The sequence below is a fragment of the Triticum aestivum genome, chromosome 2D (genome assembly GCF_018294505.1).
Source record: "Triticum aestivum cultivar Chinese Spring chromosome 2D, IWGSC CS RefSeq v2.1, whole genome shotgun sequence".
Taxonomy (NCBI): Eukaryota; Viridiplantae; Streptophyta; class Magnoliopsida; order Poales; family Poaceae; genus Triticum; species Triticum aestivum.
In genome coordinates this window covers 220124641-220196729 of record NC_057799.1, presented here as the reverse complement: position 1 = coordinate 220196729, position 72089 = coordinate 220124641, and the positions used below count along the sequence as shown (strand labels likewise).

The 72089-nt window shown below is 47.6% G+C and overlaps 1 protein-coding gene across 2 annotated transcripts; it reads right to left on the bottom strand.

The window, feature by feature from the left end:
* Window positions 1–34785: 34785 nt before the first annotated feature.
* On the bottom strand, window positions 34786–64535 carry LOC123052617 (mediator of RNA polymerase II transcription subunit 14). Of its 2 annotated transcripts, XM_044475867.1 has the most exons (9): window positions 63869–64535; window positions 50829–51908; window positions 50450–50547; window positions 48485–48659; window positions 40986–41634; window positions 39795–40738; window positions 38291–38845; window positions 37875–38215; window positions 34786–36587 (listed from the first exon to the last, which is right to left on the bottom strand). In XM_044475867.1, the coding sequence occupies exons 1-9, from the start codon at window positions 64100–64102 to the stop codon at window positions 35786–35788; spliced, it is 4878 nt and encodes a 1625-aa protein (XP_044331802.1). In that variant the 5' UTR covers window positions 64103–64535; the 3' UTR covers window positions 34786–35785. The 2 variants fall into 2 exon arrangements, with proteins under 2 accessions (XP_044331802.1, XP_044331801.1); XM_044475866.1 differs by having other exon boundaries at window positions 37875–38845.
* Between the last annotated feature and the right edge of the window lie 7554 nt (window positions 64536–72089).

Genomic DNA, 72089 nt, shown 5'->3' with positions numbered 1-72089 from the left:
GGCGAATAAACCTTACATGCATCAGATTTACATGCTACAACATGTTTAAATAAGAAAACATGCAATAAGTCATTTGACACAGGATGATCACCAAGATTAGAGGTCGTTTCAAAATGATTAAACATTGGCACAATTATTTTAAAATGTATTTGATCCAAATCTGATTTGTTTCCTGATTCACATGGTTCTTTGACATCAACAGCTAATTCAATGGGCGCACTCAAAATTGTTGGTATTTCATTTGTTTGATTACATGATGCATTCATGACAGTAACATGATTCTCTAAAATAGGTGGCGTGCTCAAATCAATAGGTAACTCAACACATGATGTATTTAAGTTAATTAGGGATGCATCATTCTCATGTGAAGTTATATCATCCATACCTTTACTGTTACCTTGTCGCAAAGATGTAGCTGATGTAGGTATGAACAATGACAATGTACCATACACTTGAGATGATGTCGCACTCACAATCTGAGGTGTGGCTGCTCTAGTAGGTGCAACGGTGGAGGAATCAACCGATGGCAGTGAGCATGAATTGGAATAGTAGTTGTTGTAGTCACCCAATGCATCCTCATATAACTATCTCTCAATGGTACAAGCACGAACATACATACCAGTAATGCAACGAGGAATATATCGAAATCTTGCCTGAATATCATGGTTCAAACCACCGAAAAACTATTCATTGTATTATCCTCAGATTCTTCTATGTCACAATGATGCATATTGTTGGAAATATGCCCTAGAGGCAATAATAAATAGGTTATTATTATATGTAATCCATTTTTATTTTTCCCCCCACAAGAGGCCCAGGGCGCAGGAAAGGGGGGAAGGGGGAAACCCTAGGCACAGATGGGCCTAAGGCCCATCTAGTGGGGCGCCCCCTCTCTCCCCCCTTTGGCCGCCCCCCCCCCCCCCCCCCCCCCCAAGCCCCATCTAGGGCTGGCCGCACCCCTTGAGGGGGGAAACCCTAGATGGGGGCGCAGCCCTCCCCCTCCCCTATATATATTGGGGTTTTGGGGCTGCCCAAGACACGAGAACGTCTCTCTTTCCGCAGCCCTACCCCTCGCCCTCCTCCTCCTCTCCCGCGGTGCTTGGCGAAGCCCTGCGGGATTGCCACGCTCCTCCATCACCACCACGCCGTCGTGCTGCTGCTGGACGGAGTCTTCCCCAACCTCTCCCTCTCTCCTTGCTGGATCAAGGCGTGGGAGACGTCACCGGGCTGCACGTGTGTTGAACGCGGAGGCACCGTTCTTCGGTGCTTAGATCGGAATCAACCGCGATCTGAATCGCTACGAGTACGACTCCTTCATCCGCGTTCTTGCAACGCTTCCGCATCGCGATCTACAAGGGTATGTAGATGCACTCCCCTTCCCCTCGTTGCTAGAGTACTCCATAGATTGATCTTGGTGATGCGTAGAAAATTTTGAATTTCTGCTACGTTCCCCAACACATATAAGATTTGAATTCTTGGTAGTAAGCATGGACAGTGTTGTTGCCTTGTTTAAATTGTTCAAATTTGCGAAGCAATTCACGACGATAGTAAGGAGGGAAAAATTGTTGTCTCATTACATGTTTCAAATCTTTCCAAGTTGTGGGTTGGTTATCAATGGTTTTCTTACAATGCACACTCCACCAAACAGAAGCAAAACCATTAAATGCTCTAGTGGCAGCTCGTACTCGCTCAAGTTCAGAAAAGTCATGGTGACTAAAAACTTGTTCTACTTCAAGCTCCCAAGCTAGATAAATAGCAGGATTAAATCTACCCTCAAACGACGGTAAAGAGATAACCTGACCATGTGCTTGTGTGTGTTGTCCCAACTCTCGTGATGGTGAAGATGTGTCCGTCGTCCAAAAACTTCTATCTCCGGAACCTGTCATGATTAGTCGAAACAAGAAACAAAATTCGAGAATAATGTTCCTATGAACTACTAGGATGTGGTTGTAAAGTGCTCACAGTAAAGCAAATATCAATATCTTACAAGTTCTTACCATGCGGCAGGTGGTGGCAGGCAACCAACGGTTTCAAATAACTCCGAAGATTGTGTAAAGCGATTGCTAGGGGAACGTACATATACACGGTGTAGAAATATGTGGAGCTGGGTTGGCTATATATGGTAGCAAAAGATTAGCAATAATCAATTCAAAGATGCAATGTTGAATAAATGCTCAACGACGGTACTGTGCTGGTCCTAGGCTAGACCGGACTAGAGATGCAAGCCTAGAACACTAATGAGGTCACGATGTAGCACAACTAGCATTAATGAAGGATACTAAGTAGCTCTGGAAAACAAAATATAGGTGAAGATCGGAACGGCAGTAAAGATAATGATGAAAAACAACCGCCAAGCAGGATATACAACAACTCTCTCTCCAACTTTCCTATTGAAAAGTTTGAGCCAATTTTTTGATAACTCTTTTCAAAGAATGCTACTAACTCAAGCTTTCCAATGCAAAAAGAATCACTCAATTCTGAATTGATATGAGGAGTCAAAGAATTCTAAAACTGGTCTGAAAAACGGGAACAAAGAGTGTTCGCGGACTTCGTAAGGCAGAAAGACCTATTTAGACACCAATTTTGAGGTGCCAAATATTGAACTACTTTCTGCAACTATTTAGATGCGGCTCGCCGCTAGCTTTCATTTGAGTACCCGCGGATCCAAAACGGACTTCGTATGAGGAAGTTATGCCTGTTTTACTGAACAGTGCACAAAACAGATTCCAATCCGAATTCAACTACGAGATTGAGTCTAGATAGATCCGAATTTTGTTTTTTTTTCTTCTCTCTTTTTTCCTCACACTTTTTTTTTCTTTCTCTCCTTTTTTCCTCTGACTTTTTTTAACTTTTTTTCTCTTTCTTTTTTTCTCTCCCTCTTTCCAAAACAAACTAGATAAGATGCAGATTGGATCAAGCGAAGATGTGAATGATCTCAACTATGATTATGACAATGAAGGGTGGGTAGCACGCGTAGGAAATTGATGGATGGGTGGTGGACAGCGGAAGGGATAACGATGCAGCGGCGGTGTGACTAATGTGAACAGAACTCGAAACTCTAAACGAACTAGACTCTAAGACCAGCAACTCGACACGACGATGCAACCAATAATTCAACTATGCAAGCAATGTAAGGAAAATTGCAAAGGCTCAGACTGTCTTGGACAAAGGATGAATAGATCTAACTTTTTTGTGTGGCTTTTTCTTGGACAATAGGTCAGAAAATAAATCTAATCTAGTAAAAACTGAAAATTCTCACCGAGCAGCATGAAAACTGATACCACTTGATAGCGGCAAAGGTGTCCCGTCTTTCGATTAGATGGTGGCTATCGTTTTGGAGGAAGTCGACTTTGACGATCCGACTACGAACGTGCGAGGATGTCGCGCCTTAGCAATCGCTAAACCAACTCCGAGAGGTTATTGACCATGCCGGAGCACGATCAACCTGACCACGAAGGTCTGTTTCCTGCAGGCAAACGAAGAACAAGCAAGAAACTAAGATTGCAATCTGGATATTGAGAATATAAGAGGAAAGCTATATTGATCAAGGTCGGGTTCTGTGACGCCTTCGTCTGGTCGTTGAACACAAACGAAGTACGCGAAGTTGCAGCTTTGGCGAACTTTAATCTAAACAAAACCCAAGCAAAAAGCTACTAGAAGGATCTACTTATATAGGAGCAAGGGGTGGTGGCCAAGGAGGTGGGGGGACGTCCCAAGGAAGCCTAAAACTAACCCTAGGTCGTACAAGGCTCATGGTCCCAAGTTGACGTGATGCAACACCTTTGGACTTGTTGTTTGACTCGGATTCTGCCGCAGTGTCAGATTGTCTCGTCGATATCTCAACGCTCCGGACGAATTTGAAGGTGATTCCAATTGGGTTGGAGAGAGCACGAAATCTACTTTCCAACAAAAAACCAATCACCCAATTCGGAGTCCGTATGAAAAAGTTGTTGGCGTTTTGAGTCAGGTATGTCTGTGCAGTCCGAATCTGAATCCAGAACATGAGAGACTTGGACTCTATCTTCTCTTGGCCCAAAAGTGACGTGAGAGGACTTTTTGAACAGAACCTAAACTTCTAATTTTCTCTTATCTTCATATGTGGATTGTACAAATGTCCCATACACCTGCAATTAGACAAAACACAAAAGTGTCTGAAGTATTTTTGTTCTGGATAACATAAATAGATTATTTAATAGTTTGCACTAGAAATCACCTGACAAATATGCATGTATGCAATATTTTTGGTCGTATCCAAGGTAGTCATGTCCTGATCATCCTCCCTTCTTGAAAACAAAGCCATCCTCGGCGTTGCTTAATCTGAAATGTGGCTAACAAAAGAGACAAGGTGTACATGTTGTATATGTATATGTCATCCATTTTTACTTCCCTTGATTTTTGCACATATGACACATGTATACATGAGTAACTTTCGTAGATCATAATATATAAAGCCAAAATATTATCATAAGTAGAAGGCATGAAAATATTGCAAGTCAGTTTGCACATATAAGTGAAGCTCTTATTAATATCAAAAGATTGACAATATTCATCGTTAAACCATCCCAGCATTGGGGAATAAACCTTACGTGCATCAAATTTACATGCTACAACATGCTTAAATAAGAAAACATGCAATAAGTCATTTGTCACAGAATGATCACCAAGATTAGAGGTCATATCAAAATGATTAAACATTGGCACAATTATTTTGAAATGTATTTGATCCAAATCTGATTTATTTCCTGATTCACATGGTTCTTTGACATCAACAGTTAATTCAATGGGCGCACTCAAAATTGTTGGTATTTCAGTTGTTTGATCACATGATGCATTCATGACAGTAACATGATTCTCTAAAATAGGTGGCGTGCTCAAATCAATAGGTAACTCAACACATGATGTATTTAAGTTAATTAGGCATGCATCATTCTCATGTGAAGTTATATCATCAATACCTTTACTGTTACCTTGTCGCAAAGACGTAGCTGATGTAGGTATGGACAATGACAATGTACCATACACTTGAGATGATGTCGCACTCACAATCTGAGGTGTGGCTGCTCTAGTAGGTGCAACGGTGGAGGAATCAACCGATGGTAGTGAGCATGAATTGGAATAGTAGTTGTTGTAGTCACCCAATGCATCCTCCTGTAACTGTCTCTCAAAGGTACAAGCACGAACATACATACCAGTAATGCAACGAGGAATATACTGAAATCTTGCCTGAATATCATGGTTCAAACCACCAAAAAAACTATTCATTGTATCATCCTCAGATTCTTCTATGTCACAATGATGCATATAAGATTTGAACTCTTGGTAGTAAGCATGAACAGTGTTGTTGCCTTGTTTAAATTGTTCAAATTTGCGAAGCAATTCACGACGATAGTAAGGAGGGAAAAATTGTTGTCTCATTACATGTTTCAAACCTTTCCAAGTTGTGGGTTGGTTATCAATGGTTTTCTTACAATGCACACTCCACCAAATAGAAGCAAAGCCATTAAATGCTCTAGTGGCAGCTCGTACTCGCTCAAGTTCAGAAAAGTCATGGTGACTAAAAACTTGTTCTACTTCAAGCTCCCAAGCTAGATAAATAGCAGGATTAAATCTACCCTCAAATGACGGTAAAGAGATAACCTGACCATGTGCTTGTGTGTGTTGTCCCAACTCTCGTGATGGTGAAGATGTGTCCGTCGTCCAAGAACTTCTATCTCCGGAACCTGTCATGATTAGTAGAAACAAGAAACAAATTCAAGAATAATGTTCCTATGAACTACTAGGATGTGGTTGTAAAGTGCTCACAGTAAAGCAAATATCAATATCTTATAAGTTCTTACCATGCGGCAGGTGGTGGAAGGCAACCAGCGGTGTTAAATAACTCCGAAGATTGTGTAAAGTGATTGCCAGGGGAACGTACATATACACGGTGTAGAAATATGTGGAGCTGGGTTGGCTATATATGGTAGCAAAAGATTAGCAATAATCAATTCAAAGATGCAATGTTGAATAAACGCTCAACGACGATACTGTGCTGGTCCAAGGCTAGACCGGACTAGAGATGCGAGCCTAGAACACTAATGAGGTCACGACGTAGCACAACTAGCATCAATGAAGGATACTAAGTAGCTCTGGACAGCAAAATATAGGTGAAGATCACAAAGGCAGTAAAGATAATGATGAAAAACAACTGCCAAGCAGGATATACAACAACTCTCTCTCCAACTTTCCTCTTGAAAAGTTTGAGTCAATTTTCTATTAAATTTTTTCAAAGAATGCTACTAACTCAAGCTTTCCAATGCAAAAAGAATCACTCAATTCTGAATTGATATGAGGAGTCAAAGGATTCTAAAACTGGTCTGAAAAACTGGAACAAACAGTGTCTGCGGACTTCGGAGGGCAGAAAGACCTATTTAGACGCCGGTTTTGAGGTTCCAAATATTGAACTAGTTTCTACAACTATTTAGATGCGGCTCGTCGCTAGCTTTCATTTGAGTACCCGCGGAGCCAAAACGGACTTCGTATAAGGAAGTTATGCCTGTTTTACTGAACGGTGCACAAAACAGATTCCAATCCGAATTCAACAACGAGATTGAGTCTAGATAGATCCGAATTTTTTTCTTCTCTCTTTTTTTCCTCACACTTTTTTTTCTTTCTCTCCTTTTGTTTCTCTGACTTTTTTTAACTTTTTTCTCTCTTTTTTTTCTCTGTCTTTTTTTTCTCTCTCCCTCTTTCCAAAACAAACTAGATAAGATGTAGATTGGATCAAGCGAAGATGTGAATGATCTCAACTATGATTATGACAATGAACGGTGAGTAGCACGCGCAGGAAATTGATGGATGGGTGGTGGACAGCGGAAGGGATAACGATGCAGCGGCGCTGTGACTAATGTGAACAGAACTCGAAACTCTAAACGAACTAGACACTAAGACCAGCAACTCGACACGATGATGCAACCGACAATTCAACTATGCAAGCAATGAAAAGAAAATTGCAAAGGCTCAGACTGGCTTGGACAAAGGATGAATAGATCTAACTTTTTTTGTGGCTTTTTCTTGGACAATAGGTAAGAAAATAAATCTAATCTAGTAAAAACTGAAAATTCTCACCGAGCAACCTGAAACCTGATACCACTTGATAGTGGCAAAGGTGTCCCATCTTTCGATGAGATGGTGACTATCGTTTTGGAGGAAGTCGACTTTGAGGATCCGACTACGAACGTGCGAGGACGTCGCGCCTTAGCAATCGTTAAACCAACGCCGAGAGGTTATTGACCATGCCGGAGCACAATCAACCTGACCATGAAGGTCTGTTTCCTGCAGGAAAACGAAGAACAAGCAAGAAACTAAGATTGTAATCTGGATATTGCGAATATAAGAGGAAAGCTTTATTGATCAAGGTGGGGTTCTGTGACGCCTTTGTCTGGTCATTGAACACAAACGATGTACGCGAAGTTGCAGCGATGGCAAACTTTAATCTAAACAAAACTCAAGCAAAAAGCTACTAGATGGATCTACTTATATAGGACCAAGGGGTGGCGGCCAAGGAGGTGGAGGACGTCCCAAGGAAGCCTAAAACTAACCCTAGGTCGTACAAGGCTTATGGGCCCAAGTGGAGTTGATGCAACACCTTTGGACTTGTTGTTTGACTCGGATTCTGCTGCAGCATCAGATTGTTTCGTCGATATCTCAATGCTCCGGACGAATTTGAAGGTGAATCCAATTGGGTTGGAAAGAGCACGAAATCTACTTTCCAACAAAAAAAGAATCACCCAATTCGGAGTCCGTATGAAAAAGTTGTTGGCGTTTTGAGTCAGGTATGTCTGTGCAGTCCGAATCTGAATCCAGAACGTGAGAGACTTGGACTCTATCTTCTCTTGGCCCAAAAGTGACGTGAGAGGACTTTTTGAACAGAACCTAAACTTCTCCTTTTCCCTTATCTTCATATGTGGATTGTACAAATGTCCCATACACCTGCAATTAGACAAAACACAAAAGTGTGTGAAGTATTTTTGTTCTGGATAACATAAATAGATTATTGAATAGTTTGCACTAGAAATCACCTGACAAATATGCATGTATGCAATATTTTTGGTCGTATCCAAGGTAGTCATGTCCTCATCATCCTCCCCTTCTTGAAAACAAAGCCGTCCTCGGCGTTGCTTAATCTGAAATGTGGCTAACAAAAGAGACAAGGTGTACATGTTGTATATGTATATGTCATCCATTTTTACTTCCCTTGATTTTTGCACATATGACACATGTATACATGAGTAACTTTCATAGATCATAAAATATAAAGCCAAAATATTATCATAAGTAGAAGGCATGAAAATATTGCAACTCAGTTTGCACATATAAGTGAAGCTCTTATTCATATCAAAAGATTGACAATATTCATCATTAAACCATCCCAACATTGGTGAATAAACCTTACGTGCATCAAATTTACATGCTACAACATGCTTAAATAAAAAACATGCAATTAGTCATTTGACACAGAATGATCACCAAGATTAGAGGTCATATCAAAATGATTAAACATTGGCACAATTATTTTAAAATATATTTGATCCAAATCTGATTTATTTCCTGATTCACATGGTTCTTTGACATCAACAGCTAATTAAATGGGTGCACTCAAAATTGTTGGTATTTCAGTTGTTTGATTACATGATGCATTCATGACAGTAACATGATTCTCTAAAATAGGTGGCGTGCTCAAATCAACAGGTAACTTAACACATGATGTATTTAAGTTAATTAGGGATGCATCATTCTCATGTGAAGTTATATCATCAATACCTTTACTGTTACCTTGTCGCAAAGACGTAGCTGATGTAGGTATGGACAATGACAATGTACCATACACTTGAGATGATGTCGCACTCACAATCTGAGGTGTGGCTGCTCTAGTAGGTGCAACGGTGGAGGAATCAACCGATGGTAGTGAGCATGAATTGGAATAGTAGTTGTTGTAGTCACCCAATGCATCCTCCTGTAACTGTCTCTCAAAGGTACAAGCACGAACATACATACCAGTAATGCAACGAGGAATATACTGAAATCTTGCCTGAATATCATGGTTCAAACCACCAAAAAATCTATTCATTGTATCATCCTCAGATTCTTCTATGTCACAATGATGCATATAAGATTTGAACTCTTGGTAGTAAGCATGAACAGTGTTGTTGCCTTGTTTAAATTGTTCAAATTTGCGAAGCAATTCACGACGATAGTAAGGAGGGAAAAATTGTTGTCTCATTACATCTTTCAAATCTTTCCAAGTTGTGGGTTGGTTATCAATGTTTTTCTTACAATGCACACTCCACCAAACAGAAGCAAAACCAGTAAATGCTCTAGTGGCAGCTCGTACTCGCTCAAGTTCAGAAAAGTCATGGTGACTAAAAACTTGTTCTACTTCAAGCTCCCAAGCTAGATAAATAGCAGGATTAAATCTACCCTCAAATGACGGTAAAGAGATAACCTGACCATGTGCTTGTGTGTGTTGTCCCAACTCTCGTGATGGTGAAGATGTGTCCGTCGTCCAAGAACTTCTATCTCCGGAACCTGTCATGATTAGTAGAAACAAGAAACAAAATTCGAGAATAATGTTCCTATGAACTACTAGGATGTGGTTGTAAAGTGCTCACAGTAAAGCAAATATCAATATCTTACAAGTTCTTACCATGCGGCAGGTGGTGACAGGCAACCAGCGGTGTCAAATAACTCCGAAGATTGTGTAAAGCGATTGCCAGGGGAACGTACGTATACACGGTGTAGAAATATGTGGAGCTGGGTTGGCTATATATGGTAGCAAAAGATTAGCAATAATCAATTCAAAGATGCAATGTTGAATAAACGCTCAACGACGGTACTGTGCTGGTCCTAGGCTAGACCGGACTAGAGACGCGAGCCTAGAACACTAATGAGGTCACGGCGTAGCACAACTAGCATCAATGAAGGATACTAAGTAGCTCTGGACAGCAAGATATAAGTGAAGATCACAACGGCAGTAAAGATAATGATGAAAAACAACTGCCAAGCAGGATATACAACAACTCTCTCTCCAACTTTCCTCTTGAAAAGTTTGAGCCAATTTTCTGATAACTTTTTTCAAAGAATGCTACTAACTCAAGCTTTCCAATGCAAAAAGAATCACTCAATTCTGAATTGATATGAGGAGTCAAAGAATTCTAAAACTGGTTTGAAAAACTGGAACAAACAGTGTCTGCGGACTTCGGAGGGCAGAAAGACCTATTTAGACGCCGGTTTTGAGGTTCCAAATATTCAACTAGTTTCTGCAACTATTTAGATGCGGCTTGTCGCTAGCTTTCATTTGAGTACCCGCGGAGCCAAAACGGACTTCGTATAAGGAAGTTATGCCTGTTTTACTGAACGGTGCACAAAACAGATTCCAATCCGAATTCAACAACGAGATTGAGTCTAGATAGATCCGAATTTTGTTTTTTCTCTTCTCTCCTTTTTTCCTCACACTTTTTTCTTTCTCTACTTTTTTTCTCTGACTTTTTTTAACTTTTTTTCTCTGTCTTTTTTTTCTCTCTCCCTCTTTTCAAAACAAACTAGATAAGATGCAGATTGGATCAAGCGAAGATGTGAATGATCTCAACTATGATTATGACAATGAATAGTGGGTAGCACGCGCAGGAAATTGATGGATGGGTGGTGGACAGCGGAAGGGATAACGATGCAGTGGCGGTGTGACTAATGTGAACAGAACTCGAAACTCTAAACGAACTAGACACTAAGACCAGCAACTCGACACGACGATGCAACCGATAATTCAAGTATGCAAGCAATGAAAAGAAAATTGCAAAGGCTCAGACTGGCTTGGACAAAGGATGAATAGATCTAACTTTTTGTGGCTTTTTCTTGGACAATTGGTAAGAATATAAATCTAATCTAGTAAAAACTGAAAATTCTCACCGAGCAACCTGAAAACTGATACCACTTGATAGCGGCAAAGGTGTCCCGTCTTTCGATGAGATGGTGGCTATCGTTTTGGAGTTAGTCGACTTTGACGATCTGACTACGAACGTGCGAGGATGTCACGCCTTAGCAATCGCTAAACCAACTCTGAGAGGTTATTGACCATGCCGGAGCACGATCAACCTGACCACGAAGGTCTGTTTCCTGCAGGCAAACAAAGAACAAGCAAGAAACTAAGATTGCAATCTGGATATTGAGAATATAAGAGGAAAGCTTTATTAATCAAGGTGGGGTTCTGTGACGCCTTTGTCTGGTCATTGAACACAAATGAAGTACGCGAAGTTGCAGCTATGGCGAACTTTAATCTAAACAAAACCCAAGAAAAAAACTACTAGATGGATCTATTTATATAGGAGCAAGGGGTGGCGGCCAAGGAGGTGGGAGGACGTCCCAAGGAAGCCTAAAACTAACCCTAGGTTGTACAAGGCTCATGGGCCCAAGTGGAGGTGATGCAACACCTGTGGACTTGTTGTTTGACTCGGATTCTGCTGCAGCGTCAGATTGTTTTGTCGATATCTCAATGCTCCGGACAAATTGGAAGGTGATTCCAATTGGGTTGGAGAGAGCACGGAATCTACTTTCCAACAAAAAAATCACGCAATTCTGTGTGTATGAAAAAGTTGTTGGCGTTTTGAGTCAGGTATGTCTGTGCAGTTCGAATCTGAATCCAGAACGTGAGAGACTTGGACTCTATCTTCTCTTGGCCCAAAAGTGACGTGAGAGGACTTTTTGAACAGAACCTAAACTTCTCCTTTTCTCTTATCTTCATATGTGGATTGTACAAATGTCCCATACACCTGCAATTAGACAAAACACAAAAGTGTCTGAAGTATTTTTGTTCTGGATAACATAAATAGATTATTGAATAATTTGCACTAGAAATCACCTGACAAATATGCATGTATGCAATATTTTTGGTCGTATCCAAGGTAGTCATGTCCTCATCATCCTCCCTTTCTTGAAAACTAAGCCGTCCTCGGCGTTGCTTAATCTGAAATGTGGCTAACAAAAGAGACAAGGTGTACATGTTGTATATGTATATGTAATCCATTTTTATTTCCCTTGATTTTTGCACATATGACACATGTATACATGAGTAACTTTCATAGGTCATAAAATCTAAAGCCAAAATATTATCATAAGTAGAAGGCATGAAAATATTGCAACTCAGTTTGCACATATAAGTGAAGCTCTTATTCATATCAAAAGATTGACAATATTCATCATTAAACCATCCCAACATTGATGAATAAACCTTACGTGTATCAAATTTACATGCTACAACATGCTTAAATAAAAAACATGCAATTAGTCATTTGACACAGGATGATCACCAAGATTAGGGGTCATATCAAAATGATTAAACATTGGCACAATTATTTTAAAATGTATTTGATCCAAATCTGATTTATTTCCTGATTCACATGGTTCTTTGACATCAACAGCTAATTCAATGGGCGCACTCAAAATTATTTGTATTTCAGTTGTTTGATTACGTGATGCATTCATGACAGTAACATGATTCTCTAAAATAGGTGGCGTGCTCAAATCAACAGGTAACTCAACACATGATGTATTTAAGTTAATAAGGGATGCATCATTCTCATGTGAAGTTATATCATCAATACCTTTACTGTTACCTTGTCGCAAAGACGTAGCTGATGTAGGTATGGACAATGACAATGTACCACACACTTGAGATGATGTCGCACTCACAATCTGAGGTGTGGCTACTCTAGTAGGTGCAACGGTGGAGGAATCAACCGATGGTAGTGAGCATGAATTGGAATACTAGTTGTTGTAGTCAACCAATGCATCCTCCTATAACTGTCTCTCAAAGGTACAAGCACGAACATGCATACCAGTAATGCAACGAGGAATATACCGAAATCTTGCCTGAATATCATGGTTCAAACCACCATAAAATCTATTCATTGTATTATCCTCAAATTCTTCTATGTCAAAATGATGCATATAAGATTTGAACTCTTGGTAGTAAGCATGGACAGTGTTGTTGCCTTGTTTAAATTGTTCGAATTTGCGAAGCAATTCACGATGATAGTAAGGAGGGAAAAATTGTTGTCTCATTACATGTTTCAAATCTTTCCAAGTTGTGGGTTGGTTATCAATGGTTTTCTTACAATGCAGACTCCACCAAACAGAAGCAAAACCATTAAATGCTCTAGTGGCAGCTCGTACTCGCTCAAGTTCAGAAAAGTCATGGTGACTAAAAACTTGTTCTACTTCAAGCTCCCAAGCTAGATAAATAGCACGATTAAATCTACCCTCAAATGACGGTAAAGAGATAACCTGACCATGTGCTTGTGTGTGTTGTCCCAACTCTCGTGATGGTGAAGATGTGTCCTTCGTCCAAGAACTTCTATCTCCGGAACCTGTCATGATTAGTAGAAACAAGAAACAAAATTCGAGAATAATGTTCCTATGAACTACTAGGATGTGGTTGTAAAGTGCTCACAGTAAAGCAAATATCAATATCTTACAAGTTCTTACCATGCGGCAGGTGGTGGCAGGCAACCAGCGGTGTCAAATAACTCCGAATATTGTGTAAAGCGATTGCCAGGGGAACGTACATATACACGGTGTAGAAATATGTGGAGCTAGGTTGGCTATATATGGTAGCAAAAGATTAGCAATAATCAATTCAAAGATGCAATGTTGAATAAACGGTCAACGACGATATTGTGCTGGTCCTAGGCTAGACCGGACTAGAGATGCGAGCCTAGAACACTAATGAGGTCACGACGTAGCACAACTAGCATCAATGAAGGATACTAAGTAGCTCTGGACAGCAAAATATAGGTGAAGATCACAACGGCACTAAAGATAATGATGAAAAACAACTGCCAAGCAGGATATACAACAACTCTCTCTCCAACTTTCCTCTTGAAAAGTTTGAGCCAATTTTCTGATAACGTTTTTTCAAATAATGCTACTAACTCAAGCTTTCCAATGCGAGAGGAATCACTCAATTCTGAATTGATATGAGGAGTCAAAGAATTCTAAAACTGGAACAAACAGTGGTTGCGGACTTCGGAGGGCAGAAAGACCTATTTAGACGCCGATTTTGAGGTGCCAAATATTGAACTACTTTTCGCAACTATTTAGATGCGGCTCGTGGCTAGCTTTCATTTGAGTACCCGCGGAGCCAAAACGAACTTCGTATGAGGAAGTTGTGCCTGTTTTACTGAACAGTGCACAAAACAGATTCAATCCGAATTCAACTACGAGATTGAGTCTAGATAGATCCGAATTTTGTTTTTTTTTCTTCTCTCTGTTTTTCCTCACACTTTTTTTTATCTCCTTTTTTTCTAACTTTTCTTCTCCCTTTTTTTCTCTGTCTTTTTTTTCTCTCTCCCTCTTTCCAAATCAAACTAGATAAGATGCAGATTGGATCAAGCGAAGATGTGACTGATCTCAACTATGATTATGATAATGGACGGTGGGTAGCACGCGCAGGAAATTGATGGATGGGTGGTGGACAGCGGAAGGGATAATGATGCAGCGGCGGTGTGACTAATGTGAACAGAACTCGAAACTCTAAACGAACTAGACACTAAGACGAGCAACTCGACACGACAATGCAACCGATAATTCAACTATGCAATCAATGAAAAGAAAATTGCAAAGGCTCAGACTGGCTTGGACAAAGGATGAATAGTCTAACTTTTTTGTGGCTTTTTCTTGGACAATAGGTAAGAAAATAAATCTAATCTAGTAAAAACTGAAAATTCTCACCGAGCAACCTGAAAACTGATACCACTTGATAGCGGCAAGGTATCCCATCTTTCGATGAGATGGTGGCTATCGTTTTGGAGGAAGTCCACTCTGAGGATCCGACTACGAACGTGCGAGGACGTCGCGCCTTAGCAATCGCTAAACCAACTCCGAGAGGTTATTGACCATGCCGGAGCACGATCAACCTGACCATGAAGGTATGTTTCCTGCAGGCAAACAAAGAACAAGCAAGAAACTAAGATTGCAATCTGGATATTGCGAATATAAGAGGAAAGCTTTATTGATGAAGGTGGGGTTCTGTGACGCCTTTGTCTGGTCGTTGAACACAAACGAAGTACGCGAAGTTGCAGCTATGGCGAACTTTAATCTAAACCAAACCCAAGCAAAAAGCTACTAGATCGATCTACTTATATAGGATCAAGGGGTGGCGGCCAAGGAGGTGGGAGGACGTCCCAAGGAAGCCTAAAACTAACCCTAGGTCGTACAAGGCTCATGGGCCCAAGTGGAGGTGATGCAACACCTTTGGACTTGTTGTTTGACTCGGATTCTACTGCGGCGTCAAATTGTTTCGTCGATATCTCAACGCTCCGGACGAATTTGAAGGTGATTCCAATTGGGTTGGAGAGAGCGCAAAATCTATTTTCCAACAAAAAAAGAATCACCCAATTCGGAGTGCGTATTAAAAAGTTGTTGGCGTTTTGAGTCAGGTATGTCTGTGCAGTCCGAATCTGAATCCAGAACGTGAGAGACTTGGACTCTATCTTCTCTTGGCCCAAAAGTAACGTGAGAGGGCTTTTTGACCAGAACCTAAACTTCTCCTTTTCTCTTATCTTCATATGTGGATTGTACAAATGTTCCATACACCTGCAATTAGACAAAACACAAAAGTGTCTGAAGTATTTTTGTTCTGGATAACATAAATAGATTATTGAATAGTTTGCACTAGAAATCACCTGACAAAAATGCATGTATGCAATATTTTTGGTCGTATCCAAGGTATTCATGTCCTCATCAGGCTATGGAAGGTTTCCCTGACACTCAAAATCAAAATTTTATTATGGAAAATGTTTTGATACCGCCTGCCGACGCTGGACAATGTGGCCAAACACAACGGACCAGATGATGGTTCTTGTGCCGTTTGCGGACTAGGGGAGAACGCGAACCATGTTTTCCTTGGCTCCTTGTAGCTAGGTTTGCGTGGAGCGCCGCTAGAGAAACGTTTAGTTAGAACTGGAATCCCCTCTCTGGAGGGGACCTACTTTCCTTGCTACTGTCCCAGTGGGGAGCAAACGCAAGGATCGTTTGGCGTTGCGTAGGGGCGCTTCTGTGGTCTCTTTGGACGACCCGGAAAAAATTTGTGCTTGAGAAGAAATTCCCCGCTCATCCTGCTGATATTATTTTCAAATGTCATCTCTTCTTACAAATGTGGACACGCTGGGGAAGTCGCGTGATGCTGAGCGCATGCAGGAGATCATGGAGAAGATTAAAAGCACTCTAACACTGGCTCGACGGACCACTTCGACAGATTGAGCTTTTGGTATTTGCGCCTGCGACAGAAATGGCTTGATGTTCACCGAGTATTATCCTGCTTTGCCTATGTGTCAGACTGTTACAAACTTATCGCGTATTTGGGACACTGTAGTCCTCTTTATTTTGGATGTGTGGTCTGTAAGTTTAAAACCTTGTTTGGATGTTGTCTGGTGACTTTATTAATTTAAAGCCGAACGTTTTTAGCGTCTTCGTTCCAAAAGAACTTCGTGTACAAACAAAACACTCTCCTGCGAAGTGTTAGAGTTTTGAATGGAAACCTTGGACTTCCACATATAACTCGATTTTTATAGCATTTCCCCTTAAAAAAATTCTATGTTTGATACACACAATTAAAAGTGACATGCTCAAATTTGGCCACTTTTTGAGTTGATTTGCTATTTTTGAAGCATTAGTTGAATGGATAATCCTACATCTATGAAGGACCTACGAAGGCTAACGTTATTTTTGCTAACTAATTAACTTGCCCCCCTAATTTTCAGGAGGGTGGGCTGCTTCATCCTCCTATCTCTAATTCTATTTTTCCACATTCATATTACGTAATACACATAGTAGTATTACGTAGGATGTAGCATTGCCCTGATTGAATTTCTAGCCATTAAAAAGGGAAAATTGCTCTTCGATTCAAAATAACATGCGAATGAGCTCTGAAAAAATGAAACTTGGCATGATGACATTATATGACCCTTATAGGGTATGAGAGTGTTACGGAAAACCAGATGCACTTTGTGTACAAAAACAGGCGCCTCCTGATGTCGCTTGAAGCTACATCGGTATTTCCCCAAAGAGGAAGGGATGGTGTAGCACAACTACGGTAGGTATTTTCCTTAGTTATAAAACCAAGGTATCAATCCAGTAGTAGAACCAAGCAACACTATGTAAACGGTACCTGCACACAAAGAAAAAATACTTGCAACCCGACGCATATGAAGGGTTGTCAATCCCTCTTCGGGTAACGGCGCCAGAAATTGTCAAGTTGATGGGATAAAAATTGTGGTAGATTGGATAAATAGATCTCGATAAAACGCGAAATAAAATAAGTAATAAAAAGTGCAGCAAGGTATTTTTGGGTTCTTGAAATAATAGATCTGAGAACAAAAGCAAATAAAAATAGATCTCAAAGCAAATATGATAAAGAATAGCCCCGAGGGCCGTAGATTTCACTAGTGGCTTCTCTCAAGAAATAGCACACGGTGGGTAAACAAATTACTGTTGGGCAATTGATAGAATATCGAATAATTATGAAGATATCCAAGGCAATGGTCAATATATAGGCATCACGTCCAAGATTAGTACACTGACTCCTGCCTGCATCTACTACTATTACTCCACACATCAACCGCTATCCAGCATGCATCTAGTTTATTAAGTTCATGGAAAATGGAGTAATGCAATAAGAACGATGACATGATGTAGACGAGATCTATTCATGTAGGAATAGCCCCCATCTTGTTATCCTTAATAGCAATGATACATGCGTGTCTTGCTGCCCCTTCTGTCACCGGGAAAGAACACCGCAAGATTGAACCATCACAAAGCACCTCTTCCCATTGCAAGAAGAATTGATCTAGTTGGCCTAACTAAACCAAAGATTCAAAGAAGAAATACAAGGCTATAAATAATTATGCATATAAGAGATCAAAAGAAGACTCAAATAATATTCATGGATATGGATCTGATCATAAACTCAAAGTTCATCGGATCCCAACAAACACATCGCAAAAAGAGTTACATCAAATAGATCTCCAAGAGACCATTGTATTGAGAATCAAAAGAGAGAGAGGAAGCCATCTAGCTACTGCCTACGGACCCGTAGGTCTATGATGAACTACTCACGCATCATCGGAGAGGCACCAATGAGGATGATGAACCCCTCCGTGATGGTGTCTAGATTGGATCTCGTGATTCTGGAACTTGCGGCGACTAGAATTGTGTTTCATAGACTCCCCTGTGTTTTTTGGAATATTTGGGAATTTATAGGGCGAAGAGGCGGTGCGGGAGGTCACCGAGGGGGACACAACCCCCCTGGGCGCGCCTAGGCCTCCTGGCGCCCCTTGGTGGGTTGTGCCCACCTCGGGCCTCCCCTATGGTACTTCTTTGGACCACTGGGTGTCTTTTGGTCCAGAAAAATACCCAAAAAGTTTTGCTGCGTTTGGACTCCGTTTGGTACTGATATTCTGCGAAGTAAAAAAACAAGCAAAAAACAGCAACTAGCACTGGGCACTATATCAATAGGTTAGTCCCAAAAAAGATATAAAGTTGATATAAAATGATTGTAAAACATCCGAGAATGATAATATAACAGCATGAAACAAGCAAAAATTATAGATACATTGGAGATGTATCACCTCCCACATAGAACTCGATTTTTTTTACACCATTTCCCATTTAAACTTTATCTATGTTGAATATACGCCATTGAAAGCACCATTCTCAAGCTTGGAACTATTCTCGGTTAATAAATATGATTTTTTTTTCAAACACTTCCCATACTTACTAGACATGTGGCGGGCCACAATTGTTGGCCACCGCCACTAACTTTGAAAAAAATGAAAATTTATACCAATGGAGGGCCTCTTTGCGGCGCCACTAATTATCCCATGGCTAATTTTCTGAAAAAATTGAGTGACGAGTGTCGAATACTGCCCGCCACTACTATACGTTTAGTAGGGGCATGCTCTTTTTTCCACCCGCCACTCGTACTTACCCAAAATAGTTGTGGCGGCCTGGTGGGTACCAGACCTCACCCGCCACTAATGGGATCCCATCTAAAGCCTTTTTCAGTAGTGCTATTATCCTCTAGCCCTCCCCCAACCTTTAGTCGCTGTCATTTCACCATCTCCCTCCTAAATTCCATGCCACCCTGTAACGCCCGGATAATTAGGCTACAGTAAAACTCTCCTAATGATGCCATGTCATCTCTGTTTGCTGTTGCTAAACTCTCGTTAGTTCAAAACCCGTTCAAAAGTCAAATTCAAAATATGTCAAACAACAAAAGTTTTCAAAAGTTGAAACAAAAATGTTCGGGCAGTGCCAAAAATGGCATAGGTAATTATGGTGTAGAAGACACAATTTTATAAAATACTTAAATGCCCTAAATTAAATAAAACAGAAAAGGAAAAGAAAAGAAAATACAAAAGCAGAAGACAAAAGAAAAAAAGAGAAAAGGACCCCCCTGGACCAGACGGCCCAGCTCGCAGCCAAGCCGGCCCACCTGGCCCATCCGGCCGACCCGGCCCGTTCCCCCGGTCGCTCTCTTCCCTTCCCTGTTCCCCCGACCAGGGTCGGAACAGGGGCGCGTCCCCGCCGGACCCCCCCTCGCCGGCGTCGAGGAGGGGATAAGATCGCCACGCACTCACCACCTCGATCCCATCTCCCACTCGCCCCCGCTCGCCCTCTCGGTCCCTGCGCCTCCCTCTCCCCTCAGATCCATCCCACCGCATCCGAGCGCCGCCATGGCCTCGCCGCCGTAGAACTCGCGGCCACCGCGACCTCCGCACCTCTCCGACGGGTCCGCTCGCTCCACCTCCCTCGACTACCCCTCCCCGATGAGCCGCAGGACGCCGGGCGCCCACGAACGCTGCCCCGGCCTCGTCTTCTTCCTCGGATCCCCGGCGCGTCTCCGACGAGCGTCGTCGACTCTGCTGCTACTAAACCGCCACGGGCCATCTTGCGTGCCGCACGGTGAGCTTCCTCCCTCCTCTGCCCTCTAGCTCCCCTAGGTCGCGCTATAGCTAGCTCGTCACCGTGCCCGGGTTCTGGTCGCCGTGGTGTACCTCGCCGCCGTCACGCTCGCCCGAGCTCACCATTGTGCTCCTGGGGTTCCTAGGAGCCCAACGCGCCTGCGCACGCTCCCTCCCGTGCCTCCTAACGCCGTCCCCGATGAGCGCCCGAACGCATCACCGCGGAGCTCGCCGCCGGCAAGGCTCCGGTGACCTTTTGGTCATGGGCTTAACCCCGTTGCACTCCCCACGCCGCGTAGAAACTCCCCAGCCTCTCCGTTTGCTCGCTTGCGCGCCGCAGCTCCGTTTTCGTTGAACACCCGTGCATGCCGCCGCCTCCGCCGCTCGCCGGCGCCGATTCTAGCCAAGTCCGGCGATGCTACGTCCACCACTGGACGCGGCGTTGTGAGCTCGTTCGAACGCACCTAGCCCCGCTCCTCCCCGAGCCCCGTAGCGCGATTCCGGCCAACTCCGGCGAGGGGCCGCCATTGTTTTGGTCACCAGAGTCGCTCCGGCGCCGGCCGCCGACGTGGCCTGCCACTGGGGTCCAGTAGGGTCACTGCCTGGTGGCCCCAGGAGCCCGGTTGGCCCAGTTGACCATGGTCAACTTGCTGACTGGGCTGGTCCCAGCAGCTGACCAGTGGCCCCCACTCAATAAGCTAATTAAATTAGTTAAAATAATTAATCTAGGCTAATTAGTCACTGACTAATGGGGCCCACACTTAGTTAATCATAATTAGTTTAAAACAAATCCTATTTCAACTCTGGCTCAATGACAGGTGGGTCCCACTGGACCCACAAGTCAGTTTTGACTCCAGTCAACCGCACTATTGACTGTTGGCATCACACATACGTCATGCTGACGTCATCCCATACTGTTCTGGATAATGTTGGATTTAAATAAATAATTAAAATCAAAAAACGATTAAAACTTTAGAAAATCATATAAAATAATCCGTAACTCGGATGAAAATACTTTCTACATGAAAGTTGCTCAGAACGACGAGACGAATCCAGATATGCAGCCCGCTCGTTCACCACACACCCCTAACATATCGAACATGCAACTTTCCCCCTCCAGTTCATCTCTCCGAAAACGTGAAACACCGGGGATACTTTCCCGGATGTTTCCCCCCTTCGCCGGTATCACCTGCTACCGCGTTTGGGCACGCCTAGCATCACGCTTTGTCATGTCATGCATCGTCATGCATTTGTTTGCATTATATTTATTGATTCTTCCCCCTCTTCTCTCGCTAGACACCGAGACCGACGCCGCTGCTACCCAGTTCGACTATGGAGTTGACGACCCCTCCTTGCCAGAGCAACCAGGAAAGCCCCCCCCTTGATCACGAGATATCGCCTATTCTACTCTCTACTGCTTGCATTAGAGTAGTGTAGCATGTTACTGCTTTCCGTTAATCCTATCCTGATGCATAGCCTGTCCTTGCTACTACTGTTGTTACCTTTACCTGCAATCCTACATGCTTAGTATAGGATGCTAGTATTCCATCTGTGGCCCTACATTCTTGTCCGTTTGCCATGCTATACTATCGGGCCATGATCACTCGGGAGGTGATCACGGGTATATACTTATATACATGATATATGATACCTGTGGTGACTAAAGTCGGGTCGGCTCGTAGGAGTACCCGCGAGTGGATCTTTGTGGCGGAGCGACAGGGCAGGTTGAGACCACCTAGGCGAGAGGTGGGCCTGGCCCTGGTCGGCGTTCGCGGTTACTTTAAAATAACACGCTTAACGAGTTCTTGGTATTTGATCTGAGTCTGGCCATTTGGTCAATACGCACTAACCAACTACGTGGGAAAGTTATGGGCACTCAACGTCGTGGTATCAGCCGAAGCCTTCGTGACGTCAGCGACTGAGCGGCGCATGCCGCATTGGACCGTAAGCTCGCACTTGTATTAAGGGGGCTAGGTCTGCTTCCGGCCACGTACGCAACGTGCAGGTGTGCAATGGGCGATGGGCCCAGACCCCTGCGCGCATAGGATTTAGACCGGCGTGCTGACCTCTCTGTTGTGCCTAGGTAGGGCTGCGACGTGTTGATCTTCCGCGGCCGGGCATGACCCAGAAAAGTGTGTCCGTCCAAATGGGATCGAACGTGTTGGGTTATGTGGTGCACCCCTGCAGGGAAGTTTATCTATTCGAATAGCCGTGTCCCTCGGTAAAAGGACGACCCGGAGTTGTACCTTGACCTTATGACAACTAGAACTGGATACTTAATAAAACACACCCTTCCAAGTGCCAGATATAACCCGGTGATCGCTCTCTAACAGGGCGACGAGGAGGGGATCGCCGGGTAGGATTATGCTATGCGATGCTACTTGGTGAACTTACCATCTACTCTCTTCTACATGCTGAAAGATGGAGGTGGCCTGAAGCGTAGTCTTCGACAGGATTAGCTATCCCCCTCTTATTCTGGCATTCTGCAGTTCAGTCCACCGATATGGCCCTTTACACATATACCCATGCATATGTAGTGTAGCTCCTTGCTTGCGAGTACTTTGGATGAGTACTCACGGTTGCTTTTCTCCCTCTTTTCCCCCTTTCCTTTCTACCTGGTTGTCGCAACCAGATGCTGGAGCCCAGGAGCCAGACGCCACCGTCGACGACGACTCCTACTACACCAGAGGTGCCTACTACTACGTGCAGGCCGCTCACGACGACCAGGAGTAGTTAGGAGGATCCCAGGCAGGAGGCCTGCGCCTCTTTCGATCTGTATCCCAGTTTGTGCTAGCCTTCTTAAGGCAAACTTGTTTAACTTATGTCTGTACTCAGATATTGTTGCTTCCGCTGACTCGTCTATGATCGAGCACTTGTATTCGAGCCCTCGAGGCCCCTGGCTTGTATTATGATGCTTGTATGACTTATTTATGTTTTAGAGTTGTGTTGTGATATCTTCCCGTGAGTCCCTGATCTTGATCGTACACGTTTGCGTGCATGATTAGTGTACGATTGAATCAGGGGCGTCACAAATTGGTATCAGAGCCGACTGCCTGTAGGAATCCCCCTTCCACACTCCTTGGCCGAAGTCCAGTCTAGACATTGCAAAAACTTTTACTAACATGGCTGTGTGTCTTACGGGCCCACGTCGCCATTGGGTGGTACTAGGATCTTTTACTCCTCGACCTTTACTCTGGGACTCTGAACTCTCTTCTACTCGGGTTAAACGAATTTACTAACTCAAACACTAGGTTCCCGTGACCACATTTACCCCAAAGTTGGATAAGCCATAGTTATTTCTTAGAATAGTATCTTGAACAATTCCCATACTGTCATTTGACTACTTTGAAACATATTTGCTTTCAGATGGAACCCACGAGGCAGGTCATGCGCCACACGACGGCCATTGGTGCCTCGGGATCACCTGCTGTGCTAGCTGAGATGATGACCTATCTGGGTTATCGCTGGCACCCTGAGTACACCGTCTACGAGGAGTACCAGGACTTTAACCAGGAGCAGTATCGTGCCATCGTCCACCTCTACTCTCGGGAGTATGACTCCACTACTGTGTTGCACACCGCTCATGGTGTTGGAGTGACCATCGATATGGCTGTCCACGATGCTGCTTATGCTGCTCTGACACGTCTTCGTGGAGAGTATCGGGAGTTGGACACCTCCCCTTTCAGGCACATTGCTATCGCATCTGATGTTGGTGCGGAGGGATACTATACTGCTGCCTACTCCACTGTCACCCGAGAGCCCTTCTACCATCAGAACCTGGTTCTGCATGCTGATGGGCTGGATCGAGCTAACCAAGCTCTTCGCCACGAGTTGTACACCACCCGTCAGCACCTTTACCGTGCTCTGACGCTGTTGCACCCCTTTGTCCGATCTAGAGAGCTGCCCCGTTCTGCGATCTACCCAGCCAGGACTGTGATGCCCCAGGGTGTCGGCTGGCCAGATGTGGGAGGCTACTCTCCCGCACTTGGTCCTCTTCTGCCACCTGAGCGTCAGGTTCTGCATCAGAGTATTCGCGGACCCCAGGTTGCTGACGTGGAGTTCCCGATGCGACACTACCAGCTTTCAGGCTACACCTACCTCCACAGTACCTCTTGGGACTGATGTAGGCTTGCTTGTTAGTGTTAGATGCATTCGCCGCGAGCCTGTGTGCCGCCTATGGTGTTTTAGTCTATGTACTGAACTCTGTGTACTGAACTCTATGCATGACCCCTTTTGTAAGTTATGCCGACTACTATGTAGTAGCTATCGTGCTCCTTTCATTATGCATGTTTCATCATGAATGATTCTTGTCTTTGCAAATTTCTCAATGCTGAACAACCCCTGTTACATATTAGCAGGATGGTTAGACCAGGTGGTCGTGGTAGTGGTGGCAACGCCCCACCACCGCCTGAGTACATGGCTGGTATGATCCAACAGTTCGAACTGAACCGCCAATTCATGGAAAATATGATGGCTCAGTTTCCTCGCCCCAATATGAACCAGCAGCCAACCCCAGTAACTCTGCAGGATTTCTTGCGCCTCAACCCAACTGTGTACCGCAGCTCAACTCAGCCTCTGGATGCTGATGACTGGCTCCGTGACATCACCTATGAGATGGAGTCTGCCGATGTAGCCCCTGCCAGCTATGTCACCTTTGCTTCCTTCTTCCTGAAGGGACCCGCAGCTCAATGGTGGGACAGCCACAGGCGTACTCTGCCAGCTGGAACAATCATCACCTGGCCAGACTTCCAAGCTGCTTTCCGTGCCCGCTTCATTCCTCAGGGAGTCATGGACCGGAAGAAGCGTGAGTTCCGCAACCTCACCCAAGGCAACAAAACTGTTGAAGCTTATCAGCGGGAGTTTCTAGACTTGTCTCGCTATGCTGAAGAGGACATTGCAACTGATGCACGCAGACAGGAGAAGTTTCATGACGGCCTTCAAGCTGACATCAAGCTCGCCCTTCTAGTGCATGACTTTATTGATTTCGCCACCTTGGTGAACAAGGCCATCAATGTTGAAACTGGTCTGCAGGAATACCAGAGCTCTCACAGGTGCAACTGTGACACGGGCTCATCTTCGAGCCCGCCCTCGCAGAAGCGTAAGATATGGATCCCGAACAGCATGTACCGTTCAAATGCACCTGCCCCAAGGCAGACCTATGCTGCACCTCGTCTGCCTCCTCCACCATCTAGGCAGCCAAGGTTTCCAGCTCCACCACCCCAAGCTCCTGTTCCCACTCCCAATAATGGTCTGTGCTACAAGTGTGGTCAACCAGGTCACCGTGCCAGGGACTGCAATCAGAATCAGAATCAACTTGCCCTTCCCGCAGCTGGCTGTGGTAACAACCAGCCCCGCAACAACAATGCTAAGTCTTATGGTCGTGCTCATGCCAACCACGTTGATCTGAACGAAGCTCAAGACCAGCCTGCTACTGTGATGGGTACACTCCTCGTAAATTCAGTACCAGCATCCGTTTTATTTGATACAGGTGCATCGCATTCATTCATGTCAGAAGATTTTGCATACAAGCACGACGTTAAATGTGAGGAGATGAACACCTCGGTAGTGGTCAAAACCCCCGTGGGATAGTGTCAAACCTCCATGGTTGGCATCGACGTCCCCGTGGAAATCGAAGGGCTGGAATTCTATGCCTCTCCCATTATCCTGAAGTCGTCTAACATCGACCTCATTTTGGGGATGGATTGGTTGAAAGCGCATACTGCTTCTATAGTTTGCGCCACTAAGACCGTCCATCTACTTCACCCTTCAGATGAAATAGTTACTTACCAAGCTCATCTGGTGCAAAATGCCGAGGCAAGGCTCTATGCATTGAATGCATTGAACGCTGCACCACTCGAGGGCATTGAAAACATTCCCGTCGTGCGTGAATTCCTCGACGTCTTTCCTGAAGAACTTCCAGGGATTCCCCCTGCTAGAGCTGTCGAATTCATCATCGACTTGAAACCAGGCACCACTCCTATAGCCAAGCGACCCTACAAGATGCCGCCGCATGAACTCCTTGAGCTTAAGGAGGAAATCGACAAATCTCTTCGCAAAGGATTCATTCGCCCAAGTTGCTCTCCTTGGGGAGCACCTTCTCTCTTTGTCAAGAAGAAGGATGGGACAAACCGATTAGTTCAAGACTACCGTCCTATAAACCAAGCTACCATTCAGAATAAATATCCTCTTCCTCGGATCAATGATCTGTATGATCAACTGGCGGGTTCATCGGTGTTCTCTAAGCTCGACTTGAGGTTGGGTTACCACCAGATCCGTGTTCGTGAAGAGGATATCCCAAAGACCGCCTTCGTGACTCGATATGGTTCATACGAGTACACCGTCATGTCTTTCGGTTTAACCAATGCTCCAGCCACCTTCTCTCGTCTGATGAACTATATATTCATGGATTACCTCGACAAGTTCGTCGTGGTTTATCTGGATGATATCCTGGTATTTTCCAAGAATGAAGAGGAACATGCTGAACATCTTCGTCTTGTGCTGGAAAAGCTACGAGAGCATCAACTATATGCCAAGTTCTCCAAATGTGAATTCTGGCTACCCGAAGTAACCTATCTTGGGCATGTCATCTCTAAGGATGGTATTGCCGTCAACCCTGAACGAGTCCAGGCTATCCTTGATTGGACTCCTCCCAAGAACGTTAAGCAAGTCAGAAGTTTTCTCGGTCTCGCCAGCTATTGCCGTCGATTCGTCGAGAACTTCTCCAAGATCGCCAGGCCTCTGACTAACCTGTTGCATAAGGGCGTCAAGTTCCAATGGACAGACAAATGTCAGGAAAGTTTCCAGGCACTCAAAGACAAGTTGACTTCTGCTCCAGTGCTTGCTCCACCTGATACTAAGAAGGACTTCGTCATTTACTGCGACGCTTCCCGTCAAGGATTAGGCTGTGTCCTAATGCAAGACCGCAAAGTGATTGCTTATGCCTCTCGGCAATTGCGCCCTCACGAAGAGAACTACCAAGTTCACGACCTCGAACTTGCTGCTGTCATTCATGCGCTGAAGCAGTGGCGACATTACCTTCTCGGTAATCGTTGCGAGATCTTCACTGACCACCAAAGTCTGAAGTATCTGTTTACTCAGCCAGACCTGAACCTCCGTCAGCAGAGATGGATGGAGATTGTTGCAGACTTTGACTTGGGTATTTCCTATACGCCAGGCAAGGCTAATGTAATGGTTGATGCCTTGAGCCGCAAGTCTTACTGCAACCACCTCCAGGTTCACAAAGTTCAGCCCTCGCTTGTTGAAGAATTCAGAAAGCTGAACCTCCATATTGTTCCTCCGGGTGCACTCCCTCCCCCTCCTAAGGAGTTTCGCAAGATGAACCTCCGTGTTGTTTCCCAGGGTTCCCTTAATACCCTGGCTGTCGAACCAGATCTCTTAGACTCCATCAAGAGAATACAGGGATATGACTCTGAAGCCCACAAGATTAAGCGCTACCTCGCAGAAGGAAAGCCCTCATTCTTCACTATTGCTGATGATGGCACTTTGTACTTCAAGGGCCGCCTAGTGGTGCCATGTGCAGAGAAAAACCTGGATATGACACAGGAGGTTATGAAAGAAGCTCATGATACGCCTTTGTCTATTCACCCCGGTAGTACAAAGATGTACCAAGATATTCGTCAAAGATTCTGGTGGTCTAATATGAAGCAAGACATTGCTCGTTATGTTGCTGAGTGTGACGTTTGCCGTCGTATCAAAGCAGAACATCAAAGGCCTGCTGGAACTCTGCAACCTATCTCTATTCCTGAATGGAAATGGGACCATGTTGAGATGGACTTCGTCACTGGATTTCCCAAATCGCAGAAAGGTAATGATGCTATTCTTGTCGTCATTGACCGGCTTTCTAAAGTTGCACATTTTCTGGCGGTCAAAGAAACGATCACTGCTAGTCAGCTTGCAACTCTCTACATGTCCAGAATTGCTTCACTTCATGGTATTCCACTGGTTATCAGTTCGGACCGTGGCAGCTTATTCACTTCAAGATTCTGGGCAAGTTTCCAAGAAGCTATGGGAACTCATCTGTCATTCAGTAATGCGTTTCATCCTCAGTCGCAAGGGCAAGTTGACCGTGTCAACCAAGTTCTCGAAGACATGCTTCGAGCTTGTGTTATTTCCTTCGGCAAGAAATGGGAGGAATCTCTCCCGTATGCTGAGTTCTCTTATAATAATAGCTATCAAGCTAGTCTGAAGATGGCCCCCTTCAAAGTGTTATATGGACGAAAGTGCCGAACCCCTCTGAACTGGTCAGAAACTGGGGAACGTCCACTCTTTGGTCCGGATATTATCCAACATGCCGAAGAACAAGTCCGCATTATTCGTGAGAATCTCAAGACTGCTCAGTCACGTCAGAAGAGTCAATATGACGGTAAACATAAAGACATGGTCTATCAACCCGGCGAAAAGGCTTATCTTCGAGTTACACCAATGAAGGGTGCTCACCGCTTCGGGATCAAGGGCAAGCTAGCTCCTCGCTATATTGGCCCATTCACTATTCTCGAAAGGCGTGGAAAAGTGGCATATCAACTTGAACTTCCGCCGAACCTTTCTCAGGTTCACGATGTGTTCCACGTGTCACAGCTCCGCCGATGCTTCAAGGACCCAATCCGAGCAGTGGATCATGAAGTGCTCGAATTGCAACAGGACCTCCCCTATAAAGAGCATCCGGTCCGCATTCTCGACCAAGTTGAACGCCGCACAGTCAGAAGGCAATCAAGTTCCTCAAAGTCCAGTGGTCGCACCATTCTGAAGATGAAGCCACCTGGGAACGCGAGGATCGCCTACGTGATGAATACCCCGCACTGTTTCCTTCTACCTCCTAAATCTCGGGACGAGATTTCTTGTAGTGGAGGAGATTTGTAACGCCCGGATAATTAGGCTACAGTAAAACTCTCCTAATGATGCCATGTCATCTCTGTTTACTGTTGCTAAACTCTCGTTAGTTCAAAACCCGTTCAAAAGTCAAATTCAAAATATGTCAAACAACAAAAGTTTTCAAAAGTTGAAACAAAAATGTTCGGGCAGTGCCAAAAATGGCATAGGTAATTATGGTGTAGAAGACACAAGTTTATAAAATACTTAAATGCCCTAAATTAAATAAAACAGAAAAGCAAAAGAAAAGAAAATACAAAAGCAGAAGACAAAAGAAAAAAAAAGAGAAAAGGACCCCCCCTGGACCAGACGGCCCAGCTCGCAGCCAGGCCGGCCCACCTGGCCCATCCGGCCGACCCGGCCCGTTCCCCCGGTCGCTCTCTCCCCTTCCCTGTTCCCCCGACCAGGGTTGGAACAGGGGCGCGTCCCCGCCGGACCCCTCCCTCGCCGGCGTCGAGGAGGGGATAAGATCGCCACGCACTCGCCTCCTTGATCCCATCTCCCACTCGCCCCCGCTCGCCCTCTCGGTCCCTGCGCCTCCCTCTCCCCTCAGATCCATCCCACCGCATCCGAGCGCCGCCATGGCCTCACCGCCGTAGAACTCGCGGCCACCGCGACCTCCGCACCTCTCCGACGGGTCCGCTCGCTCTACCTCCCTCGACTACGCCTCCCCGACGAGCCGCAGGACGCCGGGCGCCCACGAACGCTGCCCGGGCCTCGTCTTCTTCCTCGGATCCCCGGCGCGTCTCCGACGAGCGCCGTCGACTCTGCTGCTACTAAACCACCACGGGCCATCTTGCGTGCCGCACGGTGAGCTGCCTCCCTCCTCTGCCCTCTAGCCCCCTAGCTCGCGCTATAGCTAGCTCGTCACCGTGCCCGGGCTCTGGTCGTCGTGGTGTACCTCGCCGCCGTGGCCACAGCCGCCGTCACGCTCGCCCGAGCTCACCATTGTGCTCCTGGGGTTCCTAGGAGCCCAACGCGCCTTCGCACACTCCCTCCCGTGCCTCCTAACGCCGTCCCCGATGAGCGCCCGAACGCATCACCGCAGAGCTCGCCGCCGGCAAGGCTCCGGTGACCTTTTGGTCACGGGCTCAACCCCGTTGCACTCCCCACGCCACGTAGAAACTCCCCAGCCTCTCTGTTTGCTCGCTTGCGCGCCGTAGCTCCGTTTTCGTCGAACACCCATGCACGCCGCCGCCGCCGCTCGCCGGCGCCGATTCTGGCCAAGTCCGGCGATGCTATGGCCACCACTGGACGCAGCGCTGTGAGCTCGTTCGAACGCACCTAGCCCCGCTCCTCCCCGAGCCCCGTAGCGCGATTCCGGCCAACTCCGGCGAGGGGCCGCCGTTGTTTTGGTCGCCGGAGTCGCTCCGGCGCCGGCCGCCGACGTGGCCTGCCACTGGGGTCCAGCAGGGTCACTGCCTGGTGGCCCCAGGAGCCCGGTTGCCCAGTTGACCATGGTCAACTTGCTGACTGGGCTGGTCCCAGCAGCTGACCAGTGGCCCCCACTCAATAAGCTAATTAAATTAGTTAAAATAATTAATCTAGGCTAATTAGTCACTGACTAATGGGGCCCACACTTAGTTAATCATAATTAGTTTAAAACAAATCCTATTTCAACTCTGGCTCAATGACAGGTGGGTCCCACTGGACCCACAAGTCAGTTTTGACTCCAGTCAACCGCACTATTGACTGCTGGCATCACACATACGTCATGCTGACGTCATCCCATACTGTTCTAGATAATGTTGGATTTAAATAAATAATTAAAATCAGAAAATGATTAAAACTTTAGAAAATCATATAAAATAATCCGTAACTCGGATGAAAATACTTTCTACATGAAAGTTGCTCAGAACGACGAGACGAATCCGGATACGCAGCCCGCTCGTTCACCACACACCCCTAACATATCGAACACGCAACTTTCCCCCTCCGGTTCATCTCTCCGAAAACGCGAAACACCGGGGATACTTTCCCGGATGTTTCCCCCCCTTCGCCGGTATCACCTACCGCGTTTGGGCACGCCTAGCATCACGCTTTGTCATGTCATGCATCATCATGCATTTTTTTGCATTGTATTTATTGTTTCTTCCCCCTCTTCTCTCGCTAGACACCGAGACCGACGCCGCTGCTACCCAGTTCGACTACGGAGTTGACGACCCCTCCTTCTTGCCAGAGCAACCAGGCAAGCCCCCCTTGATCACGAGATATCGCCTATTCTACTCTCTACTGCTTGCATTAGAGTAGTTTAGCATGTTACTGCTTTCCGTTAATCCTATCCTGATGCATAGCCTGTCCTTGCTACTACTGTTGTTACCTTTACCTGCAATCCTACATGCTTAGTATAGGATGCTAGTATTCCATCTGTGGCCCTACATTCTTGTCCGTCTGCCATGCTATACTATCGGGCCGTGATCACTCGGGAGGTGATCACGGGTATATACTTATATACATGATATATGATACCTGTGGTGACTAAAGTCGGGTCGGCTCGTAGGAGTACCCGCGAGTGGATCTTTGTGGCGGAGCGACAGGGCAGGTTGAGACCACCTAGGCGAGAGGTGGGCCTGGCCCTGGTCGGCGTTCGCGGTTACTTTAAAATAACACGCTTAATGAGTTCTTGGTATTTGATATGAGTCTGGCCATTTGGTCTATACGCACTAACCAACTACGTGGGAAAGTTATGGGCACTCGACGTCGTGGTATCAGCCGAAGCCTTCGTGACGTCAGCGACTGAGTGGCGCGCGCCGCATTGGACCGTAAGCTCGCACTTGTATTAAGGGGGCTAGGTCTGCTTCCGGCCGCGTACGCAACGTGCAGGTGTGCAATGGGCGATGGGCCCAGACCCCTGCGTGCATAGGATTTAGACCGGCGTGCTGACCTCTCTGTTGTGCCTAGGTAGGGCTGCGACGTGTTGATCTTCCGCGGCCGGGCATGACCCAGAAAAGTGTGTCCGGCCAAATGGATCGAGCGTGTTGGGTTATGTGGTGCACCCCTGCAGGGAAGTTTATCTATTCGAATAGCCGTGTCCCTCGGTAAAAGGACGACCCGGAGTTGTACCTTGACCTTATGACAACTAGAACTGGATACTTAATAAAACACACCCTTCCAAGTGCCAGATATAACCCGGTGATCGCTCTAACAGGGCGACGAGGAGGGGATCGCCGGGTAGGATTATGCTATGCGATGCTACTTGGTGAACTTACCATCTACTCTCTTCTACATGCTGAAAGATGGAGGTGGCCTGAAGCGTAGTCTTCGACAGGATTAGCTATCCCCCTCTTATTCTGGCATTCTGCAGTTCAGTCCACCGATATGGCCCTTTACACATATACCCATGCATATGTAGTGTAGCTCCTTGCTTGCGAGTACTTTGGATGAGTACTCACGGTTGCTTTTCTCCCTCTTTTCCCCCTTTCCCTTCTACCTGGTTGTCGCAACCAGATGCTGGAGCCCAGGAGCCAGACGCCACCGTCGACGACGACTCCTACTACACTGGAGGTGCCTACTACTACGTGCAGGCCGCTGACGACGACCAGGAGTAGTTAGGAGGATCCCAGGTAGGAGGCCTGCGCCTCTTTCGATCTGTATCCCAGTTTGTGCTAGCCTTCTTAAGGCAAACTTGTTTAACTTATGTCTGTACTCAGATATTGTTGCTTCCGCTGACTCGTCTATGATCGAGCACTTGTATTCGAGCCCTCGAGGCCCCTGGCTTGTATTATGATGCTTGTATGACTTATTTATGTTTTAGAGTTGTGTTGTGATATCTTCCCGTGAGTCCCTGATCTTGATCGTACACGTTTGCATGCATGATTAGTGTACGATTGAATCGGGGGCGTCACACCCCAACCATGACCTACCACTGAAACAACCTAGCCACCACCCGATCTACATCAAGTGTTCTCAAATCCAACAAGTATTCAATCTGATAATAGTGAAACCTCAAAGGTAAAAACTCAATTCATCACAACAAGATAAAGTGGGAGAAACACCATATGATCCAACTATATTAACAAAGCTCGCGGTACATCAAGATCATGTCAAATCAAGAACACGAGAGAGAGAGAGATCAAACACATAGCTACTTGTACATACCCTCAGCCCCGAGGGTGAACTACTCCCACCTCGTCATGGAGACCATCGGGATGATGAAGATGGCTTCCAGTGATGATTTCCCCCTCCGGCATGGTGCCGAAACAGGGCTCCATGGTATTTCGAAGGTACAAATGCTTGCCCCGGTGAAGTCGAAGTTCTAGGGTTATTTCTGGGGGTTTCTCTATGTATAGGATTTTTTGGCATCGGTCCCACGTCAAGATGGGCTAAGATGGGCCCACAGGCACCACGACACCACCACCCCCTGGCGCTCCCTGGTGCCTCATGGGCACCTCGTGGCTCTTCTGGTCCTCCCACGAAGCTTTGTGGGTCTCTTTTGTTTAAAAAATCGTCAAAAAGTTTCATCCCAGTCCGAGAACTTCTATTTCTGCACAAAAAACAACCCCATAGTATTCTGCTGAAAACAGCGTTAGTCCAGGTTAGTTTCATTCAAATCATACCAAAACCATATAAAATTGTTATAAACATGGCATAAATACTTCATAAGTTATAGATAAGTTGGAGACGTATCAGGACCTAATGTATATTAAGTTTATAGTGGAAAAGATAGCGAAAATACACCTTGGTACATGGGTGCACATGTACCCGAATTGCAAGAAAAAAATAAAAATAGTAAAAATGATCAAATATTTGTGAAACTTTTTCGGAACAAGCATTGTCTAGTGTATTACTCATGTGTAAAGTTTTGCAACAAAATGACTTCTGTGGTATTCTGAACGAATAAAAACAAAACTGATACTAAATTAAGCTTGATGTTCACACATTTTGTAGTTGCGGTTTTGTCTTTTTTTTACAATATCACAGAAGTCATTTTGTCCCCTTTAAACGTTAGTGCTATGCTATACTATATTTGTCGCAATAAAGTTTCACATGTTTTTGACATTTTTACTCTCTTCTTTTAGTCGGGTGCATATAGACTCGGGTTCAAAAATCCGCACCACAAAGATAGGTAATATGAACCTATTAATATTAACTTATTTACAAATCGTATCCAACTAGTAATATTTTGGAGCATCACATTTTATTGATAGATTAGGATTTTAGTCTTCACATGGGCAACGCTCAAATATATGGCGGCACTTCTTCTTTGAATCAGTCTTCCTAGCTCTGATCCTTCTTATTTTTAACCATCAAAACAGATTAGACGAACCATCGAAATAGAATCTTGCCGGCAAGATTAGGCTTTCTTGTTATTTGTATGCGACAACAAGATTTGATGCCAGGTTCTTTTGATCGATTTAAAGGTGCAACAGCCACTCCAAAGGCTTCAAGGTGTTGGTCAGTGGTGGAGACGGGCCTAGAGCAGTTGGGGCTAGAGCCCTAGGCGTAATACCAATATCCTTTGTAATTTCTTTTGAGTCACTTATTTTAAGACGGAGGGAGTACAACATATAAAGCCACTAGAGTGTAAACTAGCTTAGCCCTAGGCGTGATCTCATGCTAGCTTCGCCAGTGGTGTTGGTCCTTAGATACACATGCATAAAAACTTCTTGGCTGTCATCAACAGGTCAGCCCGGCTCTGATATGGGGACGACAACAACGCCTAGGCGGCTCATTTTGCCAATGACAATGGTCAATGGTCCAAGAACCTCGATATAATTTTTATTATGTTTTGAATACTTTGTATTTCTCGTGAACTTTTATACTCTCTTCAATCCATATTAATTGTTGTATTAAATCAGCTACAATTAATAACATGGATCGAATAGAGTAATAAATTTGAGTCCTTTTCGAAGAAAAGAAAAACCTCAACACCGAGTTAATAACACTATGGGTAAAATCACACATATGAAGACAAAATATGTCTATAAGCTAATAAATAAATGGTTGCATGACACCACAAATATGTTACTCTCATAGTAACATAGACTAGTAACATATGCATGTTATTAGTCTAAGTAACTCCCATATGGGTAGTCTGAATCTAAGCACTCACAGCCAAACCAAGCTTGCAGAACAGCCTGCACCTTAGGAAACAATATATCCAAGAAAAAAATGGGAATTTATCTCCACTCTTTCTGAATTGTCAACAATACATGCAACATAAGTTTGCATCTTCGAAACAAGTCTACCATCACATGCATATCGGTGATCAAACCAAACATAGCCGTTGTGCCTTCCTTGTGGGTATCAAACCAAGCAGACACCTTCAAATCTACAAGGTTTTCAACAGTTCACCGGGGTCGATTTCATGGAAGAGAGGAAACATTAGGGGAAGACCAGAGTCGGAGACCATGAAGTGAAACCAAAACTTTCCACTGTGTTCCCTTTTCAGCTCTGCCATAGCCTGTGTCAGATTCTGGCATACACCGAGTGTTCGACCCTACCCCCTAACACTTTGCAAGCTCCATCGCAGTCCGCGTCACGCCTCCCCTGCATCTCAAATCTAAATCCAATTCCTGCCAAAGCAAAGACTAGGCAAGTCCTCTGTGTCTGGGTTCTAAGGTTCATGGGGACATTGCTACTGCAGAGAGGGACAGTGGGCAACACAGGCTGCTGCTTGTTGTCCTGAGAGCTGAGATGTACATCTTCCACAAACATGCTTTTCAGGGGTTCTAAGGTCTAATCAGCAGCACACTAGCTACAAAGGTGAGCTGTACAAAACAAACAATGAGTCACCATAGAGTACCAGTAACCAATAACTGGAACATCATGAGCCCTCAGCTGAAAACACCAGTATGTCAGCCACCATATTATCAAACATCTAGTGACTTATTCAGTAGTGAGCAAGTCAGCAACTACCAGAAACACAACTCATAGTCTGGCTACAAGAATTCAAAATATGCATTTCATGGTCGAGTTGAGCCAGCAGAAAGCGAGCCATCTCTTAAATGCACTAGGCACAGTTGCAGTTGCTTTTGGACCATTTCAGCAACCATTTGCAGCCTTCCTCGGCTTGTCTCTCCACCTGCTGGCGATCCATTCACCATCTTCACTGCTTTAACAACACTCTGCTTACACCTCTCCCAATCCTCGTGTTGCAACCAGCAAGATCTACCACCATGGCTGCCATCCATTGCAAGGTATGCGATATGACTAGTATCCCCAAAGGTGTACCTTAATCTCAGAGAAACACAAAATGGTAACCAAGCAGCTCCACCAGATGTCCTCACATGTGGTGTAAGATTATGGTCAAGCACAAAAGTTAGGGTAAAATCTACTGAATTGTTGGCTCTGTCATGCTGAATATTACTCTTGGATAATAAAGAAGGTTCAGTATAATCATCTGAAACTGATCTTGGATGCTTTTCCAAACAAAGTTCAGCCCGTGCCCGCTCTGCAGCAGCGATGTCCCCATGAGCCTCGGACAAGCTTTTATTCCATGTAATTAGTTTTACAAATTCTTGTATAACTGAAATGGGCAGAGTAAGCAACATGATAAAAGAAGCAATCCTAGAAGCATCATAAGGTTCACAGACAACACATCTGCTAAAGTAATCGCATATCTCATGTATCTCAGATGGTGTTAGCTCTCCCTGAGCACTGCTCTGAGGAGCTTGCTGTTGCTGTTGCTGGTGGTGAAACCGCTTCACATTAAGAACTTGAAGGTGCAGTTGAACTCGCTGAACACTAACTGCAAAGACATAACCACTGCAGGAAAAACGAGTCAGAAAAAACATTCAGATACAATATTCCTTCAGGAATCTACATCGATGTTGGTGCATATTGACTGATGTGATAATAAACTGATATAAAATAGATTACGATGAATGTGATTTTGACCCTTGGTATATCCCAGCACTTAATCCTACCATTTTCATCTACAATCTAACATGTAGTAAAAGATTATGTACTTGTATCGTTGCTCTTAGCGAGCAACCGTCCAGACTAGATAAGATCATAAGGTTGCTATTTCATCTTTTGGGTTCATTGTTTGAGATAACATTGCACTGATTATTCAATTACATACTATTGTTAGGGATAACATCTCAAAGGACATAAAAAAATTTGTTAGCAAAAATTGTTAGGCACGTCTCTATTCAAGGATGCGCACAGATATTGCTTTGTGACCATGAGGTCAGGGGTTCGAGTCCTGAAAACACCCTCTTGCAGAAACATAGGGAAAGGCTGCGTACAAAATACCCAAAGTGGTCGGACCCTTCCCCGGACCCTACACAAGCGGAGCTACGTGCACCAGGCTGCCCTCTTTTCTTAGCATCTGGTATATAGTGATAAGAACAAGTTTTCCCTGCATCCTGTTAACCAGATCAAATTTGTTGGGGGGCGAACTGCCTAATTTATAGGAAAAGCAGAATTGTTTCTGTTCAGAAGAATGGATCAATTCTCCCTCCAAAGTTTATCGCCCAAATCTATGGTCTCATCTTTCACCTAAAAACCCTTACTTCAACCCTTGGCATCCATCCCTTCTTTTGTACTCACTCTGTCCTTGGTACAATTTTGTACTAAAGTTAGTACAGAGTTGAGACACTTATTTTGGGACGGAGGGAGTACAATATATATGAACAAGAAAAACTAAACATTAAAAATAGGACAACATTAATGTAAAGAATGATAAGAAAAATTTGCACAACTCTGGGAACTTTCCATGTGCAATTGTGTTCTAATAACACGCATCTAGTCATCCAATTGCATCATATTAGGCCATTAACATATCAGAAAAGCAGGGGATATTTTGGTTTTCTGTAAAGTATAAAAGTTGGGGATATCTTGGCTTTCTTGTACTCCCTCCGTTCCTAAATATAAGTCTTTCTAGAGATTCCAAAAGGGACTACATACGGAGCAAAATGAGTGAATCTACACTCTAAAATATGTCTATATACATCCGTATGTAGTTCCTATTGTAATCTCTAGAAAGACTTATATTTAGTAACGGAGGGAGTAGATACCATGCTAATATATGAATAAATTGCATCTTACCCCACAAAGAAGCGCAACGCTGGCTGTTCTTGATCCAAATTCAGAAGTGCACCTTCATTATCTTTCAAAACTGACCCCAATATATCTTTCAGAATATCACGCAATTGCGCAAACAACCATAGAACTCCAAGGTACTTGAGAATGCCTCGCAACACCTTCTTAAGAGCAGCATGAGGGACCCAGCCACCACCATAGCCACCATCATCTCCAAGCCCGATAAAAGCTGTGTTCAATTCTCCTTTCATATGCACAGGAAGGTTAGTGTCAGGAGAAAGGTGTGCAGGAGCTCCGTCTCCTGAAGGTAGCGTGGCATTGCCTGCTCTACTCACACTAGCTGCTATCTGACAACCAACACCTGAAGTTAGCTTAATTTCCCCAGGAGTACCACCACTCAAGCGATTCATAGTAGTATCTACCTGTTGACTTCCAGATGAAGTATTGGCACTAGTATGTCTAGCATTCAGAAAGCTCGGCTCAAGAGTATTTAGACCCTGAGCAACATGTTCCATTATGAATGGTCGAAATTGTGGACAAGGTAAAGATCCACCAATTGAAGGCCCACCTTTTGGAGGGGTTGCTGGCTGCAGCCAGACCTGATCCCCAGCAAAGCAGCGCATGTCAACAGAGAACTTATTGCGATATATAATGCGTATCCAGTATGGCCCACGGAGCACAACAGAAACATCAAAAGGCATCAAAGAACTAGGAACTAGTCCATGACCAGTCCAGCCTACAGCAGAGAGCATAGAGGAAGTCTGAGCATCATGACTGTTTATATGCACAGTAGTTGATGATGAACCATTTGCCAAAAGAACATTGTTTTGCTTTTGTGCAGAACCGCAAACAGCAGGGACAGCAGGCATCTTTGCAGGACGAATTGCACCACCAAGGGAAAGTAAAGGACCTGCTGTCAGTCTGATACAATCCAAAAATGATGCTACCTCATTGCAATTCACAAAATCCTCCAAAAACTGCATTATGGAAACGTGATTAAACAAAAGATTGACAATATCTCGTGCAAATTTCATATAGAAGTATGCCAAGTCTTGTTCAGAGTTTAGAATGCCTAAGTAGAAAATTCAAAAGTCTGGCGCAACACAGATTGGCAGAACTTTTTGCACTTTCTCGGTAAAAAAAGAATCATGCAAATAATGATATTCTGTGGTCACATTTTGGTCAAATTGAGCTTAAATCGACCAGTGCTGCATTTCAATTTGTTCATGAACCAAATGCTAACCAACTACAGACAAGGAAACCAAATTTAAACCACCAGTGTTTGACAACTTCAAGTTACAAATAAAACATGCCATGGTAACTGCTAGCATTCCAAACATAAAAATATGCACTTTGATCAACAGTTTCCATGTAAGACTAACAAAAGTACTACCTCCGTCTCAAAATATAAGACGTTTTTGCAGTTCAATTTGAACTGCAAAAACGTCTTATATTTTGAGACGCTGCAAAACGTCTCATATTTTGAGACAGAGGTAGTACAAAACAACATCATATCTGAACAAAAACAGTATCTAAACTTTTAAAGAAGTCGAATAGTTCAGTTGGATGCAAGTGACTATAAAGTGGGCAGCCCGGTGCACGTAGCCCCCACTTGCGCAGGGTCGGGGAAAGGTCAAGTGACTATAAAGTGGATTGAGAACAAATGTAGTTTAATCACTGAGATGGCTGCAGTTAAAAAAGGAAAGCATGCACAACTGCACACCGTACTGATACCTATTATACCAACCTCACTGAGATCTTTATCAATATCCAATCTAGTAAATGAGGTGATGCATTTTCAAATATAAAACTTCAGTCAACATGTTACCCCAAACGAAGCATAATCACAAGTCAGCCAAACATGCAGTAATGTAATGCACAGTTGCATATACTGTGATGCAGTACGCTTGTATCTAAAAACCATACCTTTGTGTGTGGCCAAAGATGATCTGGTGAAATACGCATTGTGCAACCAGCCTTACTGGCATCCCACTCGACAACAAAGTGAACCATGGGCATGGCATTGGCACCATAACTGAACCACAAGTTCATCAAACCAACAGCGTTAATCCGGAAATTTTTAGCCATCTGGTCCGATAACCTGTTCCTGAAACCTTTTCTTGCATGTAACTTTGCCTTTGTAGCTAACTGATTCTCAACTAATTTCTCATCTACTTTAATACGAACCAACCTCCGCATTCCACAAGCAAATACACGAGCATTTGAAAGTCGTCGTAATTCTGAGACAAGCCGCTGTATACTATCAGCCTCAACAGAGTTGTAAGTCAAGGTGACCCCATCATAGTCAAAAGAGATGTGTGAATCCATCTCAGAAGTGTTTGCAATGCGAACATGAGAACCCCATTCTGTAGTATTGCTGCCTCCATGAAGTTCCCACAGTGCACCATAATATGGATCGTTGATCCTAACACCCCATGACATGCTTCCAGCTTCACCGAGACGTAAGCATGTGTGTTTCCAAGAACCATCTTGAGCAAAAGGTAGCCGTAACCAAAGATTAGAGGAGGGTGTCCCCAGACCAACTTCTTCTACATATGGAATGTTAAGAGAATTCATCTGGGTAGTCAGTTGAGCATATTTGATACGAAGCGAACAATGCTTTATGACTTGAAGAAGCACAGAAGCATATATATTTTCTGTAATACAACAATTTCCTTCTCTCAGTATAGTTCCATAGGTGAGGGTTGTTCGAGATTGCACGCTGCTTGCATCTTCTGGCAGTTTTCTTCTCTTTCTTGGCCCACCACTGATTATTGATCGCTGTAATGATGGGATGTTCAACAAGAACTCTGAAAGATATCTCTTTCCAGATGGAACTTCAGAGCGTAAAGCGGAGATATTCTCCAAACCTGACAATTTCCAAATAAAAGCATAACATTAAGAAGAAAACCTCTTTATTTTACATAAAAAGCTATTTGAATATCAGAGACTAAAAATTCTAATTTTGGTTAATGTGCACAGTACTATAGTTTGGATTATTTGAGAATCAAGGCAAGGAGATTTATTTCCATCCACAATAACATGATTTCTCGAGATCTAAATGAGCTCTCAAGTCATGACCGAATTAACAAGCTGATAGCTTGGATGGATGATCACCTGCAGGGACCGAAACGGAGGTCTCTGTACTATTTGCAGACTTCGAATTACTCAGCAGATAACTGTCCAAAGTGACACCAGAAGCGACTTTTGCTGTGTCAATGTTAGAATGTAGTAACTCGTCATCCAGTTCAGGTGGGCCAGCTCTACTGCTAACCCCCTGACGGCCAACTTTTTGAGAACTCAAATGAGTTGAGGGCGAACTATAAGACAGCCAATTTTCCTTACTTGGAGAATCTCGCTCATATCCTAATACTGCGTTAACAACAGAAGAAAATGAAGGCTTTAGAGGAAGAGACTCATCAATTTCACTATGCCCGGGAGACCCATCTTCCATGCTTTGTAGCACCTGCAATTTCTCTACATCGAGAAGATTTGCAATGCATTCATCTTCACCTAGTTGCATCTGGCCAATGTCAATTCTGTTAAACCTTACAACTTCTTTAGCGTCAGTGGTTGTATCAATGTTAGACCTGTCTTCTCCGTCAATATGCACCTCAAGCAAATAAAAAACCGGCATGAGGTTGTCATCAAGTTGCATCAGAAGATAATAGGCATTTGTACGCCAAGGAAATCCCATAACCATAAAATCTGAACCATACAGTATGGATTTTGGTATCTTCAGAGTAATCTGACACTCGGAGTAAACCTGGAACAAGCACCAGACAAATAAATTTAGTATATAAGTTTTAAGATAGTACTATATGAACGAAAACAATCAAATATAGAAACGACGTTTCACTATGAGTATACACATAAAAGGCTAATAGTTCTAAAATGTTTGGGGCCCTGACAGATATAAAGCTGAGGCTTTTCCCTGTGGTCCAGTTGGTGCTAGTAATTAAAACTCAAATGCATAGTACAAGGACATATATCACTAGAATAACGTGGATAATACCAAGAAGACATCTTCTCTTCACATGTGACATGTTCCCTTATGCATGGAACTTTGAGCAAAATGGCTCATAAGCGTGAACTTTATAGCTTAATTTAAGTTGGCACATTGCATTTAGACCAGGTATATATTAATCTCAGTTGCAGCTTGCACCAAGTTTCTGAATACTAAAAACTTTGGACAAGTGAGTTCAAACAAATAGTACGGTTCAGTCCAGGCAAGAAATAACCGGACCAACCGAGTAGGTCAGGCCTTGTGTCAGGTGATAAATCCATACCACTTCACTCCACTCTTCCACCTCACTCCTGACTAATGATTTGGTTACGTGATTACAAAATAAAAATACTTTGGTTACAGATATTTGTGTGTGGATTGGCAACTCCTCGGCGTCGATACTTCATTGGCAAAAAGGTCCAACAAGAAAAATAGTATTGGTGAGGCAGCCACGGCCAGACTCCCCAGTGACCAGGCACAACCAGACTCAGCTTGGAGACGGATAAAATGGAATGGCAGTGATTTTCCCTCCTTTCGATGGTGACAGAGAAGGGTTCAAGACGATGTTGTGAGCTCGGGTGCTGCAGAATCAAGACATAAGTGTGATGTCAGTGTAATTGGGCTCCAGATGTCAACACTAAGGATCCTGGACGTACCAAACAGGGAAACCAAGGGTACCAAAGATCAGCCATGTTCGGATGTGGTGTCAGCACACTGCCGAGGTAGATGGTTCTTCAACAGAAAAAAAAAAAAAACTTCTGTTGATATTAGGAAATATGCAACTTGTATTCCCATGAGGCCATAGGCCAGTATATATACATGTACAGGTGCAGGAAATATGCAGAAAACCCCTTAGACAATGGGTAAACAGAAAAGGCTACATGACTATATATACTACTCTAACACCCCCCCTCAAACTCATGGTGGATGAACAACACTGAGTTTGGAGAGATAGAAGCCATATTGTGCTCTTGTCTGGGCCTTCGTAAAGAAATCCGCCAACTGTAAGTCGGAAGGCACATACTGAAGAGCAATAACCTGATCCTGCACACCAGCACGCACATAAAAAGCATCAACACCAATATGCTTGGTGAGCTCATGCTTCACAGGGTCACGCGCAATGCTAATAGCACCTGTACTGTCAGACAATAGCAGAGTAGGTGTAGTGACAGAAACACCAAAATCCTGAAGTAACCACCATAACCAAGTCACCTCTGCCGTCAAAAGAGCCATAGCTCGCAACTCAGCCTCTTTCACTCGAACGGGAAACTGCGGTCTGTTTCTTCGTCTTCCAGGCAATAAGAGAACCACCAAGGAAAACACAATAAGCAGAAAGTGAACGGCAATCCGAGGGATCACTAGCCCACCTAGCATCCGAATAGGCCTGAAGCTGTAATGAACTGGAGGGAGGAAAGAACAAACGGTGAGAGATCGTGCCACGAAGATAGCGGAGAACACGAAGAAGGTGACTGTAGTGAACCGAAGTGGGAGCAGAGACAAACTGACTCAAAATATGGACTGGATAAGAGATATCCGGACGAGCGACAGCTAGATAGACAAGACTCCCAACAAGATGACGATAACGCGTCGGATCAGACAAGGGGTCACCATCAGTATCACGGAGGTGAACATTGAGCTCCATGGGAGTCTCAACAATGCGCTCATCAGTAAGAGTAGCACGAGCAAGAAGATCCTGGATATACTTTTCCTGGGAAATAAAAAAGCCATCAGAGGTAGAAGAGACTTCTATCCCAAGAAAGTACCGAAGAGGGCCAAGATCAGACATAAGAAACTGCTCACTAAGACGGGCCTTCACAAAGGCAATATACTCAGGGTCGTCGCCAGCGATGATCATGTCATCGACATAGAGAAGAAGAAGAGTCCGACCACGAGCGGAAAGGTGGACAAAGAGCGCTGGATCATGAGCACTCGCTGAAAAACCAGCGGCAGTCACTACAGAGGCAAAACGCTCAAACCAGGCGCGAGAGGCTTGCTTAAGGCCATAGAGAGAGCGACGAAGACGGCATACCATGCCATCAGGAACAGAATACCCAGGTGGGGGCTGCATGTAAACTTCCTCACGCAGCTCAACATTAAGAAAGGCATTCTTAACATCAAGCTGAGACACAGACCAGTGACGAACAGAGGCCACGGCAAGAAGTGTGCGAATAGTGGTCATATGGGCCACAGGAGCAAAAGTCTCATCGTAATCACGGCCATGCTCCTGCTGAAAGCCACGAGCCACAAGACGAGCTTTGTAGCGCTCAAGAGATCCATCGGAGCGAGTCTTAACCTTGTAGACCCACTCACAAGTGATTGGGCGAACACCTGGAGGAAGAGAAACAAGGTCCCACGTGCCGGTGCGCTCAAGAGCAGCAAGGTCCTCTGCCATCGCAAACTACCATTCGGGATGAACAACAGCTTGACGATAAGAAGTCGGCTCAAGAACAGCAGCACCAGCACTTGGAAAACCAAGACGATCAACAGGCGGAAGCGGACGAGGATGTAAGCCATAAGTAGGCTGAGAGGAGGAAGATGGCACATCAGAAGCAGATGGCGCATCAGTAGATGCATCCACAACACGTGGACGACGAGTATAAAAGTGAGAGAAGGATGGAAGAATGCCAGGAGGAACCATCAGGGTAGACTCAGGTGAGGGAGAGGGAGATGTCACCGGAGAGGAAGGTGCGGAATCATGTGACAAGCGAGGTGAGGAAACCATCGGAGATGGCGAAGTTGGATGTGCAATGGTCGGAGAAGCAGGGGGAGTACGATGGATGGACAAGGGCTCAACGGGGGTGATAGGTGTGTCAGAAAAAGTGAGGAAAGAGATGTCCTCTACTGCAAAGGTCGATGAAGATGGACGCGGGTAGAAGGGACGGGACTCATCAAAAGTCACATCCCGAGAAATACGCATCCGACGACCGACTGGGAAGACGCGCATAGCGGATGCCACCTCTGATGCATTGCGTCCGTGGTGTCGGACCAAGCCCCGTTGCTGCTGGACTGCTCACCCACGCCCACCTTGCATAGACAATTCCATTTTGAGGAATACTGGCTGCGATTGGAAGGGTTCCATGACGTTGTGACCGTGGCCTGGGGCTCCACATACCACGCCGACCCCTTCCACCGTCTCATGCTCAGGCTCCCGGCGACGACGACGAGTCTTACTAGCTGGAGCTCCAGGTCTACAGGCAACATCAAGGCCAAGCTTGCGATCTCCCAGGACCTCATCTCGCGCTTCGACCAAGCCCAGGAATCGCGCAACCTCACGCCCCCGGAAGCCTGGCTTCGCAAGCAGCTCAAGATATCCTACCTGGGGCTCGCGTTGATGGAGCGCACGATCGCCCGGCAACGTTCCCGCATTGCCAATCTCAAAGACGGTGACGCCAGCACGGGCTTTTTCCACCGGCAGTGCTCGTTCCGTTGGCAGAAGAACCGCATCTACAGCCTGTCCGCGGACGGCAGGGTGCTCACTGACCACGCCGACATGGCAGAGGCAGCCTTCACTCATTTTGAGGCCCTGCTCGGCACGGCGACCGTCCGGGAGCACTCCCTGGACCTGTCACAGCTCATTGAGCCGACCGATCTTGCCGACCTCGATGCACCGTTCAGCGCAGAGGAGATTTGGGAGGCTGTCAAGCGCCTCCCCGCACGCAAGACGCCGGGCCCAGACGGGTCCACGGCAGAATTCCTCCGTGCATGCTGGACCATCATCAGGCAGGATTTCCTTGACGTGTTCCGGCAACTCTATGACATGCGAGGAAGGGGATTCTACAAACTGAACCAAGCATTGTTGATGCTGCTCCCGAAGAACGCCGCCGCCCATGGGCTGCGCGACTACCAACCGATCTGCCCCTTGTGGCCAAAATCTTCGCCAAGGTGCTTTCGATCCGCCTCGGTGCCAAGCTGGATCATCTGGTCAGCCGCAACCAAAATGCATTCATCTCGGGAAGAAGCTTGCACGACAACTACGTCCTTGTCAAGCAGTCACTCAAGCTGCTGCACCAACTGAGAGCTTCGAGAGTCATGCTCAAGCTCAACCTCACGCGCGCCTTTGATTCCCTGTCATGGCCATTCCTCTTTGAGGTTTTGCACCGGTATCGATTTGGGAACCGATTCTTGGAGTGGACCGCCATCCTCCTGTCTTCTGCCAGCACGCGCATCCTTCTGAACGGCGAGCCCAGACCCCCCATCTGGCACCGACAAGGGCTCCGGCAGGGCGACTCCATGTCCCCGCAGCTCTTCGTGCTCGCCATCGACACTCTGGGACGGCTTTTGCGACGTGCCCACAGCCTGGGCATCCGGCAGCCCTGCACCCACGGCGACTCATTCCAGCGTTCTCGCTCTACACCGACGACGTCATGGTCTTCTGCCACGCCACGGCGGATGACACCACTGCGATCAGGGAGATTCTCGCCTTGTTCGGCAGTGCCTCCGGCCTGCAGGTGAACTTCGCCAAGAGCTCCGCCACCATCCTGCATGGCGACCAGGCGGCCACGGAGATGATCGCGCACCTCGGCTGCCCGGTGGCGACTCTCCCCATCACCTACCTCGGCATCCCCATGTCTACGCGCCGCCCATCTGCCGCCCAGCTATAGCCCATGGTGGATGCTGTCGCCGCGCGCCTACTGACCTGGAAGGCCGCTGATGACTAAAATCGGGCGCCTGGCGCTGGTCAAATCGGTCCTGAGTGCCATCCCGGTGCACCAATTGCTTGCGTTCGCGCCTCCCAAAAAAACACTCAAGCAGCTCGAGAAGATTGAGCGTGGTTTCCTTTGGGTTGGACGAGCCGCTGCCAATGGGGGACACTGCCACATGAACTGGAACAGAGCCTGCCGCCCCATCGAGCTTGGGGGCCTAGGCGTGCGAGATCTCGAGCGTGCCGGCCTCGCTCTACGGCTACGCTGGTTGTGGTTCTCCAGAACAGACCCGGAGCGAGCGTGGCAAGGGCTCGACCTCCAGTTCTCGCCCACGGAACGGGCCCTGTTCTGGGCATCCACGTCCACAGTCATTGGGAATGGGTAGACCGCGCTACTCTGGGAGGACCGGTGGATCGGCGGCCAATCTGTGCGTGAGCTCATGCCTAACCTATACGGCTGCATCCCCAAGCGATGACGGACGACGAGAACAGTGGCGGACGGGCTCAATGGCAACTCCTGGGCACGCGACATCCAAGGCAACCTCGGCCTCCACGAGATTGGTCAGTATCTGCAGCTCTGGCAGATCATGCAGCGCGCCGAGCTCTCCGCAACTCCGGACAGGTTGATCTAGAGATGGACAGCAAGCGGCAACTACTCCGCGCAGTCCTGCTACATGGCCACCTTCCATGGATCAACGGCCTGCTATTCCTGGAAACTAATCTGGAAATGCTGGGCGCCGCCGAGAGTCAAATTCTTCCACTGGTTGGCCAACCAGGACCGGTGCTGGACTGCAGAGAGGCTGGCTCGTCACGGACTCCAGCACCACCCCCGCTGCCTCCTGTGTAACCAACAGCCGGAAACGGTGCGCCGTCTGCTGCTGGAATGCCCCCTCGCCCGGCAGGCATGGCACGAGACTCTGGCCTGGCTACGCATCCCAGCCCCAGCACCCACTCAGGAACTGTCGCTTATGGACTGGTGGAAACATGCCAAGGATGACACGCCGTCAATCCTACGCAAGGCCCTGAAATCTGTCGCGTTGCTCGTGCCATGGATGGTTTGGAAGCACAGGAACAGCTGCGTCTTCGACAATGCAACGCCGTCCTTCAACACGCTTCTAGATAGTATTAAGGACGAGGCCTGCTCTTGGGCGGCAGCCGGGGCACCTGGCCTCCGACTCGTGCTGCCTCAAACCTAGGACGTGCATTAAAAACTGGATGTAACCCGCACGTCCTCGGATAACTGTAACTGAACTTCCCCCTTTTCAATGGAAAGAAACGCAAAGCTTTTGCGTTTTCTCGAAAAAGAAATGTAACAGTTAACTCAAGAAGCGTTGTAGTAGGGCGCTAACAACCCAATACCTCCATCCAAGCCCTTGTAGATCTGGGGAGAGTGGCTGACACCCTAGCTTCTTCAGTTTTTCTGAGATGGCGAAAAGCAGAAGCAAAGGAAGTGGCAAGGGGTGTTGGCGTGGCAACTGACTCTGGGCCTAAGTCAGTGAACCGGCCCAATTTTATTATACCTGGTCCAAGTTGTGACATTGGCCCAACTGAACTTACGTGGTAGATTCTCTAAAACTTGGTGCCAGCTGCAACTGGTGTCAAATTACTTTGCAGTTACTCCTTTGATCTACATTATGACAGTTCACATTATTCAGATTGGCTTCATACCAAGCACGGGTTACTGTTTTTTTTACATGAAAATGGTTAATGCAAGACCAAGTATGATCAATTAATTGCATGAGAATTCTTTTATTGGCTATTGTAGTTACCAAGCAAATCATTGTACAACCAAGTAAGGTTTTGGTTTTAGGTTCATCGTGAACAAGACGACGTATTGCTGTTTCATGTCGTAGTATATCTAAGCTCCTAGATTTTTCCAGTATTCAATGAGATCTTTGCAAGAAATAAATTCAGAGCTGATTGCAACACAACAGAAGATAAAGACAGCAAGTTGAGCAAATTGATAACCTTCAGGCCCAAAAACCTTCCTGTCGCAGCAAACAACTGAAGGATGCTTCTGGTCTTTAAGCTCACGAAGACCTCAGTGGGTGTTATGCTCCGTTTATTAAGGGCTTCTTCAGAGTCTAATACCGCAGAAGGTGGTAATATATTTTTTGGTGATTGCAGGAGAAAGCCACCACTCCTATTGTAGAAAGAAATAAGGTATAAATTTAGGAAGTAAAGGGGACTGAGCTGGAACAAATATAGAGATTAGATTTTTTTTTGGGGTGGGGGGTTATCTTATCATTCTGCATGTTTTGTAACATATGGGTTAGAGGTCTTACCGTCTTACACACCCATATTCTAGGGTCAAACTTTAACTAGAACTCAAAATCTATCCCTCTCCTAAACATCCCCTAAGGAGGTACTTTCTTTCCTTCATGATAACCGACTTGTTGAAGCCTATTTAAGGGAAAAAAATAATCGTGCACGACTCTCATTCCTAGAATTGATGGAAGGCTTAGAAATTAGAATAGAAATAACTCACTATAATACACTCTTGAATTTTATTGGAATCTATATTGTGGAACATGCAGGAAGATAGGCCTTTTACCATGAATTAAAAGGATCACTCCCTCCGTCCAAAAATATTAGGCCCGCACGCTTTCCAATATTTGTTCAGCAATGTGTGGATCACATGACAAAAACAATTGATACCATTGGGCTCTTATTAGAAAACTTTTTTATGGTGTCAAGTTTGTACATATGAAGTAATGCAGAGTTGAACTAATCGTCGGTCAAAGTTAAATATTGAAGAACACTTGCATCATTGCCAGTCTACTTGACAGATATAACCATAGTTGTCATGGTATCACCTAGGAATTCATTTGCCTGCCAACCAACACCTAGGTAAAGCACTCGTTGCCGCCGAACTTACCGGTTGTGCCATCCCACGAAGCTCAATGTACGTGAGGTGTGTGTGTGCCCCGTGATCATCATGCTCATGCCATCCCATGAGCTGGTAAGGACACACACCTAAATAGCTAACTAACAACCCCAACGAGATCAGCCAGGGCGTGGACATGCACACGCTGCATGGCTGTTTATTTAGCTAACAGTATAGCTAAACAAGCTAGCTACTAACGGGCAGCAGGATTACAAACTCAACAGACATGCAACTGCAGTTGCGCGCGGCCAGTGGACATGCAGTTGCGCACGGCTGGAGGGCGTGTAACTGCCGTTGTGTGCGGCCGATGGAAATACACTAGTGCGCAACTGATGGACAAACAGTAGCGCGTAGCCGATGGACGTGCAACTGCAGTTGCACACCGGTTCGCGGGCGTGTAACTGTACTTGCTTGCAGCTGGTGGACATGCAACTGTAGTTGGTGTCGGTGCACGATCATGCAACTGAAGTTGCGCGCGGCCGGCTAAATACTGAGAAAGCAAAGACAGGATTCTCACATAAAAGACAATAGGAAGTCACTATAATACCTATACTGCCAGAGAGTTTATGACTCCGTTAGTTGTTTTATAAGTACCATGAGTCCATGACCATGGAATAAATATTCTTTAAAAGAATAAACTTGTTGAAGTGTGTATGTGGATTGCCTAGCCCTTTCCATAAGTTCGGGCTTTTGGTTGCGTTGGCTAGTGCATGAAGCTTAACATGGTATCAGGGTCTAAGGTCTTGAGTTCAAGTCCTGGCTTTCACAATTTATTCAAAAATTGGTGTTCCCCCCTTTGTGTCCACATATAGGCCTCTTGAGCCATACCTCTGAGTCTATTCACGTGTTGACTTCCCGCGTCACACGTGAAATGGGGTGTCGAAGTGTATATGTGGATGGCCTAGCCCTTTCCATTAGTTCGGACTTTTGGTTGCGTTGGCTAGTGCGTGAAGCTTAACAAAACTGACACTAAATACCTTGTGGATATTAAGGACAAGAAAGTAAGGATGAAGCATCAGCCATGCAAAAGGTAAATAACAACGGACCTGATATTTATTCCCAGGTGAATATACGATTTTCCATATGCCCTAACCTGAAGCACTTCATTTGTACAACAATTCTCGAAGCCCCTTCTATCCACTCTCTGTGCAATTTATGAACAGAGACAAAGCACTAAAAATCAGAACTAAGCAGGGAAGCAGGCAAACAAAAAAATGCCCACAGGCGAAAGAACTTCAGAAGTGATTATGCACAAGTCTTAGCTCGAGCAAATATAAGAAAATAAAGAGTTCAGTGAAGTTGCATTTTCAGTAATGGACTGGTATGAAGAAAATTTATGAATCCTGCTTTGGCAAGTGCAAATCAGTAAGGTATCCCAAACATAAGGAAATCCACAATCCTAAATATAGTGGTTTATATCAGTACCTTTTGCAGGACGTCCATATGAACTTCTTTCCGTTTCAGGACAACATCAGTTGGGGATCGAGAAATCCGAGTATTTTTTTTCAACTCCCTCTGAATTTCCAGAAGACGTGTGTGTCTATTGCAAGCAATTGCTTTCAAAATGATTGCCTCAACATCAATGCAGCTCAGATCAAGAGAAAGATCAGCTTCTTTATCTGTAAGTGGATCCAATACAAATGAACTGTGCTGACACTTTATCTGCATATCTTGCAGTGCCTCAACTTTAATAAATGGAGATGAATCAGATTCTGCTGACCCACTGTTTCTTTCATCCAGCCAATAATTTATTTTCAAACCAGGTATCCTGAACCCACTTGAATCGAGCTCTCCATCTTGACCAAGCTGCGTTGGAGCATTATTCCCACCTTGTCCTGCACTTCTATGACTATCCGAGACAAGTTCAGATTTTATTGCCTCTTTCCATCTACCTTGTCGTAGAACATTAGTCTGTCTAATTACGGTATCCATAACAAAAGAGATGCATAGCTCATGGAGAATTGTATACAAAATTGTGAGGGGATTGTCAGCCACAGCCATTCTCCGTTCGATGTCATCACCCAGAACATACCTTCTTGTCTCTTCAAGCTTAATAGGCCCGGTGTTCTCACCAACAAGTAACTCAATATGCAATATCCTCCACAGCGAGAAGTGCCCACGGTAACCTAACGTAAGGAGTACTTTGAATTCGCCATCTACCTGTACATTGGCTATTCCATCAGTCACCGAAACCTCAGACATTTCTTTAGGAACTAGGGTTTCAAGTAATTTTGCCCGCACAAGGGTGCTTAATTTCTTCAATGTAGGCTTCCGCTCATCTTGAAAAAGTGTATTCTGAGTACCTATTTCCTCTACAGATTTAGGCAATCTCCTATAGCTCCCTGTATGTATGACTTCTATCGCAGATGAAACATCAAAAATGGGAGCACGAGCTTGCTGCAATCCTTCATGCATAAAGAACAGTGAATCGCCTGTTTGGATGAAGCAAGTTTCATGGCTGGAGAGAGTTGACGCAAGTTGCTGGCAGTAATGAAGCAAGGGCACCTGCAGAAGATCAAAAGCAATATTCTCTATCACAAAATTCCAGATACATATTTTGATGGCCCAAATATGATAATGAAGGGGAAAACTTAGTTTTGAAATACATTCTTTGTTGAGTAGCTAAGGAATTAAGGTAGATTGTAGCCTGTCAGAGCAAATACATTACACAATGATAAAATACTTTAAAGTTGGCATTTTGGGTTTTCTTTGCGACTTCAGTACGCACTTCTTCAGCATGAATTTTGCATACATAGAATAAAGTTTGGTCCTTTGCTCCATCAAAAACGGTTTTAAAGATGACGACAGTTTCGTACACGTGGATGCCCAATCAGCACAAAAAAGAGGCAAAAATTTCAAAAAAGAAAATGGGAGAAAATTAGGAGAAAAAAACTGTAGTCTCCTTTCTAGAAAACTCGACTAGTTTAAGGAGAAGTTGGGGGGCAGCAGAACAAAATATTCGGAAAATCCAGAAACAAATATGGAAATTTTGATTTTTTAACTGAAATTTTATTTTGAAGGTATGTTTGGTTGATTCCACAACATGCCCTACCAATTTTTTGCCAACCATTGGCTAGATATTCTTTGACCCTTAGTTTGCCTATATGGCAATAATTGTGAAGGCAATGTCAAGAGGGTGGGCAAGTTCTCATAGGCAACCAACCAAGTAAGAGCCAAGATGTCATTGGCTGCCAAGATTTTGGTAGGGAAATTTAGGCACCAGAAAATACCCTAGAAACAGTCTTTACGATGAAGATATAAAAGACATTGAGGAAAAAGGAAGAAAATTAAAGAGAATAAAGAGGAGATAACAGGAACGTTTAAAAACAGGAATCTTTCAGCCAAGTGCAAAGTTACGGGAAAATATGTGGATTTTGAAGATGAAGAATGTATTGAACGAGAGCCTCCATAACGTTAAAGAATTATGTGGTCGAATATTTCTGATTATTACGAGACTTCTTAAGTTCCCTAGAATTTTTAGTAACTTTACTGGAATGTTTAAGTTCTTTCCCTAATTTTTCATCTCTGATTTTAAAAAATTTCCCCATGTCACGTGCTTGGGAACAGCGGGCTGAGACGTGGAGCATAAGAGGTAGTCGTGAGATACCCGTGGCCGGGGACGGTAGTCCTGGACCCGTGGCGGCAGCAAGGGTTGGAGGGGCGCACGGTGCAGAAGCAAGAGGTAAGATACTAAGATTAACTTTTCTGCTTGCTTTATTGCTCAAGTGGGGTGCTGTAAATAGACAATTACAACTGAAGAAACAGACTTGGACTCTAATTGGAATTGGATCCAGTCGGCAGGGTAACCTTTTCGGGACTAAACCTTTCTGACTTACGAACTGGACTCCTACTCTAACTCTAGATGGACTCGGCAAGCACTAGACTCGAACAAGAACTAGGGCAGTCCTGCACAGCATGGCCCTTGCGCCTTTCACCCTCGGTCGGGGACCAGTCCGAGCCGGTTGGATGAAGCTGCTCCGTCTTGTTGCGCTGGCACATGGTGCAGACACGCATGTAGTTTTGGGGCGCCACCCGAGCCTGGGGAAGGTTAAAATCCCGGCGAAGGCGATGCAGCGACTTCTGAAAGCCCTCATGCCCCATGTCAACACGTCGGCCAATAGTGGAGACGTGGGTGGCACATATGCCCGGTGTTTAAATTGTTACAATATATATGTGGATTGCACTAGCTCTTTCCATTAGTTCGGACTTTTGGTTGCGTTGGCTAGTGGATGAAGCTTAACATGGTATCGGAGCTAAGGTCTTGATTTCAAATCCTGACTTTCGCAATTCATTAAAAATTGCTGGTACCCCCCCCCCCCCCTTGTGTCCACGTAGTGGCCTCTTGAGTCATACGTGAGTTCCACCGTGAACGATATGGTAAAATTGGGGAGTTGGAAGGCTGGTGCAGTGATGAGGGCGGTCTTCAGGGCATCGAGACGCAGCCCCGTCCTCGGACCAGACACCAAATTCACAGATGACCTTCCGGTAGTTTCTACTAGTCCCAGGAAGCTGTGCACCACTGTCCGTGGAACCGGTCAGTCGACGACTGTGAGTATCTTGTAACTGTCCATGGTGATGCCGTCGGCGGAGATGACATGGCCGAGGTATGTCACCGACTCCTCGCCAAAGGAACATTTGGAGCGCTTGAGTTAAAGTTGATGTGCCCTCAAAGCCTCCCAGACGAGCTTGACATGACGAAGATGGTCCTACCAGGAGGTGTTGCAGATGAAAATGTCATCAAAAAATACGAGCACAAATCGGCGTAAGAAGGAACGAGGCACATCGTTCATCAAAGCTTGGAATATCGAGGGGGCATTGGTTAGACCGAATGCCATCACCATGAACTCGAAGAGGCTTTCATGCGTGCGGAACGTTGTCTTGTGGATATACCTTGGAGCCATGCGTACTTGATGGTAGCCGAAGCGGAGATCTAGCTTCATGAAGAAGCGAGCACCCTTCTGCTCGGCCAAAAGATCGTCGATGACGGGGATGGAGAACTTGTCCTTGAAGGTGACGCTATTGAGTCCCAGATTGTCGACGCAAAATCGCCAAGTACCCTCATACTTCTTCACCAGGAACACCGGTGAGGAGAAAGACGATGAGCTACAACGGATGAGGACGCGTTCCAGCATCTCGGCACACTGCTTCTCAAGCTCATCCTTCTAGATGGCCGGCTATCGGTATGGTCGGATGGCCACCTATTGAGATCCGGACAACAATCGTATGTGGTAGTCGTGTGCGCGATATGGAGGAAGCCCTTTGGGCTCGGCGAAGGTGTCTGCGAAGGAGGCCAAGAGGCTGTCCAAGAGCTTCCTTGTCGATTGTGATGGCGGCATGCCGGGAAAGGCCAGGAGACCATCTAGGAGCTTCCTTGTCAATGGTGATGGTGACATGTCGAAGAAGGCCCCAACAAATGATGTGGTCGCCGTTCGCGACCGTGACACGGAGGCTGTTAGACCTTTCAGCCTGAGCATTTCATAGTTGTGGATGACACTAGGAGAGTTGGGACAATTTTCGTTGGTTTATTTCTCACACAATGCCATGCCAACCTGAGGGGTTGGGGATACATACTTATAGGCTGCTACCCAGCCAAGCATATGCTAAGATGCTAGTCTAAGATGCTGCTAAGATGCCAGTCTAAGATGCTAGTCTAAGATGCTATCCTAACTGCCAGTCCTTGATGGCCAGGGATTCTATCCTAACTGCCACAAGGACCATGTGCTGCAGCCAAAGGACCATGTGCTGCAGCCCCACAAAGACCTTAGTACATAGACTTATCCATCATTCTCCCCCTAAGTCTTGTACGTCATTTTGTGGGAGGGTTGAATCATCCCGATCCTGGAGCAGAGTTCGAGGAACTTGATCCTCCCAAGAGGCTTGGTGAGCAGGTCTGCGAGCTGGTCCGTGGTGTTGATGTAGCTCGCCTCGATGCTCCCTTCTTCCACACAGCTGCGGATGAAGTGGTACCTCAGTCGGATGTGCTTGCTCCGTTCGTGGAAAACGGGGTTCTTTGCCAGGGCCAGGGCGGACTTGCTGTCCACCAGGAGCTGCACCGTTCTGGTGTCTTGAACAAGAAGATCACCAAGCAGTCGAGCGAGCCAGAGCGCCTGAGTGCAGGCGGTGGAGGCCGCTATGTACTCAGCCTCACAGCTGGACAGGGCCACCACCTGCTGCTTGACTGATTGCCAGCTCACGAGACACTTGCCGAGGAAGAAGAGGATCCCGCTCGTGCTCTTGCTGGTGTCGATGTCGCCGGCGTGGTCGCTGTCGCTGTACCCGACGAAGTGTGCCGCCCCCGGACACCTAGGGTAGTGGAGGCCGTGGTCGAGGGTCCCTGCTACGTAGCGGACGATCCTCTTCACTGCTTGCTGGTGTTCCGACGTCGGTCGCTCCATGAACCGACTGACATAGCCGACGAAGAATGCCAAGTCCGGCCGTGTGTGGGCGAGGTAGCGAAGGCTCCCCACAAGGCGTCGGTACTGCGTAGCATCCACTTCCTCCGCCTTGCTGTCGCGGCTCAGTTTCAGCCTCTCCTCCATCGGAGTGAGAGCTGGGTGACAGTCGGTGAGCCCAGCTAGCTCAACGATGCGCTTGGCGTAGGCGGACTGTCGAAGCGCAATCCCGGAGTGATCCTGGTGCACCTCAATCCCAAGATAGAAGGAGAGGAGCCCCAGATCACTCATCTGGAAGGTGGCCTTCATGTCTTCCTTGAACGCTGCCACCTCTGCATCTTTGGTGCCGGTAATCACCAAGTCGTCAACATAGACGCCCACCAGCAGGGCGTTTCCTCCACTGCCCCGTCGGTAGACGGCCGCCTCATGCGGGCTTTGCTCGAAGCCCATCTTCTTTAGCGTGGAGTCCAGCTTGGCGTTCCACGCCCTAGGTGCCTGCCGTAGGCCATAGAGAGCCTTGCGCAGGCGGAGTACCTTGCCCTCCTGGCCAGGGATCGCAAATCCCGGTGGCTGATGCACGTAGACTTCCTCCTTCAAGTCGCCGTTGAGGAATGCCGACTTGACATCCATGTGATGGACATGCCAGCCCTCCTGGGCAGCCAGCGCGAGGAGAAGTCGCACGGACTCCATCCGTGCCACGGGAGCGAAAGCGTCGTCGAAGTCGACTCCTTCCTGTTGCAAGAAGCCTCGGGCCACCAAGCGAGCCTTGTGCTTGATGATTGCGCGGTGACCACGAGGGAGGTCAGCGAGCTCCCAGGTGCGGTTTTGCTCGACCGCATCCATCTCCAACTGCATCGCGGCGCGCCATGCCGCGTCTCTCTCGGCCTCTGCAAAAGACCGTGGTTCGCCGTCTTCACACGCGAGTTGTAGCTGCGCCTCCAGGTCACGTGGCACCAGTCCCGGCACCGGCTGGTCGCCGAGTAGATCTTCCATCGTACGATACCGCAACGGTTCACCGCCATAATACGCGTCGATCCGCTCCTCGTCGTGAGTGAGCGGAGAAGCGAACTTCGTCGGGTTGTGCTCTGCGTGAGCTGGTGCTGATGAAGATGAGCCCGGGGTGGTGACTGCCGGGGCTGGAGTGTGCGGCGTCGCCGGTTGTGGTGCCGTCGGCGTAGCAGGCACCGGAGTCGATGTGGTTTTGGGGGCCGGGGTAGGCGTGCCCGGCGACGAGGAGCTGGTTGCTCCCCCGGCTTCCTTGAAGTGGACGTACTCGACAATGAAGTCGTCGTACGTCGGCGTCGAGCCGTCGTCCACCGCCTTGTCCCATTGCCACCCTCGCCCTTCGTTGAACACGACGTCTCGCGCCGTGCGCACACGCTGTGTCTTTGGGTTGAGGATGCGGTAGGCCTTTGAGCCCTCCGCGTAGCCGATGAAGACTCCCGGAGTGCTCCTGTCGTCGAGCTTGCCGATGTGACCGAGCTCCTTGGCGAACGCAAGGCAGCCAAAGACCCGCAAGTGGGAGACCGCCGGCTTCCGCCCATGCCAGGCCTCGTACGGTGTCCTACCGTCGAGTGCCTTGGTAGGCGAGTGGTTTAGGATGTAGACGGCTGTTAGCACCGCCTCTCCCCAGAAGACAGTCGGCATCCCTCTCTGCTTGAGGAGAGCTCGAGCCATCCCCACAACCGTCTGGTTGCGCCGCTCGACGACGCCGTTTTGCTGCGGGCTGTACGGCGCGGAGTAGTGGCGCTGGATGCCCTCATCGGCGCAGTACGACGCGAATTCAGCCGCCGTGAATTCGCCGCCGTTGTCAGTGCGCAACGCGCGCAATTTGCGGCCGCTCTCCGCCTCCACACCAACCTGCGCGCGCCTGATGGCGTCCGCCGCCTCTCCCTTACTGCCGAGGATCATCACCCACATGTAACGGGAGAGATCGTCGACGAGCAGCAGGAAGTAGCGTCGACCTCCTAGTGTGGCTGGCGTCACCGGGCCGCACAGGTCTCCGTGCACGAGCTCCAGCCTCTCCTTGGCCCGAAAACTCGCCTGTTGGGGAAAGGGGAGTCGTCTCTGCTTCATCATCACGCAGATGTCGCAGAACTGCTCCACATGGTCGAGGCATGGCAGGCCTCGCACCATCTCCTTGGCACTTAGACGCTTCAGGGCCTCAAAATGAAGGTGCCCAAAGCGCTCATGCCATTGCCACGCCCCGTCGTCCCGACGGACAACGAGACAGACCGGTTGTGCCACCTGCACATCAAGGACATAAAGTCGATTTCCACCTCTGGGTACCTTGGCGAGAAGGCGACCCTGGCGATCCCAGATGCGTAGGACCCCATGCTCAATCAGCACGCGTGAGCCGTTCTCATCCAGCTGTCCCAAGCTGATGATGGAGTTCCTTAGCGCGGGGATGTAGTAGACACCGGTGAGCAGCCGGTGCTCTCCCGCCTTGGTGGTGAAGATGACGGAGCCGACGCCCTTAATTTCCACAGCGGAGGCATCCCCAAACTTGACGAAGCCTCGCGCATCGGAGTCGAGCTCGGCGAAGAATTCCCTTCGACCGGTCATGTGGTGGGTGGCGCCGGTGTCGAGGCACCACCCCGTAGTCTTGTCCTTCCCGGAGCCATCGCCGAGAAGAGCGTGCGCTTTTGGCTCGTCGAGATGGATGAGAGCTTTTGCGACTGGTGTCGCTGAGGATAGCTCAATGCTTGCATGCGCCATGAACAGAGCCGTCTCTTCCTCCTTCGCCTGTGCGACGTGAGCCTGGCCTTGTCGTGGTTGCCGACACTCATTGGCCCAATGGCCAAACCGGCCACAGTTGTGGCAACTATTGTCTTGTGCCGGCTTGGGCTTGCCAGCGGCGCCGTCCTTGGCGCCTCCGCGGGCGTCACCTTCGGCACGTCCTTGTGCCCTGCCCGGGGGGCCTCTTCGCGTCTTACGCTGCTTGCCACGCTTGCAGCCGCCCGTCGTGGAAGAAGTCTCCCCCTTCTTCCTGTCACCAAGGCTGGGATCCCACTGCTCCCGAGTTAGGAGCAGCTTCCCGCCGGTGGTGATGGGCCCCGAGGGAGGCTGTGGCTCGTCGGTGTCGACGACCTTGAGACGGCCTATCGCCTCCTCGATCGTCATCGTGGAGAGGTCCAGCAACGACTCGATCGAGCGAGCCATCTGCTTGTACTTCTCGGGAATGCACCGAAAAAGCTTCTCGACGGCTCTCTCCTCGGTGTAGGTGGCATCGCCAAACTTCACCATCTTCTGCAGCAGAGTGTTGAGACGGAGAGCAAAGTGCCTGCAGAGTGGACTTGAAAGCCAGGCTCTCCCACTCCTTACGAAGTGCCTGCAGAGTGGACTTGCGAGCACGGTCGCTGCCGATGCGTGCTGCGGCGATGGCGTCCCAAGCCTCCTTGGCAGTCCGCTTGTCGGAAAGCGAGAACTGCATCTCGGGCGGGACTGCGGCGATGAGGGCGTCCAGCGCCCGTCGATCCTCTAGGCGGTCAACGTTGCTGTCCTGGACTGCCTCCCACATGCGCCGCACCTGGAGCCTGACCTTCATGATCCCGGCCCACTCGACGTAGTTGGTTTTAGTGAGGGTAGGCCACCCAACACTGGGACCAACATCCCTGACCACAGTCCGGACCTCGTAGAGGCCGCGGTCCTGGTCGTTGCAGCCGCCGTCGCGGTGCGCGCCTCCACCTGGAGCGCGGGCGTGCTCGGCTGCCCACTGCGCCGTCCGCTCCTGCGCCACTTTGGCGCGATCTGCGTCGGCGCCGTCGTCCGCAGGCGCGGAGCTGCTGGAGCTGCCGGGGCCGCCGCGGAGTGCCTTGGCATCCGCCGTAGCCTCACGGGCTGCTTCTGCTGTTGCTGCTGCTTCTACCTCCGCTCTGGCTGCTGCCAGCTCCGCTGCAGCCAGCCTCGACACCCTTGCCGCCGCAGCTGCTGCTGCTACAGCCGCTCGCTCACGCTCCTCTGCCACGGCGCGCTCGGCCTCCTGCCGGCGCCGCATGGTCGAGGTAGCCGTGTGCTGAGAGCGACCTGCAGACATGGCTCGCTGCAGGGGGGCTGTTGTGTGAAGAAGAGGCTGTTGTTGCCGAGCCGCTGCTCGATAGTCCAGAGGGAGGGAGGTAACCAGAGGCAGACGGAGCAGCTGCTGCTACCGACTTGGGTTGCTCAGCTCCCGATGAGGGAGGTAAGCAGGAAATGCTCAGGGTACAAGATAACCTTGCTCTGATACCACTTGTTAGACCTTTCAGCCTGAGCATTTCATAGTTGTGGATGACACTAGGAGAGTTGGGACAATTTTCGTTGGTTTATTTCTCACACAATGCCATGCCAACCTGAGGGGTTGGGGATACATACTTATAGGCTGCTAGCCAGCCAAGCATATGCTAAGATGCTAGTCTAAGATGCTGCTAAGATGCTAGTCTAAGATGCTATCCTAACTGCCAGTCCTTGATGGCCAGGGATTCTATCCTAACTGCCACAAGGACCATGTGTTGCAGCCAAAGGACCATGTGCTGCAGCCCCACAAAGACCTTAGTACATAGACTTATCCATCAGAGGCGGCACCCATCCAAGAAGGGTGCTCCGACAAAAGTGGCGAGATCCTCGTTGATGAAGTTATGGGTGCTGTCGGAGTCAATCAAAGCAACGAGCTCGCAACCGCCGATGCGCACGGCGACCTGCATGGTATGACAGCTAGGAGGGAGATCTGGATATCCTTGCAATGTTCATCAGAGTTGTCGTCGTTGTTGGCGGACTGGATATGGAAGAGGCATTTGCAATGATGCCCGTGGACGAACTTCTCAACGCAGTTGAAGCATAGACCCTTAGCACACCGATCATCCATCTCAACATAAGTGAGCTTAGGCAAGTGCCAGCACTAAGCCGGCGGCATCAAACGGCACTGGCCCGAACCCAACTGCGAGCGCGGCTGGCGAACCGAACAAGCATGCATGGCCACCGCCGCTTTTGAGACATTATGGAGGGCCTCGAAGGAGACAGCCAGATCCATGGTTGCTTCAAAGAGGTCGGCTTCGTCATCTCGACCTGCATCTTCATAGGCTCGTCCAGGTTGTTGGTTAAGATGTGCAACTCCTCGGTGTCAGGGATTGGAGGAACGCGAGTCTGGTGCTTGAGGAAGCACTTGGTGTGCTCTGCTACCATGCAGGAACGGCAAACCGAGATTAACTCGCCGAAGGGATTGGCTTGTGTTGATGGTCCGAAGTGGTTCAAATGAATTGTAGAACTCTCCCCACGACGGCCGACCGATCTTCTCCTCCAAGTGGTTATACCACAGCACGATGATGACAATGAGGTGGTAGGAAGCCAGCCATGTCTTGTCTGACTTGTATGCGCTGGCCGAGGAAGAACAGATTGCATCTGATCAGCCATGGACGTGGATCACTCTCCCCAACAAACGTGGGAAAATCAATCTTGTAGAGGCGCGGAGCTTGCTCAAATTTGTCCGTTAGGGCAGCCGTTGGCAACACCTTGGATTTTTTTGTGGCCGGCGGTGGAAAGACGTTGGTGCCGCTGAGGAGCTACGTCGAACTGCCCTGCTCGAGGTAAAGGAGAACGAGGTGTTGGGCATGTTGTTGCTGCTATGTCTCAGTGATTCAATCCTAGACCGATTTTAGCGTTGCAGAGAATTGTTGTAGCACCATGTCGAGCTTAGCGCGGTCGGCGACTTGGAAGTCGCTGGTGAGGCTATGGAGGGTGGCAACCACACCTTCGTGGTCTTCGCATTGCTTGGCGATGATGTCTTCGAGGGCTTTGGGTGGTGGCGGCGGCGGCCATGGCGCCGGAGGCTGACTCATAGTTGTCGTCAAGATCGTAGATGAATCTGATACCAAATTGTCACATGCTTGGGAATCAGCAGGCTGGGACGTGGAGCATAGGGGGTAGTAGTGAGATACTGGTGGCCAAGGACGTTAGTCCCAACGACCCGTGGCGGCAGCAAGGGTGAGAGGGACACACGGCGACGGAACTTAAACTGGGAGATCTCGAGGTAGGGGATCCTAAGCTAGATGTCTTGGAACAAGGGTAACAGAGACACGGGGATTTACCCATCATGTTCGGCCTCTCCGAGGAGATAATATCCTATGTCCTGCTCGTGTTTATTGCGTTGGAGTGTACAGGGTACAGGTAAACTACCACGAGATTGTAACTTGTCTTAACTTGTGTTCTATTGACTAACCCGGCCCCAGCTTATATAAGATACTTGGGTCCTAGGATTACAAGAGCCCTAGTCGGCTACGTCGGTGGAGAGGAGAGTCCTCCACGGATACGAAGTCCTTGTCTTGAACGTCAAGGCTTCCAGAGTCTTCATGTATCTCGCCAAGGGATACTCAGCCCGGCCCACCAGACCTGGAGTCGACATGGTGAGTCCCCTTATCCGGGACACCGTCAAATGACGCAGGAGCAAGAGTTGAGAAAATAGATTAACTTTTCTGCTTGCTTTCTTGCTCATGTGAGGGCGGCTATAAACAGCCAATTACAATTGAAGAAACGGACTTGGACTCTAACTGGAATTGGATCCGGCCAGCAGGGTGGCCTTCTTTGGGACTAAACCTTTCCAACTTAGGAACCAGACTCCTACTCTAACTCTAGATGGACTCAGCAAGCACTAGACTACACGAACTAGGGCAGTCCTGGCCCAACATGGCCCTTGAGCCTGTATGTTCGGCCCCACATGACATCCCACTTTTCATGATTGTTTTCAATTTTCTGTTCTAAATGGGTTGAGACGTGGAGCAAGGTTGGGATAACACTTGAGGGACCAAGATTGTTCTCTAGTACAGTAGAGGGACCAAGCGTAGACTTTGGCAATGGAAGGGCTAAAAATATACTCTTTCCAATACTTTACGACCTTCAAACTGAACTGATAGCCTGACCAAATTGAAGTCAGAGCATCCGGAGCCCTAAATTATGTTAGGGTGATTAATGACAACCAAACATAACTAGCTAATATTTCCGTCAATCAAATCTAAGGAGAATTGTTTTGTTTTGAAAATGTCTCAGTGAAATGGAAGGATTCAACATGGATTTAGCTTAAGGCTGTGGACACTTTCAAGCATTTCGTAGCTTTAGGTGTCGGTTCATAGACTGGTTTGCCAGATTTGTTGTAAGTGTTACCGTTCAAAAAAGACAAGTCTACTTGCTTGAGACTTGTCATATGTAATACTGCTCAATAGCAGAATACATATACTCATATGCTTGACATAAATTCAGTTTTGTTGATGCGAACTGACTGTGTAAACCATGGTCTGACCAGCAAGGCGGATTGACCACAAGTCGTACACCTGCTATTCCATAGCATCTAGGGTGCTTCAAAACAGATTCTCCTGTGGATTCTGATTAGGATTGTGAGTCCTAAACTGAGCGTTCAATGCCGACTAACAGTCTCCACAATTTTAGCAAAATTATACTTACCACAGTGGGTGTTCTCAGCATTCGCTGATTCTTCAGTGCTTGAAAGTTATACTCCCTCCGTTCCAAAATAATTGAAATTCTAGATTTATCCTAAGTCAAACTTCATTAAGTTTGATCAATCTATATAAATTAACATCTACAACACCAAATTTTCTTCATTAGATTCATTGTGAAATGTATTTTCATATTATATATATTTGATATTGTAGATCTTAACATATTTTTCTATAGACTTGATCAGACTTAAAAATGTTTGACTTAGGACAATCCTAGAACTTCTATTATTTTGGAACGGGAGAGCAATATCATAAAGGAAAAGATCTCCTTCGAATATATGTGGGTTTTGCAGCCCGGTCTGGTCAGAGCTATAATAGTGGAATGTATACTAAATAGATTTTGATGTACACTAGTCCCAACAAAGTGTTGAACAATGATTTCCTATTACAGTAAACACTTCTGTCCTTGATTGCAACAAAATCCAAAACTGCTTTCCAGTCACTCTATTCAACTAAGGCAGACATCAGAGCAATCAAAGGCCTGATCCTATAAAAACATTTTTACTTGAGAACACAAGTTGCAGCTCTAATAATTGAACAATGAAAGTTGAAACTCCTTATTCAAGGAAGGAAACAATTGACAGCTGCGGACCTGCTGGCACCACTTGGCGAGGACATGGAGCCGGAGCATGCGCTGGCGGGTGCGGTCGATGAATTTGAGCAGGTCGATCTTCTTCTCAGTATCCGACCTCTGCTGCGCTGCCTCCCCCTCGGCGCCCGCCCGCGACTTCTCCACGAGCTCACGCAGCGCCAGGTAGGACTCCTCCGCCGCCTGCCGCGCCACAGTCCCCAGCTCCACTGTCTGCTGACCCAACTCCCCCGCCATCTACCACCACCCGAGAGTGAGTGAAGAGTCTAGGGTTTCACGCACGTCTCGGGGTAGGGACCTACAGGTGACTGAGCCGCGCCATAGCCACCGCAGCTGCTCTCCCTGTAGGGTTTCCAGCAGATTGTAGAAGCTCCGCGTACACGGAGCGGCTGGGCGGCTGGGCGGCCGCTGCCTCGGCTATAGAGTTACGCCCCCGCAGTGCCACCAGGCACCAGCGGCTTCAAATTGGGTATCCTGTGAGAGGTCGGGAGCGGCAGCCGGTAGAGTTCAGCTTGGACCGAGAGGGGAAGTTCGAAAAGTTCGTGGGAATGGAGCTGGGATCGCGAGGCGGCGGCCGGCAGGAAGTTCTTTTTTTCGAGGGAACGGCAGGAAGAAGATGGGCGAGCTGGTGCGTCAGGTGGATGTGATCCGCCCAAGGTGTCTAGGGTGTGTTTGGTTCAGGTCATGGGGTGGAATGTAACGGGTCCATTACGCTCCTAGGCCTGGTTCCTGTGTTCGGTAGCAGCGAAGAATTGGAACGGTGGAACCTACCCATTCCCTCAAACGGAATATTAGCCTGAGATGCGGAATGCACTCGCACCTCGATTTAAACATGTATTCCCTTCGTTCTGAATTACTTGTTGCAGAAATAGATGTATCTAGACGTATTTTAGTTCTAGATACATCCATTTTCGAAACAAGTAATTCCGAACGAAGAGAGTAGATACTTATATTTTTACAGATTTTTGACATATAGATACGTGTATTTTGACAGACCCTTGACATGTGTATGACTGAATAATTAGCATTTATTTGACAATTTTTTATTACATGTATCCTGTTTGTATTTGATGCCAAAGTCAATAATTCGAGTGGTGCAATCAACAAATTCATTTCATTCCATCTCAGAAACTAAACACCGAAATGTAACCATTCCATTCCTGTGAATTGCCCCTACCAAACACAAGGACAGAACCGACCCATTCCAGTGGAATGGAACCATGACATTCCATTCTACTTCGTTCTCGAACCAAACACACTAAGAGCATCAAATAATTTAGTTTTACAACTGGATACCTTAAATTCATACCATTACATGCAAACGGTCGCGACTCAAATAATTCATTTTAATACCTTAAATCCATACTATTACGGAGGTGTTTGGTTGGATGATTTCTGCCCGTCACCTGATTACAGCGTGATCTGAAAACGTTATGCGCGTTTGGTAACGCAGCGCCGTAATCGGCTCCCACCGTAAACGAGTCCCGTCACACTTGCGCTCGATACCGCTCACCCCCCACCGTAATCAAGTTGCGCCACCGAACCGAGCCCCACTCTTTCTCCTCGCCTCCCCACAATCCTCTCCGCCTCGTCCAAAGCCGCCCGTCAGGCTGCCTCGATCCCCTCTGCTTTATCGAAGCCGCCGGTTATGTGACGCCCCCGATTCAATGGTACACTAATCATACACGCAAATGTGTAAGATCAAGATCAGGGACTCACGGGAAGATATCACAACACAATTCTAACATAAAAAAGTCATACAAGCATCGTAATACAAGCCAGGGGCCTCGAGGGCTCAAATACAAGTGCTCGATCATAGACGAGTCAGCAGAAGAAACAATATCTGAGTACAGACATAAGTTAAACAAGTTACCATAAGATGGCTAGCACAAATTAGGATACAGATCGAAAGAGGCGCAGGCCTCCTGTTTGGGATCCTCCTAAACTACTCCTGGTCGTCGTCAGCGGCCTGCACGTAGTAGCAGGCACCTCCGGTGTAGTAGGAGTCATCGAAGGTGGCGTCTGACTCCTGGGCTCCAGCATCTAGTTGCGACAACCGAGAAGTATGGAAAAGGGGAAAAGAGGGAGAAAAGCAACCGTGAGTACTCATCCAAAGTACTCGCAAGCAAGGATCTACGCTACATATGCATGGGTATCAGTGTAAAGGGGCAATATCGGTGGACTGAACTGCAGAATGCCAGAATAATAGGGGATAGCTAGTCCTGTCGAAGACTACGCTTCTGGCAGCCTCCATCTTGCAGCATGTAGAAGAGAGTAGATGGTAAGTTCACCAAGTATCATCGCATAGCATAATCCTACCCAGCGATTCTCTCCTCGTCACCCTGTGAGAGAGCGATCACCGGGTTGTATCTAGCACTTGAAAGGGTGTGTTTTATTAAGTATCCGGTTCTAGTTGTCATAAGGTCGAGGTACAACTCCGGGTCGTCCTGTTACCGAGGATCACGGTTATTCAAATAGATAAACTTCCCTGCAGGGGTGCACCACATTACCCAACACGCTCGATCCTTCTGGCCGGACACACTTTCCTGGGTCATGCCCGGCCTCGGAAAATCAACACGTCGCAGCCCTACCTAGGCACAACAGAGAGGTCAGCACGCCGGTCTAAATCCTAAGCACGCAGGGGTCTGGGCCCATCGCCCATTGCACACCTGCATGTTGCGTGGGCGGCCGGAAGCAGACCTAGCCTCCCTAATACAAGAGCAGGCGTTCTAGTCCAATCAGGCACGCGCCGCTCAGTCGCTGACGTAAAGAAGGCTTCGGCTGATACTACGACGTCGAGTGCCCATAATTGTTCCCGCGTAGTTGGTTAGTGCGTATATGCCAGTGGAAAGAGTCAAATCAAATACCAAGATCTCGTTAAGCGTGTTAATTGATGTATCTGCGGGCGCCGACCAGGGCCAGGCCCACCTCTCACCAAGGTGGTCTCAACCTGCCCTGTCGCTCCGCCACAAAGTAACAGTCGGGGGCCGTCGGGAACCCAGGCCCACCACTATCGGGATGGAACCACCTGTCCTTTCAGCCCCCACATTGGAATCACTTGCGGGTACTCTACGAGCCGACCCGACTTTAGTCACCACATGTATCATATAATATGTATGTAAGTATATACCCATGATCACCTCACGAGTGATCACGGCCCGATAGTATAGCATGGCAGACGGACAAGAATGTAGGGCCACTGATGGAATACTAGCATCCTATACTAAGCATTTAGGATTGCACGTAAAGGTAACAACAGTAGTAGCAAAGACAGGCTATGCAGCAGAATAGGATTAACCGAAAGTAGTAACATGCTACACTACTCTAATGCAAGCAGTAGGGGGAAGGAATAAGCGATATCAGGTTGATCAAGGGGGGCTTGCCTGGTTGCTCTGGCAAGGAGGGGTCGTCAACACCGTAGTCATACTGGGTAGCAGCGGCGTCGGTCTCGATGCCTAGCGAGAGAAGAGGGGAAGAAACAATAAATATAATGCAAACATAAGCATGACAATGCACGACATGACAATGAGCGGTGCTAGGTGTGCCCTAACGCAGTAGGAGGTAATACCGGCGAAGGGGGGAAACATCCGGGAAAGTATCCCGGTGTTTCGCGTTTTCGAACAGATGAACCGGAGGGGAAAAGTTGTGTGTTCTCTATGCTAGGGATGTGTGGCGGACGAACGGGCAACGTACTCGGATTTGTCTCGTCGTTCTGAGCAATTTTCATGTACAAAGTATTTTCATCCGAGTTACGGATTATTTTCTATGATTTTCTAAAGTTTTTCTAAAATTCCTCGATTTATCATTAATTCGAAATTAAAAACAGAATTTGCTAAGCGTACCCAAAAGTAAACCCACCGAGAGGCTGACTGGTGGGTCCAGAGGGCCCAGTTGACCAAGTCAACAGCCCAGTCAACAGTCAACTGGTTTGACTGTTGACTAGTCAAATATGACAGGTGGGGCCCAGTTGTCATACTCTGTAGTTTTCTAACAGGGTTTAGTTAATTCCTAATTTAGGGGTTATTAGAGGGTGGCCCACGTGTCAGTGTACATCTATTGAAAATATTTTAGTTAAGCAGTTTAACTAAACACAAACTAAAAAAATAACTTAACAGGGGGCTAATCCCCAATCATTAAGGGTCGGCCAGATCTAGCAGGGACACAGCCGACCTGGGGGCCTGCCTGCTCGAGGCAAGGGCCGGCCACGACAGCAGAAGTGGCAGCGGCTGCAGCGGCAACTACGGCGATCAGCAGGGGGAGCGCAGGCGCGGGCCAGGCGAGGCCAGGGCGGCTGGGTCGCAGCCGGCAGCGGTGCGCGAGCACGGCGCGCGACGTGAGCAGCAGGGAAGAGGAGGCAGCAGCTGTGTTAGCAGCAGAACGCAGAAGAAGTGGTGACAGAGTGCGGGAGGCTGGGCGAGGCCACGCACGGGCTCTGGGCTGTCCAGGCGGCCGGAGCACGACGACAACGCGTCCAGGAGGCGGCTGGGCATGGCCACGAGCGCGCGTCGCGGGCGCGACGGGTCGCGGGCGAGCACGGGGCGGGCGCGGGTTGCTCCGGTGAGCCGTGCGGGCGTGCGGTGGGTGGAGGCGGCCTACGGCGGGGGCATCGGTGATAGCGGCGAGGGGGAAAAGCGGGGGACGGTGGTGGCTCACCACGGGGAGGTCGGGGCGCGCTCGGGGTGGACGGGGGGCGCTTGAGTGGCTCTTCCGACAAAGACGACCGGCGACAGAGGTTGAAGCAGGGTTCTATCCCGTTGATGGAGAGGGCCTCGGCTTGAGCCGAAGGGCGGAGCCGACGTGGACGATGACGGTGGTCCTCCGGGATGTCTCCGTGAGGCGCGGGGTGGATGGAGGTTGCGGGATCGACGGCGCCGCAGCGCTAGCGGCGTTCGGGAGAGAGTGACAGGGAGTGAGGGAGGGAGTGGTTGGTGCTAGCACTACAAAAAAAGACACATCCGTGACATTTTGGGCCGAACGAAAAAAAATTATGTCATACATATGACACTTCTATGACGATAATTGTGACAAAACCCGGTATCATCATAGATGTGGTGGGCTCCTACTTCTATGACAAAAAATCATGACAGAAAATGGGCTATTCGTCCTGGGCGGGCCAGAGACGCAACTGCATGACATTCTTTGGGCCGTCCATGACGGAAAAAACTGTGGTAGAAGCGAGGGCGAGGAAAATTTCGGGGAGTTCCCGGTTACGGTGGGAGGTCGGGGGCCGAGCGATGCGCGTTTCTCTCGTACACGTACGCGCGTGTGTGTGAGGCGTTGGCTCTGACTGAACCCGAGCGAGGCATTGGGCTCTAACTGAACCCGAGCGATTGCACTGCAGGCTAGGCGTTACTGAACCCGACCGATCGATCGATGGCTGTTAACTGTACCCGATCGAGCGATTCCTTCGCTACTGCTGCTAACTGAAGCCGATCGATACTGCCTCTGGGATGAACAGTGAGCGTTGCGGGGGGGGTAGATGAACAGTGAGCGGCGGCGTTGCCTCTGGATGAACAGGACCCCGTGGTGTGGTGGAGGGCTGGATGAACAGTAGACGGTGGAGGGGTGCCCATGGAGGGGTGGTTGAACAGGACCCCATGGTGTGGAGGGCTGGATGAACAGTAGCCGGTGGAGGGGTGCCCGTGGAGGGGTGGTTGAACAGTAGCCGGTGGAGTAGCGCGCGGTGGAGGCTGGATGAACAGGAGCCCGTGGAGGCTGGAGGAGGTCGATGGTAGCCCGTGGAGGCTGGAGGAGGTTGACGGTGGAGATGAACAGTATCCCGTGGAGTCCCGTTTTGCGGTACGCCACACCCCTCCCGATGAACAGGACCCCCGTTTCGACCGTAGGAGGTCCGTTTCGTCCGTTTTGCGGTACGCCACACCCCTCCCGATCAACAGGACCCCCGTTTCGACCGTAGGAGGTCCGGTTCGTCCGTTTTGCGGTACGCCACGCCCCTCCCGATCAACAGGACCCCCGTTTCGACCGTAGGAGGTCCGTTTCCTCCATTTTGCGGTACGCCACCCCCCTCCCGATCAACATGACCCCGTTCCGAACGTAGGAGGTCCGTTTCCTCCGTTGTGCGGTACGCCAGGCCTCGTTTCCATCGCATGTTCCGTCCAAGCCCTCCCGATGACCACGACCACGCATTCCGTTCCGACCCAGCCGGTTGGCTCCCACGCGTTCCGTTGCCTCCCGATGAACACGACGCATTCCGTTGCCTCCCCATGAACACGACACATTCCGTTGCCTCCCCATGAACACGACGCATTCCGTTGCCTCCCCATGAACACGACGACGACGATGTTTCTCCGTTCCGACCCAGCCATGTACACGAGCCCTGGCCGTACGTATGCGCGAGTAGGCGTTCGAGACCCCGCCCGTATGTACACATACGTGGCCGTATTTTCTTTCTTGCACCCTGGCCGTTGTACGTACGTGTACATGCTACGTGCGCACCTCTACTACGACACGTACGCGCCTCTACTACGACACGTGCGCGCCTCTACATCCACCAGTATATATGTACGTACACGTTCGCGACCAGAATGACAATGCTACGTACGCTTCGACCAGGTGGGTCCCGACTGTCAGCCACTTCCTTGCCTGCGAAGATGTAGCTGGTGGGTCCCAGCAGTCAGGAGGGCGAATCGTTTTTTTGCCCGGACGCACTTCCTTGCGTGCGAAGATGTAGCTGGTGGGTCCCAGCAGTCAGGGGCAAACGTTTTTTCCGCAAAATACGGTGGCCCGTCCGGTGGGTCCCCGCTGTCAGATGGAGGAATAATTATTTTGCACGTAATAAGGAGGCACTTCCTTGCTGCGGCCGTGGACCCAGCTGTCAGCCTCTCCACGTATAGTCCACGTCCGATGGAAGCCGTTCCTTGACCACGCCGCGCCGAGAGCACCAAGGCGGTGGACGACGGCGAGGCCTAGGAAGGGGACGACGCGGAGCCGGGGAAGACGCGGCAGTGGATGCCCACGTGTAGAGGAGTACGAGGGTTCACTGGTTTGCTGCGGTGTGAGGCTGCCGTCGCCGCAGAATAACAGGGGGTGTGGGTGAGTAGAGGGATGGCCTGGCCAGCAGTGGGAGTAGTAGGGGGCGGTGAGGCCTCCGCCGCATCGCAGCCGGCCATGGGAGGCAGGAGCACAAGGCACGACCGGCGCTGGTTTGGGCGGCTGGAGCAAGAAGACCAGAGGTTGAAGAAGCACTACGGCCGTTGGATGGACATCGTACGGTCACTGGAGCTAGAATCGTGCATATTGACTAAGTTGACAAAGCCCTCCGTCCCCGTCAACTTAGTAGGCCCACAAGTCAGCTTGCCACTATACTGGGTCCCAGCTAACAGGGGGAGTATTCATTTTTTTGTGCGTAATAAGGAGGCACTTCCTTGCGTGCGAAGATATAGCTGGTGGGTCCGAGCTGTCAGCGGCGGTAACGTTTTTTTCGCGAAATACAGAGGCCCTTTTGGTGGGTCCCTGATGTCAGGTGGAGGAATCATTATTTTGCGCGTAATAAGGAGGCATTTCCTTGCGTGCGGCCGTGGACCCAGCTGTCGGCCTCTTCACGTACAGTCCACTTCAGATGCATGTCGGTCGTTGACCACGTTGACCAGGCCGTGCCGAGAGCACCAGGGCGGTGGACGACGGCGAGGCCTAGGAAGGGAACGACACGGAGGCAGGGAAGACTCGGCAGTTGTTTCCCACACGGAGGGGAGTACGACTGTACGAGGGTTTACTGGTTCGTCTGCCGTCGTCGGAGAATAACAGCAGGTGTGGGTGAGTAGAGGGATGGCTAGGCCAGCGATGGGAGTACGGTGGGGCGGTGAGGCCTGCGCGGCAGCAGAGCCGGCCGCAGGGAGGAGGGAGCAGGCAGTCCCGCCGGCGCTTGTTTGAGCGGCTGGAGCAGGAAGAGCAGAGATTGAAGAAGCACGACGGCCGTTGGATGACCATCCAACAGTCACTGCTTGTGCGTCAACCTTTTTTTTAGGAAAGCCTCAAATCTGTGGAAAACAGCATACAACCCATCTGCCATTATTTCTAATAATTTATAGCCCATTTGCTAATTATTAAGGTTTTTTTGGAGCCCATATTCTTTTTGTTAGCATTACAGCCCATATTGTGGCCACGGTTAAAAAATTATACGAAATTTTGCATATTTCGGTGCGGTCCGAACTGTTTTTAATCCCGAAATTTCGACTCACATTCAAACTGATTTTAAAAATAAATG

What these genes read in the sequence shown, in the direction of transcription:
- LOC123052617 (XM_044475866.1), bottom strand. Translation starts at nt 64,102, where the DNA reads ATGGCGGGGGAGTTGGGTCAGCAGACAGTGGAGCTGGGGACTGTGGCG. An exon ending in GAAGGTTTTTGGGCCTGAAG is followed by an intron (nt 41,635 to 48,484) that starts GTTATCAATTTG and finishes TGCTTGTTCCAG; the next exon opens with GTTTACTCCGAGTGTCAGAT. An exon ending in CTCCGTTTCGGTCCCTGCAG is followed by an intron (nt 40,739 to 40,985) that starts GTGATCATCCAT and finishes GGAAATTGTCAG; the next exon opens with GTTTGGAGAATATCTCCGCT.